Genomic DNA, 72,089 nt, shown 5'->3' with positions numbered 1-72,089 from the left:
TGGTTTTCTTGGATGCAATTATTAAGTTGCGGAATTTGAATTCAAATTTTGAATTTGAATTCAAATTCAGAATTTGAATTTGAATGTTTGCTGGTTGGCATATGAGTTGTTGCTTGTTGGCCGAGCTGAATGCAGCTTGATCCTTGGCGGCAGTTTTGTTGGCTGTAGTTATTAGGTTGCAAAATTTGAATTCAAATTTTAAATTTGAATTAATTTGAATTCAAATTCAAATAATTGCTGCTGGATTTGATACGCCACATTGATGTGGCATAATTCTCGGCTTTAATTGCTGCGGTGCTTGATAACCGCATAATTCGAATTCAAATTTGAATTTAGGCAGTTGTTAGGGGTTGACGGCATTGTGCTATCAGTCCAACGGAATGTGGACATGATTAGCACGCATATGGGAGCATGCGGATGATATGTGCGGCAGATGCGTGTGAGCGTGCGTGCGTACGGACTGGCCCGTTGGTGCGGGCGGGCGCATTGGGGCCGCGCTCGCCGGGGCTGCCCTTGGTTCGGCTGGGCTTGGACTAGCCTCTAAGGAACTTAACTATCCAAAATCAGTTCGTCCGCCGAAGATGTACTCATCAGAGCCTTTGTGCATGCAATGAATCTCGCTTGGCTTGGTGCCTTCATGGTGAAATTTGATGGGGTCCTCATTACTCCCCTTTCCTTGAAAAATATCCTTGTCCTCAAAGATATGGTTGAGGTACCGTTGGGCCACATCTTCATTATGGCTCTCTCTCATGGCTTCTGTCTTTAGCATGCTGCTCCAATAGATCAACCCTTGCCAAGTCTTCATCCTTTTCCAATAAAAAAGGTGCTTCACTTGGATGTAGAAGTGAAGTCTTCTTGGATATCCTCCTTCTTTGTGGTTCGAAAAGTGCCCAAATATGTCCCTGCTGAAGTTAGGAATAATAGCCATATGGACATACCGTATGTAGAAGATCAACCCTTCTTGTATTTTGAATGGTGCAACCCTATCAGCAGTTGCTTCAATTCTTTTGCGGATTTCTTGTGCCCGGACATCAAGGTTGATTGCCTCTTGGTCATGGTCACAAGCCTGCAAGTTGTTGTTGCTAATTGTTGCACCAACATGATCTTCCATCTACGTGGTGATCTCCTGTTTCAAGCCTCCTGCATCAGCCACCCCACATCGTTGGGCTTCTTCATGGCTTGTTGTTGCAGGTTCTGTTGTAGCATCCTCCTCTTTGTTGTAATTGTCCAGCATGTTTTCTTGGCCGGGGGCTTGATGCTCTTCCCGGAAGAGTTTCTCGACCTCCATTGGCTGCTGGTTGTGGATGTGTCCAACACTTCTATGCCACTCGATGTCGCCTGTGGTTGCAAGGATTTGGTGTTCTTGTTGCTGCAGCTTGGGAAGTCAAGTGTAGGTTTCCTTGGCCCCCTCTCCTGAAGCCGTGAACCCCTAAAATTACCCTCACCATCATTAGTCCTTCGACTTCTCCTCCACCTATCCATGTAGTCTCTTTGGCCATAAGGTCTTCGAGCATGGAGAGGCTCCTCCTCCGACTCGGTCTCCTCATCATAGTAAACTCTATCTCTCCTACTCCTATCCATGTGGGTTCTTCGGCCATAAGGCCTTCGAGCATGGAAAGGCTCCTCCTCAGACTCAGACTCCTCTATCCATTTTTCTAACACCACTCTTCTTCCTTCTATTCTTCCTCACCTCATGTTCTCCCTCATATTTTTCCTCATGTTTTGCCTAGGGCCATCATCATCATCACTCTCACATACCATATCTGGTCCTGCCGTGAGGCATGCAACCTAGGCACTTCTCCATGAGTCCTCCTACTCTCTCTCTCTCTCTCTCTCTCTCTCTCTCTCTCTCTCTCTCTCTCTTTTACTCCACCAACTCTCTATCTTCTCTTCTCTTTTCTTGCTCCCTTTTTCTTTCTTTCCTATCTCTCCTTATATCAGCCATGAGATTATTAAGGTTTAGCAATACCTTGTTTCGATGGGTTGAAGTCTCCTCCCAAGGTTCAGCCCGCTGGTGGTAAGAAGTTGGAATTGAACCTTTTATCTCCAACTTGGTTGTTGACTCTATCTAGGTTTGATGTGGACCGACCCAAATCAGATGGAGACTGGCTGGGATGCTTCAATCAACCTCGGCCCCAACCAGAATTCTTTCTGCTACTATAGATTTGGCCTTGCAATCAGCCACGGTCCACAACAAAATTTCTTCTTTTTTTTTTTCAAAATCCAACAGATTTTCAAATTTCAAAATTCAAATTGTCTTCAATTTGAGGGATTTCCAAATTTGGACCATCAAGTGCTGATTCGGCATAAATGCAGAATTTCAAACTTCCGCCAGATTTTAAATTTCAAATTTCAAACACCGATCGCTCAAATGGATTTTGAAAAAAACTTCCGACCTATAGTCGTCACCCAACGAATGAGTCGATCATGCCTTATGCTTCAACCCACAATTGGCCTCCAATCCCCCAAGGTATGGGGTTTACAAATCAGAAAAAAAAATTTACAACTTGCAAGTCACTCACCCCAAGGCCTTAGACACAACATTTGCTCTCTGAATCACTGTAGTTGAAAAATGGCATAAGGTACTACCAGTAGCCTTCCTTTATGTCGTCCCTAATTTATCCTACAGCAAAATAGTTGGGAAGGAGCACAAGGTACTATTAGTAGCCTCCCTTTGTGCTGTCCCTAACTGAACAAAACAAGGATTGAGGTCCCCTTTACAAGTTTCTCCCTTCTCACAATATAATATTCAGATCTCACAATCAACTCTAAATACTCAGCAACACATTCCCATGCAATCGATAATGATATTGAATTTTAAAGATAACCATTCTACACAAAAGATAAAACATGTACAGCTCTTTTGATAATGTAGATCTAGTAGTGTAGGTGCGGCGTTACCTTCAGAGATCCTCCTCTCAAGGCTCTCAATGAAGCACCAAATTGGTGGGGTGCGTCGGTCGGCCGCGCCCACACCACTAGAGTTTCTTTGCTCCTTGGCGTCCGCCCTTGGATTTGGTAGTGCCACCTCGACCGAGGGTAGGCAATGCCGAGTTGATTTGGATATTCGACACACTTAGACTCCTTTTGACACAAGCCCAAGATTACTAACTGTAGCTTATCTTGAAAATGGCACAAGAAGGAGGTTGGCTTCTTTCTTGGAATTCTTAAACAATCAAGGGGATTAACTGGCTGCAGCTTATCCCTTTGGTCGGCCAAGTTGAATCAACACTCACAATATGCGCATAGAGAAGAAAGCTTGCTGATTTGATTCCAAAAGAGAAATACAGAGATAATCTAAGGAGGGTTGATTTAACCAATCTTAGCCCAAGCCCAAAGGCCGAATACAAAAGGCACAATGCCTTTCCAAGCCTTTTGGCCGACTCACACTCTTGGTGGAAAAAATAATACTTCAAAGGGATGATAAACTCTTCCTAACCTAGGCCTTACATAGGCCTTTACAAGGACTTGAAATGCAAAGAAAAAGGGGAGGGCGACATGTGGCGTTCGTGGTTGCTTGGATGGAGTTGCCGAGGGCAATCCTTGGGCTTGATTGCTGCTGTTATTTAGTTCCAAAATTTTAAATTCAAATTAGAATTTGAATTCGAATGCTTGCTGGTTGGCGCATGAGCTGTTGCTTGTTGGCCGAGTTGAATGCAGCTTGATTCTTGGCTATGATTTTGTTGGCTGTAGTTATTAAGTTGCGGAATTTGAATTCAAATTCAGAATTTGAATGTTTGCTTGTTGGCCGACTTGAATGCAGCTTGATCCTTGGTGGCGGTTTTGTTGGCTGCAGTTATTAAGTTACAGAATTTGAATTCAAATTCTAAATTTGAATTAATTTGAATTCAAATTCAAACGATTGTTGATGGATTTGATCTGCCATGTTGGCGCGGCGTAAGCCTCGGCTTTAATTGCTACGGTGCTTGATGGCTGCAAAATTCAAATTTAAATTTCAATTTAAGTAGATGTTGGGGGCTGACTGTGTTGTGCTGGCGGTCCAATAGAATGATGGGCATCATTGGCGCGCGCGTGGGCGCACGCGGATGATATGAGCGGCAGATGCGTGCGTGTGCGCGTGTGTACAGACTGGCCTATCGGTGCAGGTGGGCGCGTTGGGATCGTGCTCGTCGAGGCTGTCCTCGGCTCGGCTAGGCTTGGGCTAGCCTCTAAGGAACTCAACTGCCCGAAATCAGTTCATCCGCCGAAGATGTACTTGTCCAAGCCTATGTGCAAGCAATGAATCTCGCTTGGCTTGGTGCTTTCATGGTGGAATTTGATGGGGTCTTCATCAGCGCGCTCTTGTCCGAGTGCGCAACCTATAAGTTTCTACGTGCCCACCCAGCCGCACGCGCTGGCCAAACAAGGCAACGGCCAAGCTCGCAACCCACAAGCTTCTATGCGCCCTTCCAGCCGTGTGCCCCTTTGCGCGCAATCTTGTCCAATCTGCGGGCCAGTTGCCAGTGCATCTACGCTTGCGGGCCTGGCATGTCTTGGTCAAGCATGGCAAGGATATCCGCGCGACAGCAGTGCACAGGCCATGACAACAGCCTTCCCAACTACCCCAATAGGGCATTCCTTCCCTACTACCCAAACGAGGCATCCAGCCAAAGATACCCCGAGGGTTCCAAAGTACTGAGGAGCATTGCAAACTGGACGACCCCAATAGGACATTCCTTCCCTGCTACCCCAGTGGGGCATTCGGCCAAAGCTCATCTCGAGGGTTCCAAAGTATCGAGGAGCATTGCAAACCGGCCGACAGCAGCTCACGGCAGCAACTTTCCCTACTACCCTAGCAGGGCATCCGACCAAAAGCCATGAGGATGATAGTGTTATTTCGATGATTAACACAACCATTGAGGAAATATCAAATTAATAATACAATTTAACGTGATACATCACTAATGAATACGACACCTTCGATACATTCATGATATATTAAGAGAATGAGATCAAGACGGATTAACAACGAGATAAAATTTGTAGTAGAAAAGGGATAGAGAACTCTTAATTCTAATTCAGCAAAGTTTCAAGTGAAATATACTCTTAAGGGCAAAACAGTGATTTTCATTGTTAAGAGTATGTAGCACTATCGTGGCATACACTCAAAATTGCTTGAAATATGTTTCATTGATTATATGAATTAGTCTAGCCTTAAGATGCAGGAAAGTGTGGATTGAGTCGACCCCAAGCTAAATGGAGTCGACCCTGGCACACCATGGAACCTCTGGCACACCCCTGCAAAAATGGTACAGATGAACAGTAAGTGGAGTCAACCCCATGTATTTTTGAGCCGACCCCAAGTGAGGAGCCGACCCCAAAGAACCTTGAGCCGACCCCAATTTGAAGCCTCAAGAAAACAACTCTCTGAAATTCACTGAGAGGGCTGACCCCAAGATTCCTTAAGCCGACCCTAGCTGGAGCCGACCCCAGGAACACTTGAGTCGACCCCAATGGAGCCGACCCCAACTGAACATGAGTCGACCCCAAGGTTATGTGTTCAAAATCATGTCTCTGGGTCGACCCCAATGAAACTTGAGTCGACCCCACTGTAGCATGGGTCGACCCCAAGAAAGCTTGAGTCGACCCCAGTGAAAACAGCCGAAAATATAAGGTTCTGTGATTCTTGAGAAGGTCGACCCCATTGTAGCAGGGGTCGACCCCAAAGAAAGTTGGGTCAATCCCAGAGGAAGTTGAGTCGACCCCAAGTCTGATGAACAGTAAGTTGAGTCGACCCCAGAAAAGTTTGGGTCGACCCCAGCACGGGTAAGGGCATAACGGCTAGTTCTGCAGAAGTGCTTTTTGACCTTCCAACGGCTAGTAATTGATAGTTTTTCAAATCTAACCAATGGGGAGTGACCAATAGAGGTGGGCAAGTATTTAAAGTGACACTATTCATCAGAGGAAGCATCTTTTGCCAAGAAATCAAAGTTCATTCAAGAAAAAGCAAGCCCTAGCATCCTTCATCAAGGTTCTCCATTTAAGTCTCAAAAAGGAGGTGGTTGAGCAATCTGAGTGTGCATTCAACAGCTCCACCAAACCATTGTGAAGTGAAGGGACCTTGGCAAAGAAGAGAAGAGCATCCTCAAAACGATAACTATTTTCTCATCTCTTCTATTAGTGTAAAATTGTTATATTTGCTCTTCTAAGAGTTTCAAACTCTTTCTTCTTTATTACTTTGTAAGGTTTGTTGGTGAGCCCGTAAAATCAATGGTGAAGGTTTGTTGGTGAGCCCACAAAACCAACATAGATTTTTGGTAATCCCGAAAAACTAAAGTGTAAAGATTTTTGGATTGTGAGCCCGAAAAATAATCCAACTATGATCCACGGGATTATAGTGAATTTCTAAGGGAACGCTTGGGAAGTGAACGTAGGTGCTTAGGAAAGCACCGAACCACTATACTTCTTGTGTGTTTGTATTGTGTATTATTCTAACTTCACTACATGCACTCAATTAATATTAACTAAACCACTCACTCATCAATTGATTTAATTAAAGGATTAAAAATTTAGAAAAACCAATTCACCCCCCTCTTGGCTTGTCACCTTGGGCAATAAGTGGTATCAAAGGCAGGTTCTTTCATAGTATTTATTGATCTCATGATCAAGAGTCAAAGATCATGACAACCTAAGTAAGATGTTCTATGAGCGAGGGGCAATCCACAAATAGACCTCCTCTGTTTAATGGCACTAATTACACATATTGGAAAGCTAGGATGAGGATATTCATTCAAGCTCTAGATTATGACTTATGGAATATCATAACTAGAGGACCACACACATCCACAATTAGTATAGAGGGCACAATCATTCCTAAACCAGAAATAGATTGGAATGAGAGTGATAGAAGAATGCTAAAGCAATGAATGTACTTTACTGCTCACTAATGTAAGTGAATTTATTAGAATATCTACATACATCTCCGTGAAAGAAATTTGGGATAAACTAGAGATTACACATGAAGGAACTAATCAGGTTAAAGAGTCAAAAATAAATATATTAGTACATAGGTATGAATTGTTTAAAATGGAATCCACAGAGTTCATAACTAAAATGTTCACTCGATTCATGGAAATCATAAATGAACTAAAGAGTTCATGAAAGTTTTATACTAACTCTGAACTAATGCAAAAAATTCTCAGGTCACTACCAAGAGTTTGGGAGGCCAAGATAACTGCAATTCAAGAAGCAAAGGACCTCAATACACTACAATTGGAAGAACTTCTAGGATCACTCATGACCCATAAGTTGACCATGAAGCAAAACTCAGAAGAGGAGGTCAAGAAAAAGAAGACCATTGCCTTAAAGTCTATGACTCTAAAACAGAAAATTGAATCAGAAGAGTGTGATGAGGAGGAGGAATATGATGAAGAAGGAATGGCTATGCTCGCAAGAAAATTAAAAAATTTATGAGAGGGAAGAAGAAATTTCATAAAAGAAAGCCCTTCCTCAAAGGTAGCCCGAGCAAGAAAAAGGGAAAGGACAAAGAAAAGGAAAGGAAATGCCAATTTGCTATGAGTGTAACATGCCCGGGCATTTCAAGATAGATTGCCCGGAATTGAAATGGATGGCAAGAAAGCTTAAAAAAAGGAACCTCATGGCTGAATGGATTGAAAGTGAGTAGTCAAGTTCGGAAGAGGAAGATCAACAAGAGACGGCCCAAATCTGCTACATGGCCAATAACGATAAGGTAGATTCTGAACTTAAATGTGATTTTACAGTAGAAGAGTTATATGATGCATTTTTAGAACTTATGAAAGAACACAAGAAGCTAATCAATAAAAATAAAGTTCTAAAAGATGAAAATCAATCTCTTATCAAAGAAAAGCTGAATCTATCTAATGACTATGAAACATTAAGTAGGAAGTTTACTAATGAAACCAAAAGTCTAATTGTTGAAAATTTCAAGCTAAAAAAAGATGCAGAAAAATACAAATCCTTAGTGGACAAGTTTACACTTAGCTCAACTAAATTAAATATAATTCTTGATAGTCAAAAAGCTGTATATGATAAAGCTGGGTTAGGATATAAAACAAATAGGAAGCAAAAATACTTAAAGAACATATTTGTGAAAGCCAAAAATGAAAATATAACTTGTCATTGCTGCAATAAAGTAGGACACAAAGCATATGAATGTAATTTTAGAAAGTCCAACTATAACAAATTGAGTGATAAGAGTAAGCTAAAATTCAAGAAAATTTGGATTCCTAAAGGAACATCAAGTACTAACCCTAAAGGACCCAAAATAGTTTGAGTACCTAAAGCACATTCTTGATTTTGATTGCAGGAGTGTCTTACAGTTAATAAGAGGGATAGACGATGGTATTTAGATAACGGCTGTTTAAGACACATGACAGGTGATATAGAACAATTTGTCACTTTGGAATCTAAGGAAGGTGGAGTGGTAACCTATGGAGACAATGGAAAAGGACTTATCATTGGAAAGGGTAAAATTTATATTACTCCATCCACTTTTATAGAAAATATTTTATTAGTTAATGGTCTAAAACATAACTTACTTAGCATAAGTCAATTTTGTGATAAAGATCTTAAAGTCACATTTGAAGCCTCAGTATGCATAATCACAAATCCTAAAGATAATAGCATTGTACTTATGGGACATAGGCATGGAAATATTTATATGGTAGATCTTCATGATTTAGGCAAGAAAAATGGATTATGCTTAATCACTAATGAAGAAAGAAAAAGTGAAACAAGTTGGCTTTGGCACCGTAGACTAGGACATGCTAGTATGGACTTAATATCAAAACTAGTCAAAAAGGATTTGATAAAAGATGTGCCAAAATTGATTTTTTGAAAAAGACAAAAACTGTGGACCATGCTCATTAGGAAAGAAAACAAAATCATCTTTCAAATCAAAGAATGTAGTATCAACCACTAGGCCTTTTGAACTCATACACATGGATCTATTTGGGCCTACTAGAACTGCAAGTCTAGGAGGAAAAAGGTATGGACTAGTTATAGTAGATGATTTCTCAAGATATACATGGATTTCATTTCTTGCATATAATAATGAAGCATTTTCAGCATTCTTGAAATATTATAAAAATATCATAACTGAAAAGAAGCTTACCTTAATTGCAATTCGAAGTGATCATGGAACTGAATTTGAAAATCAACACTTTGAAGAATTTTGTAATGAAAATGGTATTTTCCATCATTTTTCAGCACTTAGAATGCCTCAACAAAATGGAGTTGTTGAAAAAAAAATAGGACATTGGCAGAAATGGCACGCACGATGTTGTGTGAGTCAAATCTTCCAAAGTACTTTTGGACTGAAGCTCTAAATACTGCTTGCCATATTTTTAAATTGTGTTTTAATACGTCCTATAACAAAGAAAACTCCTTATGAATTTTGGAAGAATAAGAAACCAACTGCTAAATATTTAAGAGTATTTGGGTGTAGACGTTTTATTTTAAACAATGGCAAGGAGGATCTAAGTAAATTTGATGCCAAGTCAGATGAAGGTATTTTCTTAGGATACTCTACTTCTAGCAGGGCATACAGAGTATTCAACAAAAGAACTCTTGTAGTTGAAGAGTCAATTAATATTATTTTTGATGAGTCTGATAGTGAGTTGATGCAAAAATAAAATTGTTCTCCCAAGTGCAGGAGAATCGCACAAGTAGTAAAATCTCGGAAGTCCGAGGTCGAATCCTCAGGGAACGATCTATAGATTATTAGTGTAATTTTTAGATATAATTTTCAGTTGAATAAATATGTAGATTAAGATGATGTTTTGATTTTCAGAAATTAAAAACAGAGAATAATAGATCAATGAACAAGGTTCAATCAAATAGAAATGGTTAGGGATCCGGAATCCCCCTTGATAATATTGCATTCAAGAATAAATCCTGCGATTCTTGATTAAGGATGTAAGAGTACAATAGGTCAAAATATGAAATATATTTTATGGACATATGAACTCTATTTCTAAGCATTCATCGTGCCTATTACATCAACGACAAATCAAATACTAAACCAGTCCATGTACCAATAAACATAAACCATTAAAAATCTATCTACAAAATAGTTATGCAAGAACCCATAACACATCAAAAATATAAATCAATAAGAGCAAAGGTTCAGAATTTACTTCAAAGAAAGCAATACATCAAAGGTTCCTCCAGCACCCTTCACCTAAGGAATCAGCCACTCATTTTACAAATTAGTCCCCCTTCCATTTTTTTCTTTTCTTTGGCCCGAAACAGAGTATCTCTTCTTTATTTCTTTTTTTCTTTTCTAATGGCTCATCCTCTGTTTCTACCGAATGGGAGTGGCTCTGTTTTTTTTTTTCCTTTGAATCTCGCAGAGGGCCTCCTCCTCTCACCCAGTCGAGAGGTCTATTTCAAGCTGGGATCGATCCCCTTCTCACATGCGGTGGAGATGAGCTGACCCGATGGATCTGGGGCGTGGATCGCGGGATCATGGTTGCTAGGATTCGGATGCTGGCTGGCCGTGAACGTGGCATGCAGGGAAGCTTCACAGAAGCCGGGATCTTCGGTAAGGGAGGAAGGCTGATCGCAGGAGGCAGCTGAGATCCTCTATGAACGTGGAAGCTTGGGGCTTGAACACTTGGGATCGGTTGGAATGCGCGTGGACTCGGAAGCGAGCTGATATTCTGGAAGATTGCAATCGCCATGGGATGCGGAAATGCTGGATTCGGATGGAGGTTTGGAGCCGGGATCACGGACACCTGCGGGATCTGGGAAGGAATCGCGCGGATGAAGCGGACGGGATGGACGTTGGAAGGCTTCACGAACGGCTGGGAGCTGATCACACGCGGACGCTGACCGATGGTGTGAACTGCGAATGAGGCGAAATCTGGGAGAAGCTTTGCGGGAGGTTGCGGACGTTGGCTCACGGACGCGGAGAAGATCTGGGCGAGGCTGGATCGTGGTGGATTTTGCACTCGGACGGCCGGAAACTTAGCTGGGATGCAGGATCTGCGAGGAAGACGGAAGGCTGGGAGCTGGGACGCGCGGGAGGATGCTGTGGATCACTCACGGAAGAAGAGGATGAGCTGCACGTGGGCTCCATCGGGCTGAGATGCACGGGCTTCTAGAAATTGGTTGCAGTGAACTGGCTGGCTGAACTTAGGTTCCTTCTAATGTGCAACTAGGGTTGAACCATTTAGTTAACTGCATCTTTTTGGACCCAATGCATATTTTAGCTTTGATTTATGATCACCTGTATCCAACAAAAATAAAATATTAATGCAGCACTGTTATCATTATTTGTTAGCAATAATGCTAATTTAAGTAATGTGTAGATCGCACTTTTGTGCTCTCATCATGAGTCTCCTAGGAGAGAAAGTACTTTTGATGATGATACAGAAATTATTGAGTTTGAAAAATTGAATCTTAATGACGTGCCAAATCAAGAAAAGGAAGATGATCGTGTGCCACCACAATCTCAAGACTTGCCAAAGGAATGGAGGTACGCACATGGACACCCTAAAGACTTAATCATTGGTGATCCATCTCATGGGGTAAGAACTCAATCCTCTCTTAGAAATTTAAATAACTATCTTGCTTTTGTTTCACAAATAGAACCTAAGACTTCTGAAGAAGCTAAGAATGACATAAATTTGATTAATGCTATGCAAGAAGAATTAAATCAATTCAAAAGAAGCAATGTATGGACATTAACTAAGAGACCAAAGCATAATTCTGTAATTGGAATAAAATGGGTTTTTAGAAATAAATTAGATGAAAATGGGGTAGTTATAAGAAATAAAGCTAGACTTGTAGCTAAGGGATACAATCAAGAAAAAGGGATAGATTTTGACGAAACATTTGCTCTCGTGGCTAGATTAGAAGCTATTAGATTACTTCTAGCTTTTGCATGCTTCATGGATTTCAAATTATATCAAATGGATGTAAAAAGTGCCTTCTTAAATAGTTATATAGAAGAAGAAGTATATATAGAGCAACCCTCTCGTTTTGAGAATCATGAATTTTTTGATCATGTATTAGATTACATAAGGCACTATATGGATTGAAACAAGCACCTAGGGCATGGTATGATCGACTTAGCAAATTTTTGTTAATGATTTCAGTAGATAAAATGTAGATAAAACATTTTTTCTCAAGAGAAAAGATAAAAATTTGCTAGTAGTACAAATATATGTAGATGACATAATTTTCGATGCTACTAATGATAGTCTTTGCAAAGAATTTGCTGAATTAATGCAAGGAGAATTCGAGATGAGTATGATGAGAGAACTAAAATTCTTTCTCGAATTGCAAATCAAGCAAACTAAGGAAGGCATCTTTATTCATCAAACTAAGTATACAAAGAAAATATTAAAGAAGTTTGAAAATGAAAATCACTTGGGAATAGGCACCCCAATGAACCCCACTAGTAAACTAGACAAAGGTGAAAAAGGAAAAAGTGTAGATATGAAGCTCTATAGAAGCTTAATTGGATCTTTGCTTTACCTCACTGCTAGTAGGCCAGACATAGTATTTACTGAGGAAATATGTGCTAGATACCAATCAGATCCTAAGGAGTCATATCTAAATGCTGTCAAAAGAATTCTTAAATATTTGAGAGGAACCACAAACATAGGATTATGGTACTCTAGAGACTCTTGTCTAGACTTGCTTGCATATTCTGATGCAGATTTTGCTGGATGCAAAATTAGATAGGAAGAGCACTAGTGGAATATATCAATTCTTAGGAAATAACTTAGTATCATAATTTATCAAAAGCAGAATTCAGTAGCATTGTCAACGGCTGAGGCCGAATATATAGCTGCCAGGAGTTGTTGTGCTCAAGTACTATAGCTCAAACAACAACTAGAGGACTATGGAATCAAACTAGACAACATTCCTATAAAGTGTGATAACACTAGTGCCATTAACTTTACCAAAAATTCGGTTCAGCACTCTAAAGCCAAGCATATTGAAATAAAGTATCATTTAATTAGAGATCATGTGCAAAATAGGAATGTATGTATTGAGCATGTATGTACCGAGAAACAATTAGCTGACATATTCACAAAACCATTAAGTGAAGATGGATTCTGCATGCTTAGAAGGGAACTAGGCATATGTGATCCCTTTGATTAAACAAAAAAAAATGAAAGGAACATGTTGTCTCATGATACTCTCCTCCCATTTTGAAAATTTCATAAAACATTAGTAAAATCATTTATTTATGGATTTCTTACTCACATATCAATGTCCCATAAAGATTTGGTAAGGATCAGAAAGAAGGAGGAATTAATTAAAAAAAAAATTTGGCCTGAACTGGGGCCGACCGGAGCCAGAATGGGGTCGACCCCTCCTTGAGTCGACCTAAGAAAAATCTGGGGTCGACCCAACGGCGGGATCCCGTTTTTAAAAGGGGACCCGTGAGCCATTCTAGGGCATTCTTTTCCTTTGTCTTCTTCCTAAAACCCTATTTTCCACTTTCCAATTCCTTCCAATCATCTCCAAACAGTACTAGTTGCTTCCCTAAGCCGTTAGATCAAGACATAAGGAAGCACTTGGTGAAAATGGGATCCAAGCGAGCCGTTGCTAAGAGATCCGGGAGAGTCTCACGGCCAACCATTGTAGAAAGGCATGCTAGAGATTCTTCTACAGTGCCTCCACAAGGTGAGACACGTGTAGAGCCTCCTCCACCTCCTTCTTCTTCAGTTCAACTTGCTAAATATGCGGGGAGACCGGTAACCACGGGGAGAAGGATCCATTCTGAATTTTTGGATCAAGAAGGGTTCTGGTTGGATGATTAGATCCAAAGGCAAGGATGGGAGTATCTTTGCTCCCTAGATTTGGTGACCTATTCGGGCTTAGTTCGTGAGTTCTATGCCTTCCTAAAAGTTGGACCGGGAGGGCTTGTATCTGAGGTCCGAGGAGTACGGGTTCGTGTTTCAGAAGAAAGCCTAAGTGAGTTGCTTCATCTCCCCTGCGAAGGAGCCACACCAGAAAGACCAGAGAACAAGTTGAGGGCTCTACAGATAATTTTTAAGAGAGATGACTTTGACTATTCAGAAAACTTAGTAGCTAGCTCTCTATCAGCTGAGATGAGGTTATTGCATAACTTCATAGGTCGGATATTGTTTCCAAAGAGTGGAAGATTCGATCACATATCTGAGCGAGACATGGTCATTATGGAGCATGTCATTCAGGGCATTCCCTTGAATCTTCCAGCTATGATGATCAGGCAGATGCGAGAGGCCATATGCAAATCGAGAGTTTCTTTGCCCTACGACATAATACTCACCCCGATATTCAGGCATCATAACATATGTGTGGAGGAAGAGATATCCAGGCATCTGCTATTTACCGACACCTACACTGCACGGTCCTTAGTTCGCATGGGTTATGGGAAGGTGGACAGTCAGTGGGTGCGTGGAGGTGCAGGGATACATGCACTGGAGGGTGATGCACCAGAGATTGGAGACTCTATCCCTGAGCCTGAGATACCTGCGGATCATCCTACAGCACCTTCAGAGGCTGGACCTTCGTCATCCACACCTACGGGATGTACAGAGGAGTTTTGGAGTAGGATGACTGAGCTTGTGTCAGCTCAGGTGAGGACCCTCTCTGATGGCATGATGCGCAGGATGGACAATATGACTGCTGAGATTAGAGGCTTCAGAGACCAGGTGACAGCATTAGAAAGAGAGAGAGGCTCATGGTCCATCTGTGCCCCGAGTAGCTGAGTCAGAGATTTCGGCACAGAGTCACCCAGCTCACCGAGGTCCACGACAGACTCAGTCCCATCAGGCCAGACCTCCCCTCGCCACTTATGCTAGGAGGATGAGGACTATATCACAGCCTTTAGATTCCTCCTAGGCCCGATGATAGCACTACAGGAGTCCATCATGATTAGTGCCTAGGGATTTATCTAGTTCTCATATGCATTTTGTTTTGTTGATGTACTTTGCACCTTAATTGAAGAACATTATACTTTTGGCATTAGTGTACTACAATGTTTCATTTTGATCAATAAAATTTAGATTTTATCGTTTATTGTATCTACCTATCTATTACTATACATTCTTTTGATGATAACAAAAAGGGGGAGAAGTAAGCCAAGAAAGAAGCTGCAATATAGGGGGAGAAATAATTTTGCAAATTATAGAAAGAGATGATATTCACTTAAGGGGGGAGCAATATGTAACAATTAAAATTTTTAAAACAAGAAAGTCTGAATTTTCAATCAAAATTTTTGAATTTGGCACATACTTCTCATGCCTCGATACATAACCTAAAACTCTTGCTTAACCTCAAATTTTTGAAGTTTCATCTTTAATAAAATACAAAAGAAAGGGGGAGAAAATCAAAAGTTCAAATTGACAATATTTGGATGAAAGAGGGGGAGTCTTCACTTTCAAATTTGAAAAGCTGAAATTCAGCAACTTGAGCTCTTTCTAAAACAAAACTCTTAATTTTAATATAAGTGTCAATCTGCTCATGCTCAATGTTTTGTAATCATCAAAAAGAGGAAGATTGAGGATAATAGTGTTATTTCGATGATTAACACAACCATTGAAGGAATATGAAATTAATAATATAATTTAACGTGATACATCACTAATGAATACGACACCCTCGATACATTCATGATATATTAAGAGAATGAGATCAAGACGTCTTCCAATGATTAACAACGAGATAAAATTTATAGTAGAAAAGGGATAGAGAACTCTTAATTCTAATTCAGCAAAGTTTCAAGTGAAATATACTATTAAGGGCAAAATAGTGATTTTTATTGTTAAGAGTATGTAGCTCTATCGTGGCATACACTCAAAATTGCTTGAAATATGTTTCATTGATTATATGAATTAGTCTAACCTTAAGATGCTGGAAAGTGTTGATTGAGTTGACCCAAGCTAAGTGGAGTCGACCCTGGCAAATCATGGAACCATCTGGCACACCCCTGCAAAAATGGCACAGATGAACAGTAAGTGGAGTCGACCCCATGTATCTTTGAGCCGACCCCAGGTGAGGAGCCGACCCCAAAGAACCTTGAGCCGACCCCAGTTTGAAGCCTCAAGAAAATAACTCTCTGGAATTCACTGAGAGGGCCGACTTCAAGATTCCTTGAGCCGACCCCAGCTGGAGCCGACCCCAGGAACACTTGAGTCGACCCCAATGGAGCCGACCCCAACTGAACATGAGTCGACCCCAAAGTTATATGTTCAAAACCATGTCTCTGGAATCCCTGGAGGGTCGACCCTAATCGAACTTGAGTCGACCCCACTGTAGCATGGGTCGACTCCAAGAAAGTTTGAGTCGGCCCTAGTGAAAACAGCCAAAAATAAAGGTTTTGTGATTCCTGAGAAGGCCGACCCCACTGTAGCAAGGGTCGACCCCAGAGAAAGCTGGGTCGACCCCAGAGGAAGTTGAGTCGACCCCAAGTCTGATGAACAGTAAGTTGAGTCGACCCTAGGAAAGTTTGGGTCGACCCCAGCACGGGCAAGGGCATAACGGCTAGTTCTACAGAAGTATTTTTTGACCTTCCAACGGCTAGTAACGGATAGTTTTTCAAATCTAACCAATGGGGAGTGACCAATAGAGGTGAGCAAGTATTTAAAGTGACACTATTCATCAGAGGAAGCATCTTTTGCCAAGAAATCAAAGTTCATTCAAGAAAAAGCAAGCCCTAGCATCCTTCATCATGGTTCTCCATTTAAGTCTCAAAAAGAAGGTGGTTGAGCAATCTGAGTGTGCATTCAACAGCTCCACCAAACCATTGTGAAGTGAAGGAACCTTGGCAAAGAAGAGAAGAGCATCCTCAAAGCGATAACTATTTTCTCATCTCTTCTATTAGTGTAAAATTGTTATATTTGCTCTTTTAGGAGTTTCAAACTCTTTCTTCTTTATTACTTTGTAAGGTTTGTTGGTGAGCCCGTAAAACCAATGGTGAAGGTTTGTTGGTGAACCCGCAAAACCAACATAGGTTTTTGGTGATCCCGGAAAACCAAAGTGTAAAGATTTTTGAATTGTGAGCTCAGAAAACAATCCAACTGTAATCCGCGGGATTATAGTGAATTCGCAAGGGGACGCTTGGGGAGTGGACGTAGGTGCTTAGGAGAGCACCGAACCACTATACTTCTTGTGTGTTTGTATTGTGTATTGTTCTAACTTCACTACACGCACTCAATTAATATTAACTAAACCACTCACTCATCAATTGATTTAATTAAAGGATTAAAAATTTAGAAAAACCAATTCACCCCCCTCTTGGCTTGTCACCTTGGGCAACAAACCACCTCGAGGGTTCCAAAGTATCAAGGAGCATTGCAAATGGGGCTGGCCCGTACGCGCATCCCAGGCACATGGAAGGCGCATCTTGGCCGTCTGTGCGTGCGTTAGGCCGCGCGCGCTTGGCAATCTTGCTCGTACGCGCAGTTTTCCTACAAGCTGGAATGCGCCCGTGTGCCCAACCGCAGCCAATCACGGCCAAACCAATCTAACCACAGCCAACCGCAGCCATGGGTGCCCAGCAACTGCATCCAGCCTTACAGCCTATAAATAGCTTTGAGAGGCTATAGTACGGAGCATTCCGATGGGTCAAGTAATCTGTGTAAAATCTTCTTGTGAGGGTCGGCCTTAGGGCTTGGGCTAGGGAGAGCCACATCAAGTTCTCACTAGATTGGGCCAGCAGAGGATTTCCTCCTCTGCTAGATTACGCTATTAGGGGTCCCCTCTGAATGCTTAGTAGATTGGGCTAGTGCGGGTGCCTTGTTATACCCTACTAAATTTATTTGTGAGCATTTGTACTTTGTTCATTTGCATTCAAGTTAAATGAAAAACCCCTTTGCTTTCATTTTTCATCCGTCTGAGTGAATGATCCAACCAAACTGAGCGTAGGAATTTGACCCACCTGGTCAGAACTACCAGGCTTGTGCCCATCAACGGATTGCTTCTCAGAGTTTTTCCTGCATGATCTAACTAGCCTTCAGGGATTGGGCAGCCCATGGCCATATTTTTATGGACCTGGCTGATGTTAGAACTCAAACTTTTGGTCCAAGTTAAAATTGGTCCAGGCTTGGCCCAATAAGGTACGAGTCCAATAGTCTACTTCGGTCCAACCTGAAATTTACGTAGCGAATGTGTTTGGCATATATGCTGTGTTTTCTGAAAATATATGATTAAATCTTGCTTGCTACGTAAGTGACGGTTTTTACTTGTTTTAAATGTATTTACAAGTGAAACTTTTCACATAAGTTATCGATTCATATCTCAGAATATAAATGTATTGAAAAGATGATACGAGAGTGTTCTTTGCTTGGAATTTTATTATGTTACTAAAAGTAGAATCACAAGTTTCTTGTAATTCATTTTATAAATTTAAAAATTATCAAAAACATGGACATAAATTTAAGTTGGTTTGAAGGTAGTCCAAGAAGCCTAGCCCATTCAAGCTAACATGTAACATAGCCCGATTTCAGCTTGAATAACCTGGGTTAAGTATAGGTTGAGCTGAGTTTGAACCAGGTGTCTAATAACCTTGGTTGATCCTGAGACCACGCATCATCCAATGTGCATCCCTACTAACCGTTATCTAGCATTCTCTTGCCCTACTTTTCCCTAATCAACCCATTTTACTTCAACTTAGACTTAATACTAAAAGTTCCTTAAAATAGAAGTTAACCATGACTTGACCTATATAATTGCGATTAAAGATATCTTGTGTACTCTATTTCCATAACTGATAGTGCCCAAGCAAATGCAATAAAACTTAACCTGATTCTCCCCATAAAAAAGCTTTAACTATCTCAAAGTTCCGATCTGAATTCGATTTATTTTAAACATATCAGAAGGTTTAATAAAATCTGACTCAAACTTAATTCTTTTCTGCAAGAAAATGAAAAAAGAAAACAGAAAACCTTCACCCAGAAACAACTAATATACGGAACTCAATCTTATATTTTAGTAAGCTGAACCATCGATAACATTGAGATCTGCCTGCCTTGCATTATTTAATTATGGAAACTTAACATCTCTCAACGTCCTTCTATTCGGTCAATGTATGTCCAAGAAATAGACATCTCAAATTTGTTGTCAAGTGAAGGGTTTTCTGACTATCTTGCAATATAATCTTGGCTGATAGTTGAGGTTGTGGCTTTCCCAAGAAATTTCTTAGGGCCAGACCCCTATCGCCGCCGCCGCCGCCATTAACAAAACGTCTCGTGATTCTCTTGCAATATAATCTTGGCTGATAGTTGAGGCTGCGGCCTCCCTAAGAAAATTCTTAGGCCCTGGCCTTGCTATTGCTACCGCCACCACCATGATAATTCAAATAATAAGTTCATACCAAATCTACTATACTAAACCCGATCCTATACTGAACTGAGTCCGAGTCCGAATTCGAACAAATTAGCTAAACCCTGATATTAGCCAGATCATACCAAATTGAACCCATCCTATACGATCAAGTTCACATGCATGACTCAAAGCAGGTTTTTCAGCCATAAAGTCGTTCCGATGCAAAATTTAGACCTCCAGTTTACATTTGAGTTGAAGATGTGTTGATGTGGAAGGGCCGAACGAGTCCAATTTCTCAACCTAAACAGATCTTTGTAATCTGACTCAAATCCCATTGTTGGAAGCTCTTATCAAGGCTTGGGCCAGGCCTAGGCCTTGACAGCCTGCCGATATTTATCTTGACAAAATCCCATTGTAGAACGGGTCAACGTATACTAACCATTCTATTTATTCTTTCAAGTTTGTTGCGAATTGGTTTCATTATCTCTGGTTAAATTTAGCTTGTCCAAGTAACATCTGGTGTGTTTTTCTTTTTTTTGTCTAGACGAAGAAATGACCTGATCTACATGGCATTAGTCATTGTTTATGAATTCCTATATTTTGCACAAGTCTGTGTCCATGCACTACTTGGCCAACTCTTCCATGAAGAAAAAATTAAGAAAAATTAATACAGCCCATTTTAATCAAAACCTTTTAGCTTGTGAGGCAAAGAGTAAATCGATGCTAGCATCTTATCTTTTTATTTACTATTTATGATTATTATTATTGTTTTTTTGAGTTAGGGGGAGGGCAAACCACCTCATTTTATTTATTTATTTACTTATTTATTTATTTATTTTTGCTTAGACGGGCGTCTCATAGTACACGAGTACAGAGATATCTAATAAAATCAGAAAATAATATATCACGGAGTGCCGTGGGCAGCTTTTTTTCTGCGTCTACAAAATGCCTCCTGAGTGACTGGCCACAAAATGCCGGCATTCTTATCAAATGGAACAATAGCTTGATGACGTTGCTTTAGTATATACATGCAAAGAAGTTCCTACGAGCTAAAGGCCATCTATCCATTGTGTTGCTTTTCTTAAACCAAGTCATCAAGTCGCATGCATCAACTGCGTGGTCAAGAGTAACCAACGGCCATATATTTTCACATGAAAAGCAACATGAAACAGTGACAATTTGGATGCCCATAATAAATTCTTAAAGCACGTACAGAATTAGGAAGTCTATGGCCCCACTGTTCATGTACAACATGTAACACTGCCTAGCCTTAGAGAAACAGACCAGATGGTGGCCAAAGCCTAATGGTCACCAAAACCTTAACTTGCCTAAAATCACTTTATGAACCTTGTCCCTCCATTTATCTAAACCCCAGGCTCACTTTTTGTATTCAAATCCTTCTGTTCCACATTGGCTCAATATATTTTTGCCTTCACATCCTCACCAATAATTGGTGCCAATGCAGCGGCCATTAACCATCACCCTTTACAGCTCCAGAAAGTAAATTGGATGCGCTTCAACTGAATATAACTTATCAAAGAAAGAAGAATCCCTTTTTTAATAGAAAAAGGGGTGGTGTCACTTCTTGTTCCATTTTTTTTGTAATGCAGCAAATGGGTGGTGTCACTTCACCAAGCTTTATACTCTCCTCTTTAATTGAGCGAACCAGAGCGGTTTTTGGAAGTGGAGCAGGGAGCGCTCGCATGGCCTATCACACCCAAACGAGACAAACGACCATGGTTGAGTCGAGGCTTGTGAAATGTACCAGCCCACAGAATATATCCATCATGGCATCACAAAGTGGAACAAAGTAGGGAGACGAGAGGAGTCTATAGGTAGTGCAACATTCACCATATATTCCCTCCAAGGGATAGAACTGATCTCTTTCTCTCTTTTAGCTTTCTTGGATGCGTGCTTGGTTGTGGATGAAGTGGGATACATAATGTGGTAGGTTTTGATGTCTAGTGCATTGCACCTGGTAGAGAGGACACCTGCTTCAATTTTATTGGTTTTAGGTCGTTCTTTTGCTCGTCTTTTGAACATATTTGGGTTGGTTTTAGCTTTCTGGTTCGCTTCGAGGTGTGCAACGTTGGGCTGAGAATAGGATAGTTGATGAAGCTCTTACTCTTTCTTTTCATAGGTAGCTGAGTTCTTTTTGCCAGGCTTTTGGCATAAGTGTCTTCATTAGATATGGAAAGAAAATCTCTCACAGATCGCATATCTTGTATGTTGTAGGATCTATCTAGTTAAGGATAGAGCATTTCTTTCCCTTCTTTCCCCTTTTCTCTGTACATACATATAGAAAAAGTATATAAGAGTATTATGTCGGCTTTTTGACTATGTGACATATATACTAGAAAAATAAGCAAGTGCTTGGTCGAACTGGATCCATGATTTTTTTGGTTGGCTTCAATATCAACACAGCATGCTTGGTGGAGAGGTTATCCATTTCAACTTAATTAGCTTTCAAATCATCTTTCTTCTCCCTTTCAAACACAGGCTGGCTGGAATGAGCTTTATGATTTTTATAGAGTTCAGCAATATCAAGGCAAGCAATCGCCAGCTGATGGAGCTCTTGTTCCTGCTTTTTATTGGTATTTGGTTGCTTTCTACGTGGTTCATGGTACCAGTATCTTCCTTGGATATGGAAAAAAGTCTCTCTTGGATAGAACACACATAATTTGAGGTAGAATTTTTCTAATTAGGATTAAAAGCTATTTATTTCTTGTAGCATTCTTTAGTTTTTTATACGAACGGCCAGAAGACATAGAGGGCTGATTTTCAATGTGGCTAATCAAAATTTATATCTTAAAAATAGAGGCAGCTATTTTTATTAAAAAAAAAAAAACTAAGGTGGATGCTTGAGCAGAGTAGGATCCAATTCAACTCATTGATCTCTCATTTTTGTCCAGTTTACCTTGGAGATAAGATGATGATATCCAATTAGCTACTTTATCTATTTTTCTTCAAAGAAAAAGTTTGCTCTTTTTTACCCCAACAGAAGGAAGTTTGTTTATATTCTACGTGGCATGGTATGAATGTTTTAGTAAAGCTATGTACAGTTTTTTTTTTCCTTGCTAGAGAAGTTGTTTTGCAAAGGATAATTGCAATGTACGTATACAGGGCCATGTATGTCTGGGTAAACCGTATGTATATGGGGCCATGGATTAGATACCATATGTACATGGGTCTGGGTAAAGACATATGATTATCCATCATGCTGAAAGCATTGCTTAAGATCATATGATGATAATTGCAAAGTTGGTTTACCTCGACAAAACTGTAATGGCTGATTGAGGTGCAATGGAGGTTTCTTTACAGCTTAGCCAGTTGAACTAATGATGCTAGTACTTGACATGCTTTTATGCAGCCACCAATTATGAGATACGTACCGCAATGGCATTCGCCCACATTGGCCATGCTATTTGCATGATGTAGCAGCATCACACCATGGCCATGCTATTTGCATGATGGAAGACATGGCCATGGTGTGATGCTGCTACCCAGGTGCGTGCATTGATAGATTGTATCTAATATTGGCATGGCCATGGAAGACATGGTCTTGGTTTTAGGTTAATCGATGCATACCTCTAGTGATGTTACCCCAGCATGCTAGGACCTCATGGGTGATCTACAGGCTTTGAAAATCCATACATGCAATGCTGATTACTAATACACCGAGAGAGAGAGAGAGAGAGAGAGAGAGAGATTTAGACGAGCAAATCTTTGCTTTTACAAGTTGGGAATGTCCACTAATTTCTTCTGCTCCATGTCGTTTGTCTTGGTCGAAGAAAAGGACATTGGAGTTGGTTTCGATTGGTGTATAATGCGATGAAACCAACCAGACAAATATGAATGGATAAAGACAATATTAATGGCTTATTAATTTGGATGGTTGAACTGAAAATTCTATTGAATTTATAGATTGAGCCAGTATAATTAGCAAAATTATAGGATTGCAGACTGCGCTAGGCCTATATTCATAAATACTCGAGAATAGCTTCAGAAGCTGAGGTTCTTTTTTTTCTATAAGATTTGGGCTAGCACATTCCCAAGTTGTTTCCGATACTTATAAATATAGGTCTAGCCCAACTTATAATTCAATGATTTTGTTGGTTATACTGGTCCAATCAATGAATCTAATATGATTTTCGGTCTAATCATCCAAACAGACTTTTATAGTTCTAAATTTTATAGGCATCGTGCTAATTTATATGGTGGTGATTGGCCTACCACATGTGATTGCAAGCAAAAGTGAACCGGGCTCTATTTTGTCGGGGGTTGACTGGTCTACGCGTTCAAGTGGAGCTTCGGTTTTGATCTCCATAAACATGACCATCCATGTCTCAAGCTAAACCAAGCTTCTCCACGCTTTTACGGGCGCACTAACATCTAATTTGACACGTTAACATCATGCACCTCAAAATATTTTCTATCTTTATTGTTCTTCATCCGCACGTTAGAGTATATTTGATCCTTACTCCCTTGCGATTGGTTTGAGAATAAGAAAAAATGGAATGGGAATTGTTATTCCTACTAAAATAGTTATTTCAGTTCATATTTGGTTGGAATTCTTCATCTCTTGTAGCTGTAGCATTCTTGCCCATGTAACAAAGGGAGCAGGGATTGTCCTTTAAACAATAACAAGGTTTACTTGTAATAACTATTCTCCTCATATTTCTCCTTTGCTAACAATAATTCGTTTTGCAAGAATAACAGTTATTCCAACCTTTTACTTGAATTATCAAACACATCATTGCTAAAGAACCTGTTATCTTGAGCCTTTATCCAAACACCGAGACTTGCTGATCTATGCAATATTATGTGACATTTCTATTATTGGAAACTATCCAACTAGAACTAGGAGCCTATAAGCTTAAGCTTTTGAGACAAGTGGTGATTTTGACACATAAGAGTACCTGTCAAAGATTAGAAAGATATTAGTTGATGAGTAACAGTTAAGTTCAGCATCCATCATCTGTTTCGAAGTTAGTGCACACTTCTGCAATCAGCCATTGCAACAGCAAGTCTGCAGGGTGTTCATCAAAGCAATTAAAGTTAATTTCTCCTGTTAAAGCTAAATTTGCCAGAAGGTCAGAAGCTTGAGATACCATAAACCATTGCATGGTTGATTTCCGGTGCTGAATATCATTTAGTAGAGGAGATTAGTGACGCCTGCATGATGAAGGATTGGCTATCCAATTAATGATAGTTAGGGCATCTTCTTCCAACAAAAGGGATGCGCCTGCAATTCAACAACAGCAACGTAATAAAGAACCATCCAAGCATCTATAAGCTAGGTTGAGGAACTGAGGATAGAAGTAGTTGTCTACCTCCAGCTCCAATAACCCGACTTGTATATTCTCGAATTGCTACCAAGCTGCAGCATTGGTTTCTATTACAACAGCATCAAAATTGATTCTAAAAACTCCTAAAGGAGGGAGCAACTACGACACCTGGATAAATACTGAACACCACCCCAATACCTTATAAAGCAGGCCGCCTTTCTAACCAGTTGAGTGTGATAAGGAGTGGCTGCAGGAAGATTCTTTCATTACGGCCCACATAACACAAGCAAACAAAGCTCTCATTCATGCATCGACCTAAGCCATAAAGATTGAAGAAGAAAGCTATGTCTGCTACCTATGCGCTGCAGCTGACCCAAGAACTAGCTGCAAAAAACACTGGATACCTCTACTATATCACTGAATCACAACAAAGATATCCTTCATGACTGATACCTCTACCATGCAAAAGTTTTTTTTACAAGACAACCGACGCTATAACAATCTCCATCAGAAGATTTTCTCCCTCACTGGCATCTTTAATTTTCAAATTCATCTAAAATTATATGGAGTTTCAGCTGGTATATATAAGGTTTAATCAATCCATACATGCTTTTTTTTCTTTCGATAAGAACGGCATTCATATAGCTCTTATATGACTACAGTCTGCTAAGTCAAAAGCAATAAAATGATATAAGGAAGAAGAAATCTCAGTGGCACTAGTTCAAAAAATTTCTTCACAGTGCCGAGCCATGTAGAAGATGACCCGGTCTATAATTTTGTTCTCTTCTGATATATATGCTTTTAATCATGCATTGCAGCTATTATATCTTTTCTCATGCGAAGTGCATGTGCCAGCGGCGAGCACCTGTCATGGTTCATGCACGCGAGCTCCTGCACATAACTATTGCTGATCCCCGCCTTGTTGCAGAGTCACATGGCGGGTCCTGCGTTGGTTGTTAAAATTGGGCATTCCGGGCGTCGTCCTCTCTCTCTCTCTCTCTCTCTCTCTCTCTCTCTCTCTAGCTACGAGACAAGGAAGATTCGAGAAAGCACCAAGGTGGGGATATTAATAATTTATTAGTTTATGCTGAAATAACGGGGGGCAGTTGTTGTGGATAAGGAATTTTCTTCAGAGGCAGGGAAATAATTAACTCCACCACCTGGGTAACCGGGCGTCGGTTCCACAATCGAAACGTCGATTTGTAGCGGCCGTCGATCTAGAGGAATCGACGGTCTGGATGGCCTCTGCCGTGGAGGAAAGGCCGGTTGCAGCCGGAGAGAAAGCAGCACAAAAACAGAAGAGAAAGACAAGGGGGTGGACGGTGGAGGGAGAGAGAGAGAGAGGTGAGACCATTAATTGCACTCGCTCTCTTCACCTCTGGCCCATGCATTCATTGCAGCCGGTTGAGACAAATGGGTAGTCAAACAAAACTGATTGCTTTTACACTAGTGCCCTCCATTCTTTGCACAAAACTACAAAACTTCCTCTGTTTACATAAACACCTTTTGACTGTTGTTGGGGCAGTACTAATGATAAAATATTTGCTGAAGATATTCATCCTTAATTGTATTTCTTGATTAATGAATTACATGGTTCAAATCCATTTATATTTAGTCTTGGTTTAAAATTTAGTTTTAGAATAACATATTTCTAAATCAAGTCAAGTTGCATGGGCTGATGTAGATATAGAACCGAACTTCCAAAATTAGGTCAAGGTTAAAGTCAATCCTTGATAAACTTTTAAGTAAAAATCTTTCTAATATGAGCAATCAAGAAATGCATGGAATTAAGCTATTTTATGTATTTTATAAAAAAATATTTGCTATATCTTGATATCTCTTCATGAGAAAAAAAAAATAATTTATTGAAATACTTGAAGCATTATTATCAATCTAGCTTGAATATGCAAATTAATCTTCAAATAACAAGATTGAAGTAATATTCTACCAATCTTACAATGTAAGCAATATATTTATCTTATTCTAACATCTAAATATAGTAACTTTGGGTTGTTCCGCTCCAAAATTCTCATGTTTCCTTGAAGAGTTACCTAACCTACTTTTATATATTTTATTTTAGTCAAGTTATATCATATGAAAAGATATAAGCTTAAGCCTAAATAAAACCAAGGTGTATATGTAGACCACCAACTCTCATTTAGTCAAGGATCCATATTGTGGCCCTATGACAAGTAGTCCTAATTAAAATTACTGTCCGGTGACTTCAAAGACCTCTCATCTTTTATTAATCGATGACATAAATTAAATAATAATTATTATTCAACCATTGCTCTAATTATAGTGGCTGTCATAACACAAATAATTACTAGGGTAAAGCAAGCTACTTAAAACTTATCCTATTCGAATTTAAAAAAAAACTTTTTGAATACAAACATTATTTGTGCCAATAAAAAATATTTTTCACATGATAAATAGTTATGCCAACTAAAAGAAATTGCTCTTTCTTTCAAGCAAACAATTCCACTATTTTTGGGGAAAAAAAATGACTTCTGCCCTTTTGTTGTGATAACAAATGATAGTTGTGATTATTTTTAATCTCATCAGATACTTCCCCAATAACATTACAACCATGAAACTACCATGAAGGCAAGTGAGTGTAAAACTTTGATTGGGGGTAGTAGTGATGCTAAGAAGAAGCAGTGGCATTTTAGTAGATGCTTGGAGAGGCGAGGGCAGATGGTGAGGGAGTTGATTGTCCGGTGTGGGAGCGAGGACAACGTGGGCGCTGCCCCCTGCCCGGCTCCCGTCTTTATATCGCGTCCGAAGGCGATGTTCCACACACCAGAAGAGGGGTGGTCCGACGCGACCGCAGCGACCGTCCCTCGAGATTCCTCTCCACTACCGCTACTCTTATTGCTGCTGCCTGTCTGAATGAATCCATAGAGGACAAACAAACTAGAGAAGAGAGAAGAATTCCCGCAACGAAGAAGAGATAAGCTTGCTCCCTAGTGGCGACAAAGGGGGAGGGAGAGATCGGCTTTTCTTCTTCTTCTTCTTCTTCTTTTTCGATCAAGAGAGAGCGTAAAATGGTTGGGGAGAGAGGGAGGGGCGGAGATCTGGAGGTGGGGGCGGGCGGGTGGTGGTCCGACGAGGTGAGCGGCCACGGGTGTAGGCAGATGGAGGTGGAGCTCGTTCGGCGGCACCACCGTCATGAGCTAAGGGAGAACCAGTGCAGCTCCACTCTCGTCAAGCACATCAGGGCCCCCGTCCATCTCGTGAGATCTCTTTCCCCCTCCCTTTTTCCTCCTTATCTTTCTTATTGGGATTCTTGAGGAGCTTCTTGGATTGGATTCCGAGAAAGATGAGATCTTTCAAGGGTTTTCCACGGCTTCTTTTGTGAATTTTGGGAAAATTTGATCTCTTGTCGCAGTTTTCCGGGCCAAAGAAAGAAAAAAAAACAACCAGTAACTCTAGGTTCTCTGTTCTTTCCCAGTTATGAGATATAACTCAACAGATTGAATGAATCTGGTTATCTCTGTGCTCCCAAAAATCTTGATTTCATAAATTTGAAGGGGAAAAAAGAAGCATTTTTGTAAAAGAAAAGAGTCTCTCCGGCCGTAATATGATGGTTTCTTGCCCCAATTTATCTGAGATCTACCAGGAAAGCTTTGGCCTTGCTTTTCTTGTTGGCCGTGTTCTTGGTATGCTTTTAGAATTGGTGTTTCCTTCATTCTTTCCGTTGTCGTGAGCTTTAGTCATTTACGATTCTTTTTTTGGTAATAGGTGTGGTCACTCGTGAGGAGATTCGACCAGCCGCAAAAATACAAGCCCTTTGTGAGCAGATGCGTGGTGCAGGGCGATCTGGAGATTGGAAGTGTTCGAGAAGTGAATGTCAAGTCAGGGCTTCCGGCCACCACCAGCACAGAGCGTTTGGAACTCCTTGATGACGATGAGCACATCCTTAGCATCAAGATTGTTGGAGGAGATCACAGACTTAGGGTTTGATTCTCTTCCCAATTTCTTCTTCTCTTACATCGATCATGTTCATGTTTTCCGGCTATTGTTCTCCAGCTTAGCAGTAGATACTTTAGAGTGCTCTTCTTGGTGACCTCAAATCTATCGAGCAGAAGATAAAATGGATTAAACAGTAGGTATGACCCACCGAAGAAACATTATGGGATTTTTATATGGTTTTCACTTTCTGACTAGATTTGTTTGAGATTTCCCTTACATGTTTGAAATTAGTGTCATCTGCTGAAGCCAATTGTCTGCTCCATGCTCGGTGATTTATTCGTATGTGTAGAGTGTTATTCATTTGCTGTCTCACATGTTCCCTTAAGATTGTTGTAACATTGAAACTTCAGATTTGGAGAAAAGCTCTGGAAATGATTTTGTCCATGAAAGATCTGAAAGCAGCCTTTGTTTCTTGTACCTCAAATTTTATTCCAACTCTTGCTTAGATGCTTCCTTTCTTTTATTTCACTTGTAAAAGAGCATGTGGTCTCATAAATTCAGTTAATAACGCAATTGATTTTTTGCTGTACTTGCTTTTTCTGTATAACCTGGTGATCAAATTACTCATGCACTTATGGATTTTTTTTTTCTTTTTTTTTAGCTTCGGAGAATATCAGGGCTTGTTCATCATTGTTGTGGTATCTTTATGTAGCAGATGATGATGATTCATCCTCTTGGAGGATGGTATTACCAAAAAAAAATCCACAATTTTCTTTGTTCTTGTGGAGAGATTTAAATTATCATATTCAGACTATTTAATCCATCAAAACTTCTAAACAACGATTTCTCTTTGATTTTTCTAAAACTTCCTATGGTCGATTCAAAAGTGCTACTCCTTTGATCTTTCTTGCAGTCTTGTTTATCAAGCCATCTTTCGGTCAATATAATGTCTCGAGCACTTGTGGAAACGATGATAACTCCATATAATGACCAATAGCAATTATTTCCAAGTCTATTGCCAAAACATGGTAATTGTTCATGGGCTCGTGCAATGAGTTATGATGTATCTGTTGATTCCTCATTATCGGGTAACTAGCAACTAGGAACAAGTAACATAATGTGAAAATGATCCTGTTCCATTCCTCTATATCAGCAGTGCATTTGGATTTGCATGCTCTCTTTAGCAATTAACAGTGCTCATAGGAAGTGGAAAATTAGAGGAGGGTGAAAGCTCAATCATCAGGATTTGCTACTTAACAGCTATATATATTTGTTTAGTCTTGGTATGTTCAGTGATTATTCAATTCTCATATCGCTTTGCTTGGCAGAATTACTCTTCTGTTATAACTGTCCACCCTGAGATAATTGATGGGAGACCAGGGACCCTGGTGATCGAGTCGTTCGTGGTTGATGTGCCTGATGGAAACACCAAGGACGAGACATGCTACTTTGTGGAGGCCCTGATCAAGTGCAACCTCAAATCTTTGGCCAATGTGTCTGAGAGGTTGGCAGCGCAGGATGTCACACAAGCAATTGACTAATTCTGAGATGACGAGAGGTAGGTGGGAAACATGTAGATAGCTGCAGGCACCGATGTTTTGAGCTGATCCAATACTTTCTGAACTTTTTAAAATTGGACGGTGGTGGGATTTCGTAGTGCTTTACTGGCTGAAGTACCTTTTTTACTTTCTGGACCTCTTTATCTCCATTATCTGCCTTTATGGAAGGTTTGCAGTGGATGGCCTCCCTCTCTCTGGCTCTTCTGTATCAGGCTGTGGTGCTGCCTGTATATAATGTAGTTGAATTGGTCACTACGTAAATTTTGGTGAAGGCCGTCTATAGTATGACAAAGCAGCTTAACTATGTTTCAGGAAAAGGGGGAAGGGAGGACTTGTTTGTTAGGTGCTATGGCGCACAAGGGAGGCATGTAGATGCATGTACTAGACTATATTCTATTCTATTTTATAAATATAATAAAACTTCAGGACATGTTTTTGTGTATTTTTTATGTTAGATCTCTTTCTTTTCAGCAGCCATGCTTCTTTTTGTTTTACTTGCTGTTTGATTTGAATCACGGGTTTTTGGATGCTTTTTGTGATCTCGATGAGATTTGCAAGCTCCTGGCGTCTTTGGAACGTCTCATTCAGGTGTCAAATTTGTATATATTTTGTGAAAGTCCAGGAGAGTTGCAGAATAAGGTGGCCAACGGCCAAAAGTAAATACGCAGATGGGGCTTCATGTGGTTTGGAATAAAAAAAATCCTGATAGCTACTCAGGACCTCCTGCAAAAAAATTAGGTGGAATATTTTATTCAGGATCTTGGTCTTGTATATGTATCCCAAATTTATCAAGTGTATAAACGATGCAAGGATAAGTATATGCTTACAAGATTCTCACGCATTCTTCATTTAAGCTCTAGCATTTTTCCTAGGTTAAAAATTTAAATTCAATCAAATTTAATCATAAATATTAGAATTAGTCTATTGCTGATATTATTCAATTATGGTTAATCCTAAAAGAACTTATGCTGCACTATTTCTTAGTTACACACTTAAGCAGTGGATTTGTACAATAGTGTCACGAAGATCACATGTCGGATCATTTTTAGGTTTTCATCTAAAAATACTAGCTGCCTATTATTATTGATGTTTTTGGATCTTATACAAGTATCCAAATCTCTCTAGTGCATAACTGGTGTGGAATTAAATGAGTCCGATCCTCCCGTAAATGGCATGTTGGTGCTGAAGCCGGCAAATAGTGGCCTGAATGTGGTCTCAATGTTTGACGGATGAACGGATAAGGTTCAGATGATAAGGCGTGGTGGCACGGGGTTTTGGGGCGAAGAGAGAGCTGATGGTGATTTGTGGCGGTCGTGAGTCTCACGGGCACAAAGCTTCTCTCTCAGACACACAACATAAGCTAAGCGATGGATCTCTTGCATCTCCAGCTGCAAATAACTCTTACCCACTTGTGTGTAACTCAGCCTGCAGGACATTCTTGTAGTTCGAGTACGTGACTGGTTTTAATAGGCACGAATAGGCGGCCTAAGCGTAAAAATCACCCATTTTCCATGCGAATTTTCCTGACAGTTTAATGCAACATCTAAGAAGAGCTGGAGCTAATTACGGAAAGCATCCAATGCCTTGAAACTAGGAATTCTCTTACTCTTTGAAAGAAACGTCATTGGAGCCAATTTAATTTGCTCATGTGTGCTGTCCGAGGGTCCTGCTACAAACAGGAAGCAGGGGTATGATCAGTGGGCCACCAGAGATGACCATTTCCAATGTGAGATCGACCTGATCCTTATCTGAAGTTCTAGCTCTTGAGCTACGTATGGGTCTAAACTAGGACCCAATCAGGTGAACAAGTTCTGAGTACAGATCATAGACCCTAACCGAGTTCTTGTTAATCTGGTCTGAAATAGCACTCTTAACTCAAGGCTCCCACTGGAGTCTTAAGGAGGTGACAGTCCCTGGGACGTGGAACCGTGCACGGCGAATGAATGCTTGGGCTGTTGAGCATCGTACCCCACTTTGTATTCTTGCCCATGCCAACCTCTGGTCCTAGAACAAGGCACGCGTGCTCCACCAGTCCCATTCTCAGCCTCTTTTTCTAGAACAAGGTACGCGTGCTCCACCAGTCCTATTCTGGTATTCTTTTTAACTTTTGCCTCTTAACGAGGGTCACTGGGGGTATGCTTTTAGCTCCACATTAGTTATGTACTGGATAGATATCCGATATTTATGTAAGACTAAAAAATTCAAATAATATTTTACAGCTAGTTTTTTTTTATTGAGTTTCGAAATTGTCACAATTCTCCCTTATTCAAAACTGCCTAGATGCAAGTAATGTCTTGCTAGTGCCAGGAGCACAGTCAAATTTGGCTTTTTGCTTGGTCCTACGAAATGTGGTTGCAAATGCATTGATAGCCATCACTTGTGACCTGCCAACCTTGGAAAAAATATGCTACATTCTATATTTGGGTAGACTGCAGCATCATTTAAGTGATGTCATATAGAGAGTTTTGTGAATTTCTGGCACATGCTATTATGGTTTAGAGTATTGCTTCATGACCTACCTTGTCTTGATTAGGTTTGGTTTGTTGATAATGTTGTTTTGATTTATACATCACTCTTACCATCGTATCTCATTTTTTTGATTTCAGTCATTTTTGTGAGGTTTAGCTGAATTACACTGAGTTAGGGCATGAGTTTAAATGTAACGTGTACCCATTTTAGGGTTAGTTAACCTTCTCTTGAAAGGTGGAATATCTGTCTCTCACAAAAACTTGCGACTCACATATTTCTATCCTTTAAGACAAGATTTTTTTTTATTATTATTTTACTTCTTTTATAGCATGACTTTTTTCCCTTATAGTTCTCATCAACTGAACTCCCTGTAGTCCCCTACATATATATCAAAATTGGAGTCCGAAGAATGCCCAGCAAGCCAGTGTTGTTGCCTGATTGGCCTTACGGTAGACATGGGTTGAATTGAATGCAAATCATATCTGCCTCCATTGTAAGATGTCCTTCGGAAGCAAATAACCTGCAGAGTTTGGAGAAGACAATTGTTTTTGAATACCCTTCGATCCAAACCTAGTGGCCATCGAGATGAATGACTGCCACACCCATGCTCCTAACAACTCCGCCATCGACACTGAACAATTATTAAGCTGAAGAGCCACAGCTTGCTGCAAAACACTCCGTGCATTTCTAAAGATAAAAGCAGTAGCTGATTGAGAATTAGAGAGGAACCATCAAAATTGTAGTATGCCGTACCAGCTCGAACCGAATAGTACCGTGCATCCCGTACCATACCGATCCGATACTAATATTCGGTATGGATGGCATACTAATACTCGGTACGCAAAAAAACTCTATACTGTAGCGACACTGTGCTAGTGTGGCATCGGTGTGGATCCAATACCGAGACGGCGAACCTTGATCAAAATTATTAACCTTTACAACACTAGGAGAAGGGGTGACCAGCAAACAATGATAGTAGATAAAGGTAATGGGGGCGGAAGGGGATAGGCATACCCCAGTTCTCTGACCATGTCATCAGGCCCATTTGATTTAACATTGAAGAGAGATCTCAAGCGAGATTATTAGAGAAACATAATACCATCCTTACCAGCTAACCGCACGTTGAAAAGGCTAGCGTTGGACATTCCGAACCTCAGTCCCGAGAATGTGGTCATCAAAGGCTTCAATCCATTTTGGAATAAACCCAAAACTTCTTTTTTTATTTATCGTCACTTTGGTCACTCGATTCAGCACCAGTTCCGTATCACTACAGACTATAGACTAACTCAAACTATATGAAAATTCAAAGTCATAGACAGTTGCTTCCTGCTTCAAACCGCCCTGAATAATCAAAAAGCTGCATGAGAAGATTCATCCCATTTTAGCGAGAGGGAGGCAGTGAATCACCTAGGCTACGGATTTTTCGGTTTCTTGATTCTAAAAAAAAAACTTCGCTGGCGAATATTGACTCTTTCATGTTTCATTCATTGGGTCAATTCATGACCTCTCAGAAGAAAGAAATTTTTTCTTTCATTTGGTTTCCCACAAACGTAATTCCTTCCTTATCTGAAGAATGACGTATGATAAACATTGCTTCTTGCTTTGTTATGAGAGTGAAAGCTGCTCAGAAAGGTCTGTTTAGTGAGTGGCTATGCCTGTGAGGTTCCTCATTGGCCTTGGTGCAGGTGACCTCCTTCTAAGGAATATCCGGATGGAACTTCGACAGCAGCTAGGTCTAGAGGGAAGTTGTGAGCATTATGTTCATGCATTACTTCCATACCAAGGTCAGCACGATTGATGATATCAGCCCAAGTGTTGATAACACGACCCTGACTGTCAACTACAGATTGGTTGAACCAATTTGCCCAACTACAAATAGCAGGCCGAAGCAAACTCATATTCCAAATTTTTCTGATTATTAGTACATACATCACAATGAATATAGTTTGGGCCTATAATTCTGCGAGCGACAAGAAGTTGTTTGCATGGTAGCTTCAGCCGAAGCCACTTCCACCCAAACAATTTAACTTGCATAGGCACATCAAGTTTCCACGGCCACTTAAAAGATTGAGAGGTACGTACCTATATGTAAAGGCTGAAATCAAGGTTAGCCGAATTAGTACTAGGACTCGTGCCGGCTGGCTATAAGTTCGGCATGGTACCGGTTTGGTATGGGGTGAACCGGATGGTTTACCCCAGTTCAACAGATCATTTTCAAGTGTTATAAGATATTGAAGAGGGGGTTCAAACTTGGTGTGCGGTCAGAGCTATTCAAGCTATTTTCTAAAAACAAACATCGAATTGTACCGATTCCGTATCGGTTCGGTTCGGTATGGGGTGAAGCAAGCGGTTCAGCCCGATTTGGTAGACTATAGCCAAAATAAAACATAATGCATATCCTGAATCAAGACCTGAACAGACCTAGCGGTGTACCAGCAGAGGTGATCAGCCTAAGCTCCATGCGAAATGGGGATATTTGAGATGAGGGTCATCATTTCAAGTGGAAACAAATTTGCCAAAGCTTGCAAATTCCATGTCCGGTCCTGCTGAATGTATGCTGCCACCTTCACATCAGTTAGATCAAGGTCAATGTTAAAAAAATGTAGGCCAAGCATCCAGTGGAACGGGAGACAGCCATGGGTCATGCATGATTTGCACCCGAGACCCATCTGCCAGGGCCTAAAGAAATTGATGTTGGATCATCAGAGCCAGATTGCATATCCTACACCATACCACTGAACTTACACTTTGATCTCACTACTTTAGCCCATAAAGAATGAGGCTGTAGCACCACATAGGCTGCCATCCATCAAAGGTTTTAGACCCAATCCCCCCTGATTTTTTGGAGTGCACACAGTTGCTAAGAAATCAGATGCGGCCTTTTCTGACCTTAGAATGGCCCCACAGCAAAGCCTGCAAGTCCTCTGGTTTGCGTTGATTGGACCTCCTCCTTAACGATGGTAGATCTATGAAAGAACTTCATATTGGCATGGCCTTACTTGATCCAAATGATCCTGGAATTTTGCCACCAGAAAATTTCCTGCATCATCAAATTGAAATTAATTATAGGCCCAAAGAGTGAGCGAAAGATCTCTATGTTCATTTTCTGATAGACCACCATCCTCAGCTTCCTTAAATTGCTATTGTAATAGTTTCAAATTTGGTGCCTCTTCGAAAAATGTCACCCACATGAGTGTGGTTCCATCTTCCAAGGGCCATCTTTGCATTGTGAAGTAAGAGAGAGAGTTGAACCCTTGGGGAATGGTTGCCTTCGCAGTGCCAAGCCCGTCTTTCTATAGCATAAGCACGGTTGTCTAAGATCCAAAACTTCTAAAAACGAAGAGGGTTTAGGCCCTGCTCATAATGAGTTGACACAACAAGCAGCAGAGGGCAATGGTGAGATGCAAAACGGGCTAAATGACGGACTTTAGAATCAGGAAACAGGTCTATCCATTGTCTATTTGTAAACGCCCGATCAATTTCCTCCCAAACCTGTCCTAACTCCTAACTGATTGTAACACAAGTATATGATGGGCCTTGAAACTCAGGTCAAGTCACTGTGTTCGAAGCATGTACCAAAACTCACACATATCCTGATCCAACTGGAAAGGGCATGCAACCCTCTCTTTTGTCCTCAGCATGAAGTATACAATTGAAGTCTCCCACTAATACTATAGGTAGACCGTAGACCCAAGGTCTGGACCGCTGCCATTGAGTCCCATAGACCTCATTACCCTACTGGTGCTCGCATACACAACCCCTAACACCCATGTTGGGCTTGAGGCTGGAGAGACTTATGGTATCGTATCATATTTTTTACATAATTTATTTCCATGAGAGGAGTTTCATGACTAAGTGGAGGCCTGAGGCACCCCCATGGTTGCCTCCTTGTTAAGGTCGTGCACATTAAGAAACTCCCATCCCCCTCCCGAGGCCACGTCTCCCTCAAAGCTAGTAACAGCGGACCCTCCCATAGAACCCGCCCCCAAAACCATTTGCAACTACCCGAAACCTGATTGAGTCCAATTCATTAAGCAAATCGTTTAGACCTATCCTACCCGAAACCATCGTACCCCTGGTCAAGTCTTCTCATATTATTTTATTAAAGTTATCAATTAGAAATTAATTTCGTTGTTAATATTTTAAATAGGTCTGCGGAGTCGCCTAGCGAAGTTTGACAGTCTAAGATAAAAGAGGTAGGTGGATCTTATATTTCTTATTATTTTTTAAATGATCATATTTTTTGTACATAAAATTTGTTTGTGAAAATATTATATTTTTCTTAAAATTATGGATCAACAGATGTGCTATAAAAATTATGCTTTATTACGAAAAATAGTTTTATGAATGTTTTGATGAAAAGAGCTTTGATATGAAATATGAATTTGATCATGCCATTTAGTATGTTTCATCTATATATGTGTATGTTTTAAGAAAAATAGATAAGTTTTCTAAATACTCTAACATAGCTATATATAATCTCTAGAATTGAAAAAATTAACACCCAGAATTAGCATCTATACGAACACAGGCTCTGCCAGCGGATATAAAGTTGGGATATGAAACAAGAATCTTTATCAATTACAAACACGAGCCCTGTCACGGGTATAAAGTAACCGTAGCACAAATATCTGTGAGCAATGTTTTAAACTATGATATGACTAAATGGCAGAAGGATTATTTATGTATTTATTTGTAAAATAATCTTGGAAATATGTTTATGAATTATGGTTGATTCATGTATGCATGATTTGCTTTATGATTTGTTTTAATATATTGTACTATAAAATTCTTTATTTTGTAATATCTATTATTTTTTTTGAATAATGCATTGTCATGAAAAAACTTATGTAGAATTGAAATTGCCGAAACCCCATGCCAACATTTCATTCAATGTTTGGCCGTCCAGCGAATGCTCGTTCCTCGTGGATATGGAAATCACACGTGTGTTAACCTCCTTATGTTCAAGAGAGGTCCCTTTTCTACCCGACGGGTGGTAAACATGGGGGGGTCTTCCTATCATCGTTATCGCAACGTGCAATGATGATTCCGATGAACAGGATCTGCATAAAAAATGGAGTAATCCGATAAGATAATGTAAGATTTATATCTCCATATTTATTTTTCTTTCTCTAGATGAATAGGGCCAATAGAAATGAAGGTTGGTCCAGGCTTGAAGTTCATATAGATTGCCAACCTTGCTAACATGAACTTCAAGGAGATATAAAACGCATGTCGCCAGAGATGGGGACTTGTCCCCTTTGCCACTCTAGGCTAGAGATGGGAACCTAGTCGTGGCCCTTTTCTTCTTCTCTTTCTTCTTCTTTTCTTCTTTCTTTCTTCTTTTTTGTTCCTCTATATTATTTCTCTCTCTTCTCCCTCTTTCTCTCTCTAAGCATGCTCAGGGATCTTGGTTTAAAATTCTATTTTTTTTTTTGCTCTAATCCAAGTTGACCCCTGGGTGGAGGCTCTAAATTGCTCTAGTACCCGAGCGGTTCGTCAGCTCATTACCTCGATCCTTGGCAGGTCTCTTCAGAATTTAGTCATCATTGACCTTCATTGAGTTACTTAAATCATGTCTAATCTTGATCAATTCAGTTTATCTTATTCAGACCGACCCATGCAGTCAAGTATCGCCGCTTGACCGGCCTTGCATTTTCTTCATCCTGACATGAGGTCATATCTCCAATAATATCTTAATTTTAACGTTTGCGGGGCTTCTAAGATAATGATAAAATTAATTATATTTTAATGATATTAAAGCAGGCGAATCTGACTTGTCTAACTGAAATCGAATTTTGAAACAAAAAGAGATAGTAACCTAATGCTTCAATGTGTATTTTTGACTTTTGGTAAAATTATAATTAGTTTATTAAATTTGATTGTGATCTTTGTTTTATATTTGATTAAATACGTCAAGCATGTTGCTAATATGGTAACAATTGTTTTAGAATATGTTGTATATTATGATATTCTTACAAGATGAGATTCAAAAAATATGTCTGGGTAAGTTGTGAAATTTATATATATATATATATATATATATATATATATATATATATATATATATATATATATATATATATATATTCAGCATATCCATGATCTGACTCATTAATGAAAATTATTCATTAGCCCTATCTACTTATAATCTGAGAAACTGGTTTCGACAATGAGCCACCGGCGATTAGAATAGTAGTATATGTTATCTGGCACTTGGTGCATCTTATATCTACTATCTGACCTATGCCACTAGGTTACGTGGCCATAGCCTGATGTTGGGTCTCTCTCTCTATATATATATATGTGTGTGTGTGTGTGTGTGTGTGTGTGTGTGTTTTACGAAAATTTGATTTATTTTTGCTATTATCTATTTATTTGGCATGCTTAGACCCCACTTTATTGTGTTGTATTACTTATTGGGTTAGTGTAGCTCATTACTCTATCTTTTTCTATTCAGATCCTGACCAATGAGTACTCGAGAGTGCGCTAAGAAGATATTCGCAATTGCTGGACTTCTGGTTTAGTCTAGTTAGACTAGTTTAGTTTGAACATTTTATTTGAATTAAATCAAATAATTAGTTGGCATATTTTGACTTATGTCATGTTGGAACAATTGATTATGAGAATTATATGGTTAAGATCTTGATTTAAATTATATATATATATGATCAATAGCCTTGCATGCTTGTATGGTCTACCATGCAAGTATGCGGCGTCTGTTGCGCTTCAGATTCAGAGTGTGATATGGAGGCATCTATTTCTGCCGTCATGGCCTCAAGCATCTTTGAATGAAAGTAGTAAGCACCTTGAATAACTTGCAACCAAAAACAGTTATGCTCAACAGATGAGGCGTTGGGTCGGTCGTCCACTTGTCTAGAAGGCAAGGCCGAAGTCTCTAGCACTAGCAAATCCAAGTTGCTACTCATGTCCCTCTGATTCAATCCCATCTATACGCTAGTGGAAACGAGGTCCGTAGAGGTCCTTAAGCCCTCTCCATGGCCCTCCAAGGAGGGCAATGAAACCCTAGTTGTTTTCCCTTTTCGGACATCGCTTTCTCTTTGCAGACCGCCCCCCCCCCCCCCCCCCCCCCCCCCCCCCCCCCCGGCACTAGAGCTGGGTTTGGCTGAAAGGGTCCGACAAAAGTGGCTTCTTTGTCATACAGGTGATGTCATAGAAAGGTACTTGCGCAATTTTTTTCACGTGTTACTATTCCCTTGCCGGAGTTGTGCTCCATAAGTTGATACTGAGCTTATCTTATTGAGGATTTAATTGTTGTTGCTGATGTCTTTGTATGTATTACTATTACCTTCGTTTCCTATTGCTGGCATGCATGCATGCTTCCACGGTTCAAAGAACCGATGCAGATTCGCAATCAAGTCATTTGGAGGCTTACTACTATATCATTACATAGAATAATTTAAAAACATCGAGTCAACTACAAGCTCGGCTAAGTCAACTTGACTCAACAAGTTTTCCAACCGACTCAATAAAACTTAGTGGCTCATCGAAGTCACTTGGCTGAATCAGGCCTTGAAAACTAACTATAGTCTATTTCAATACTACTTTTCTAAAGTTTTTTTTTGCCAAAAAAAATATTTTTTAAAAAAAAAATTAAGTATGATTTATGTGAAAATATAACAACACAAATTGAGATGCGAAAGATTGGAACTTTTATTCATCACATAACCCAAAACCCCATCAGTCCTAATTCCCATGGTGCATTGAGAGAAATCTCCTAGCTGCCCTATCTCACTTGATGCCATCAATCAAATAGTAATTGATAGCACGTCATATAGTTATTAGTGTCTTTTGAATTTTCTTATTTTAATTATTTGATTAACATATTAGTTGTATGCCAACAATAAATTGTAGATTTAGAGCTCTACCTATCCATGTATATAAATATCTCAATTTATATCCATAAAAATTAATATTTAATAATAAACATATTTAATAATCAGAGAGAGAGAGAGAGAGGTTGGAATGCTTCTAGGAATATTTCTCTCCAAGTATTTCCTAGTTAAAAACAATGAAGAACATCTCAAACAAACATCAACATTGTCGATCATGATTTAAGATATATGAAATATGTGGAAACTAATTTTTTTAAAAAAAATTGAGGTCTCCTGCATATACATCAAACTGGAAAAAATGAATTGTAAAAATATAGCTAGCAATGAAAAATATGGTATAAGATATATATTTTCCCATTCTAAATTATTGATCTTGATTTACATATTTTACAATATATAAATTAAATTTTAACTAATATGGATGATTTTAAAATAGAGATCAAACTAAAATATGATATCATATCCCTGAAATGATTAAAAAGATCTCAAAAATGCACAATGGTTAGTTTTTAATCAATTTACACATTGTATATTATGTTCGGCAGTGTTGATTTTCATTTTGAGGGATCTTTCAGTGCTTCTCACTAAGATACATTGCTCTTCTGAATTAGCGCAAATAAACTTGTTCAGTGACAACCAAATTAAATGTCACTAGATCATGTTGCCTTCAACCACACGATGTTCATGCTCAACTTATGTTCGAGGAGCCCAAGTGGATCTCCATTCCAACTACTGTATGCAACAGCAGTAACATTCACTTACACAGATTTTACTAGAACAAATTGTTTGGAATAATAACATTTCTATTGCTGGAATCTCCAAGTCCAAATATAAGTTTTTTTACAATGTAGCTTTGATTTAAAATACCTAAAATGTTTGGTGGTTGAACCCAGCTTTTCTCCAAAAGTTGCTGTTTTCCATATTTAATTGGGTCTGCTCTGATCAACAGAATTGAGATAAATTACAGCCTTCTGTGAGAATTGAATTTCCCTCTGCTCCTTCCCAATGGAAGCTAGTTGGAAAAAAAAAAAAGTACACCTCATGCCTTTTAGCCAGCTCCATTTTTTCCCACAAAAGATGACATAAGAGAACTTCTAATAGTTTACCTGTGATTGCATTGCTGTACACTGCTTTACAGTTAGGAAAAACTACATCCATAAATGATAACTAGCCTAAGTCAATGCAAGCTCCTCTTGTTGCTCCAAAAGTTGATCTTCTTGATATGGATTGAGGATTTGCTTGATTTCATCTGCAGTGAGTGTTTCATACTCAAGAAGTGCATTTGCTAGCGCATGCAATGCCTTTTCATGCTGAAAAGAATAATAAAAACCATGAGAGAGAGAGAGAGAGACTAATGCAGCTACAAGACAAGACAGGAAAAGTCTAGAACTACTCGGCAGGTACTTGAGCACAGAGGGAGTTTCAGATCTAGGGTGATGCTAAACGTCAACTACAAATAGCTTCTATATCACACATCAGACTACCTTAATACAATACAAAAGACCTAGTATTTAGACATAATTACCTCAATCATGAATAAAATAATGACCAACAAGACAAACATAGTATGATAAACCGCTATGTACTGTGTAATTTGCATATCATACTGTTATAAAGCAAAATTAATGCCTTACCAATTTGAGAATTTTTTCTTCTGATTATGGTGGAAAACAAGTTCAACATACAAAGCCATTTTTGCTGATTGCATCATCAAAAGCAACAGCAAATATAAATTCCACATGTTGATTCTTAGTTAATACTACTTATATTTAACTAGCTAAAATCTTCATCTATACAGATGTAAACAGGTTATCTAGAAATCCGTAAGATCGGCACCACAACTAACAGCTATTTATGTTAAATGATGATGCTTGTACAACTCAATTTGCAAGTGAATCAAGATGTTGCATAATGGAGTGAAACTGGCTGCTTGTCATCCTGAACTACCTCGCAGCTTCGAGAGGATGGGCATGCAGAAACTAATATCAAACTCATGTTTTCCTAACGAGTTCAGAGATAGAATCACAGTAAGATTCCATTATAGAAAACATTCTGATCATTAGTTAACTGAAATTTTATGCACTAGGTTCTCATTATATGTTGTGTACTGCCCAAATATTGTCTTCCAATTGCAGCTAAGCCTCACATGCATTGAGTGCATACCGGTGGTGCATCCCAGCATATGCATTCAAATTTATTGGAGATGTCTGGCCCATGTCACTTCATCCTTGTTATCACATAAAAAGGAAGCAAAAGATAATCACTTTTTTGATGTAACAAATTATTAAAATCTAAAGCTAAAATAGTCTGCACCTATGAAACTAGTTACGCAAGCATGTTAATCTTGTATTGCAAACTAATATATACAATGAAGAATAATGAACACCTAACACTATGACAACCCCCTTTGTAAGTGGCATATTCATGTAAAACTCTCCTTCCCAAAGAAACATGTAAAATTCTCAGGGTCTTCATTCCTCACAGATGCCTGTTATGACTGCCTTTTCGAACCTTGATACAACCAATACCAGCATGTGCTCTCTCAAATAATGGAAACTTTGCTACCTCTAACTTAATGTTTTTTGGAGTTGAAGTTACCTCTAACTCACTGCTGGCTTGTCATCCTTGAAACTTCACACAGTCATCTCTTGTACAATGCAGAAAAAAGGATCCAAAGAAGTAATATGTAATCTCAGAGCATAACCTAACTCTCCCTGAAATACTGTGGAGCCAACTATTTCATGCTATATATTAAATGTAATATATAGCATAAACCAAAAGACATTAACACAATGATGAGATCCACACCTCTGGTCACACAGCATCATAATGGTGAATAGCCTCGCTATCAAACTAAAATCATTGTTGGTCAGAAGCAAATGCATTATTTTCTGGATATGCAAAAGTCATCCTGTTGGAATCATGCAATAACTAAATGCATCTCGTTATAAAAGTTTAGGATTTGCATAAAAAGTTATAAAATTTTAGGATTTTCATAACAAGCAATAGATCTTGAGAAACAAACCTTCTTTAATAACTGTTTAACTCGGTCATAAGCTTCTCTTAGGAGTTTGACAACCTGTATATGTATATAAAAAGAGGTTCTTACAAAAGTTCGATAGCTAGACTTAGAAAATGACGAAGTTTCATAGCACATACTTCTGCATCAATTCGTGATTGCATCTCTGAACCTGATCGCTCTTTGACATACACAGGGCCAATTGCATTACTCATCCCACAAGTTGACACCTGACAAAGAACAATCAGTTAAGAAACTGATAATTGATAAAAGCAATATCAATACTGCTAGAGTTTGCAAAATATACCATGTACTGTGCAAGCTCAGTGGCGGTCTGGAGGTCATTGCTTGCACCAGTTGTGATACATTCTTCACCAAAGATAAGCTCTTCAGCAACCCTCCCTCCCATACATACATCAAGGCGTGCTAGTAACTGTTTCTTGCTGATGGATGTCTCATCTTGAGAAGGAAGCTGGGTCACCATCCCCAAGGCAGATCCTCGTGGCATCATGGTCGCCTTATGAATAGGATGAGAACCATCGGTATTGAGTGCAACAATGGCATGACCACTCTCATGGTAAGCAGTGAGCTAACAAAGATAATTATGTTGATGTTAGTTTTAATAAATACTCTAATGGATCTGCTAAGTTTACAGAAGGCATAGAAAGATTATATCTGCAATTCCAAGAAAGGACTGGCACTGCCATCATTAAAGATAGAAGAAGATAGCATGCATACCTTTTTTGATTCTTCTGTTATGAACATAGTCTTCCGCTCTGTACCCATAATTATCCTGTCCTTCGCAAACTCCAACTGTGCCGCAGTTAACTTCTCAGCACCTTCTACCGCAGCCTTAATGGCCGCAATATTTACCAAGTTTGCAAGATCTAACAAATAAGACAAAAAAATTCAAAACTTAGTCTAATTGTCTCTTTTTTTTCTATAACAAATCCCTAACATGAGTTAAACAAATGCAAAGTGACATGCTGTTGAAGGGTAAAAGAGCCGATCAAGAACAAGGCATTAATAGGAAATAAGCTACTTTTTAATTTAATATTTGGTGATTACTTGTTACTAGAGTTAAAAAAGGAGGGTAAACTTTTTGGGGTTAAAATAAACTAAGAAAACAAACCTGCCCCATTGAAGCCTGGAGTACCGCGAGCAATTGCATTAATATCTACATCATCAGCCAGTGGCTTGTCCTCTAAATAAAGCTCCAGAATTTCTTGCCGGCCACGCACATCAGGATTTGGAACAACAATCTAGAAGCAGATCTTATTAGAATCTGTTGTGCTTCAGAGTTCAGACAGAAGCCTAGGAGCAAGAACATCTTAACCAAAAGCATGAAAGAACAATAATGTTTCATGCGTGTGCATTCTACTGCTTCTTTCAACCTGTAAAATTAATGCATATATACTTGTCCACAGGTGTGCTTATTCAAAGATACTCGTTCAAGCAGTTGCAACATCAGCAAAGGGACAAAAGGGGCATATGCATTGCCCATGAGTTTAGCAAGTGATTGTTTTAGACAGATAAAATAATAAGTCCATAGTCCACAGAGACATATATTATGACTTAGCATCTTATGATATACTCGGAAAAGTTCCTCTTATATACATGGTAAATTCAATTACTAGCTACAACAGAGATAGTCTATTGACCAAACTAGTTAAAGAACCCCTCTCGACCTGAATGAATAACTCAACAAATTTTTACCACATAATCCACCAAACTGAAATGTTAATAAGATTTCTAATATCCATGTCATAAACAACTGGAGCGTCTCTCAAAGTAAACAAAAATACCCACCAGCAAAGCATGAAAGCCCCCTCATGCAATTCTACCATCGGAATGCTTGATTCTCACTTCAATATTTCCTCTTCAGTTCAAGGTTGTTACTCATTAAACACACTTTCTTATTTCAAACATCTTTGAAATAATGATTGGCTTATTACGTATAGCCTTTTCTGCTAATCCAAATAAATAATGCTTAACTATTAGGCATGAAAATAGAGTTCACACAGAACAGACATGCAAAATCCACATTCATATTGGCATTATAGAGCCATATGCAAACACAGGATCATTCAAATCTTTCAAAAACATATGTACTTGGTAAAGGCAAATGCAGATAGAAATTGGATGTGAGAGATAACAGTATTTATTGTAAACACCACCAAATATGATCAGATTTGACTAACGACGCATCCAATGACAGCAAATACTGATTGCCGAGGTATCTAATACACAGGTTACCAATGTGCGGGGACTGCCTTTTTTTGTAGGCCTATGCTTATAAAATGTTGGCAGAAAGGGTAGGTTGATTTTAAAAGGAAGCATATAAGCATATTTGTATCCATATAAGTATATACGGTTATCCATATTCAAATATTAAAACTATAAGTCCATATTAAAATTTAGCTGAACTCCAAACCACGCACCCGTCTATACCTGAAATTATAACAAACAGTTAGCTACATTTGCCCTTGGTTCCAGATCAGACAGTAATACCAAATTGAATCAGATTGTCTAGATCCATTTACATCCCCATTCACCATCTCTCATGGGATACATTTTCCTTTTAACTAATTGCCAGCTAATCATTCATATGCCGGTTCCAATATGTTCCGTTATCTTCATTTTGAAAACCTCCCTCTTTTTCCCGACACACAGGATCCATGATTCCTCCAGCTATTTCCATTCTCACACCTTACTGAAAATGTACAATCCACAAAATCTTGAGAGCATGTCGCAAGAAGCCTTTAATGTATTAGAGAACTGCACTCCGCTTTGAGGCACAAGACTGAAAGCCAAATATCCAATCATAACATTAATCCTATGTTGTCAGGCTTGTATAAAGGAGCGAACTTTTCTGCAATGAAAAGCATTTCTCCCAGTTGCTTACAACAATTTTAAGTTTTTATGGAGCTGAAGCAACCAAAACTTGCATCTTATACTTTGAAATTTGAAAGTTAGCCATCCTTATTTACCAACTCAGCAACAATTGTCAAGTCATGTTTTTTCCATTCATATAATAAAGATCTCCATGTCAGTCACCATAACTGCAAATCCAAATGCTGCCTAGTTTATCGCTCAAGGTAGGAATATTTCTTCCTTAAGGCCAGTCGAACCAATCTAAACCAACCAACAATACCAACTTGAGACATGAGAACATGGACCAGATTTGGACCTGAATTCTGAAGATCACTGTTAACATAAAATCTTAATTGTAAACCTAGATCAATGCAGCTCTACCATTAATTGCCATGAAAAAGCATAAGTTTGATCAGAGACTGATAATAAATATTTGCAATGAACCAATGAGTTAATAATTATCCTTCAGAAAACATTATTTCTTCTAAAGATATATGATCATACTTCCATAATTTTCTTCCGTAGTTATGATCTAACTTACAGTTTGCAGAAGAGTAAGAAAACATGCATTTGTATTGCCACTAACTGTATGTGGAAGCAGAAATTTGAATCTTTCTATTGATTTTTGCCGGTTCAAAGACAAGAGGCAGGATAACTTCCAGAATAAGCTTTGCCGGTCATTGATGAGATTAAGTTTTCAACTTGGTGAGTAACCGATAAACTGGAGCAATCTCCTCATGGGTACACTTTATATGACAAAGTTAAAACTATATCACAGCAGAGAGATAACAAGTGCTTGACTAATTAATATCTTTAGCAAGTTCCTGAATTGAATAGCTCAGACAAGGGACTTATTCTTTTGGCAGAAGAGTCCTTGTTTTTCAAGTATTATATATCCAAATTGTTTGCTGCAGAAACCAATGAAGTTTCAATTTTGAATTTAAAGAAACCAACATATAAGAAAAGAACTTACATGCCTGTCAAATCTACCAGGTCTTGTCAATGCTGGATCTAGAATATCAGGCAAATTTGTTGCAGCCATCAAAATAATACCCTGTATACAATTATTAGAGCTGTTGGCACAGATGACATGTTACTTCAGAGAGTAGCACAGGCATAAGGTATAACATACCTCATTCTGCTCAAAGCCATCCATTTCAACAAGTAGCTGATGCAAAGTTTTCTTAGTATGCCCTTCCCATTGCTTTCTAGTGGATCCCACAGCATCTATTTCGTCAATGAAAATGATACAAGGTGCCTATATTAACAAAAGCAGATGCAGCATATAATTAATAAAAAAATTGTTGGGATTAACCAATCACTTAAACCTAATGACACAAATTGAAAGGAAAGAACTATGCACTCAAAGCGATATTAATCTAAAAGGCATAGAGATTGTACGGAAGGATGGCCTTTATCAAATGATAAAAAGAACTGGTGGTTTCATTGTCATTCATTGTCATGTAATAGAAGTAGTCTGGTTAGTCATCTATTCTTCATTACAGTGAAGATATTCAGATCTGGTGTATAATTCATTTACACCATAATTTGGGCTCCATAATCAATTTGGGCTCCATGAAAAATTACAACTTAAGATTTCTAAAATTGATATTGGTGATTTCATTTACAGTAATCTCTTCAATCAACTTTTTCCTCTTTTTTCTTGTTGAAAGGAAAAGAAAAAGAAAATATTACAACACATTATTTCTAATATAATTCTTTATACCAAACACTCCATATGCTACCTAAAATATAACATCACATGATTTCTAATACAATTCTTTACACTGAATACTATATACAAAGATTCACAATCTCAAAACTATACCCATACCGGAATTATGTTGGTATAGTGAGGGTACACACCCAATATGGGGTCAGTTTAGCGTACTAAAACTTGGCAACCCTCTCCCCAATATTGAGTTTGGTTTGATTTGGTACGCTTGGTACAAGACAGTAAGCATTAATATAGCAAACCTTACTTTATACCATAGTTTTTCGAACTATGTTGAACGGACCGGACCGGACCGGGACGTACCGGACCGGTTCACTACCGGCATGATTCATTACCTCAGTTCAAAGTGGAGAAGGAGAGAGAAGGAGAGAGAAAGAAAAAGAGAGGGAAGGGGAGGCCGAAAGAGAGACCGATAAGGGCTCCCCTATTTCGAAACTGACAAACGAAAGAAGGGAGCCCTCATCGGCCTCTCTCTCTCTTCTAGCCTCCCACCCTCTCTCTCGGCCTCTCCCCCCCCCCTCCCTCCCTCTCTTTTCCTCTCTCCTCCCTCTCCCCCTCCCTCTTTGGCTCATCCTTTGTTAGTACAACCAGGAACAACATGGTACGGAACCCATATCGTACCGTGCTAATTACCGACTGATACAGATCCCAGTACTGGCTCAACGAACCTTACTCTATAGTCTATACTACCTTCCAATAACCACATAAAAACAACCATAGCTTGCAGACTGAAATAGATCAAGCAAACAAGAAATACAGCCACCAAGAAGGCCTAATCAAATTCCATAACAAACGTTGAGCAGTCAAATTAAAACAACCATATAGAAACTACAGATGAATCAAATTCATTTAGGAATGCATAAAGCTAAGGAAACTTGATTCACATAGATAGAACTATCGAGAGAAAATCAAGTTCCACAATCTTTTGGGTAAAGATCATCTGTGGAAGCCGAACAGTCTTTCGGGAGAGGGCTTAATAATTTGGTTATATGACCTCAAAGTTGAAAAATCATAAACTAACTGATTTATGGGTAGAATTTTAACATGTAGAAATTTTTAATACATCAGCTCCGCATTGAGATTACTTGAGAAAAAACATGTTGGGCAAAGTGGGGAAAGCCATACTAAAACCTGCATATTAGACAGAACGAGAGAGAACAGGGTGGGGTGGACATGATGAAGACATTGCACCACTATGCTACAAGTAGTACATGATTATATTTGCTGGAAGTCTATAGTTACTGAGAACTGGGCCATAGCCCTGTGGTTGCCTTCCTCCCATTTGAGGGTGGGTCATCCAAGCCTTGGGAAGTGTTTACCAAGTGTTTGATACATGAATCTAATTTGTGGCGTTCCCACCATTATTCTCCAATCTCCACTGGAAAGAAGGAAGGCATAGAGACAATAAAAGTTGTTTTTATGTGACAACCAGGGTCCACCCATCATGAAGTTTAAAAGCAGGATATTAATCACAGCATCAAAGTTGAGCAATGCAAATTGTTACAACTGACTTGACATGCTAATAATATGTAACAGATTACAATACCAAACTTTATAAACAAATAAACCAATTCATAGGTGCTAAAGAGAAATTTACCTTTTTCTTAGCAGCTTGAAATAAGGACCTTACTCGCCGAGCACCAACACCAACAAACCTAACATAAGGGACAAACAGTAACAAGATTATATGAATACAAATTATTAAAAATTCAATTTTATGATCTCTTCAAAATTAAAATTATTTCCAAATATTTATAGCAGTAGCATAAAGCTATCTTACAAAAGCAAATCATGAAAGGCAATCCAATTGCAAATTCCTCCACATATCGAAAAGCCTCAAATTGAAGAGGCTATAATTTCGAGAACCAAATGATGTCATATACTTTTTTGAAGTTGCAATGGAAGCAATACAGAACTGATTCATATGATCTATCCGTGACAGACAATCCAGAAATATAATTTTAAGGAGGGTCTGTTAATGAGACAACAAATGATGAAAAGATGCAATAATGCATGTCATGCACTTATGAGGAAATAGACCAATACATTATTTAGGTAGGATACAATTATGTTATACTCTTAAGAAACCCCCTCCCCACCACCAAAAGCACAGGCACACAATGTAGAGGAAAAAAATTATCCACTACCCATGTTCAAATTGAAGTTTCATCTTACAAAGTAATGTGTAAAGAGCATTGCTTGATATTAGAATTCATGAACAAGATGGAAAATGAAGTAGTTGAAGCCGGAAGAGAGCACTTTGGAAAGGAAGTGATGACACACACACACACACAAATAAAAAAATAAATAAATAACACATCAATCTCGATAAGCCTAGTTTGCTCATGAAACTTGGGACAGTAGTGCTTTTGAGAGAAATCCAAATAGGCACACGGTAGTTTAGAGTAGAAGGAGCTCGAAGTTGGAATTCAATAGTCTACAAGCCCGCTCCAGAGAGCGGAGATGGAAGAATCTCTGTTGCCGTATCCGATGATGCTAGCGCAGTCAGAAGAATGGGTCAAGTGGGAATTGATTCGTTTAAGTTTCCGAAGTCAGTTTGCCTAGTTTTAGGTTTTAGCACCTTCGCTGTAGAAGCACCTCTTTCCGACGCTAAGTGCAAAAGGCACTCGAAGGAGTAGCTGAGAGTAATATTTTAGTCAAAACTGTCATGTACAGGTTTAGGAAAGGTCACATTTAGAAACCAATAGTTCTTTTTAAGGTTTTTGAATAAAAATAATTCCTGCCAGCAATAGAATCCCTATAGCAAAGTGCATTAAAAACCTATGAATCTACTCTACCAGACAGTCTTGTAACCAACACATTTTTAAGCTGCAACAAAATTCTTGGAGTTATCCTCTTTAATTTAAAGGCAATAGCAGCTTTCTTCCTTTCTTGATAATGATTTCTTGGGCAACTCTGGAGGTTTGTGGTCATAAAGACTCCATGTTAACCTATTTGTTTTTACTTTGCTTCACACAAATATTTTAAACCCATCAAGACCCTGATCTAACTCATCACTTAACAAAGTTTCTCATTGTTGACCACCCTTATGGTCCAAACTTTAACTATATTTTAGAGTACAATAAATACAAGTAGCACTAAAATTAAGTTTTTAGTTTTAGCATCCATGCCTCTAAACATTTTGGCCACATCTACATCTAAACTTCAGGTCTTAAAAATTAATAATTCAAATCTTCTCCTCCATCAGTATTCTTCACAGACAGCATACACCTTAAACTTCATATAATACAAATCAACAAGCTTCCATAGCAGAGATCACAGGAAACCCACAACTTAAGGCCAGTTATCAAGCAAAAAAAAAAGGAATGACTAAGCAAAATCCTGTGAAAATACAGTAAATTGCAGAGACTACATTCTACAAGATATTAAGCACCAGATAGTGATAAATAAACTCAACAAATGCATGATGAGTTGTTTACAATTAGCGAACATGACAGAGTTTCTACAAACTGTCCTTTCATGTCATTTTGTAACTTAAATGTTAATTATTAGCAAAGCAAAAAAGAAAGTAAAATGGTTGCAAAAGTAGTTGGCTTACATTTCCTCGAATTCAGAACCTGCGCGATAGAAAAAAGGCACACCAGCTTCTCCAGCAATAGCCTAAAGCAAATTAGCTCTAGTCAATAAACAGAACAACATGCTGCTAGAAATGAAAAAGGGAACCAACAGAAGCTAGTATTAGAACAAGCTTCTCCAGCAATAGCCTAAAGCAGATTAGCTCTGGTTAATAAACAGAAGAACATACTGCTAAAAGGAAAAAGGGAACCAACAAAAACTAGTACTAGAACACAATCATGTGAGGAACAAATGAATCTTTCATCTCTAAGGATTCCTTTTCTTTCTTTTTTTTCCATTTTTCTTTGTTCATAGATTAGCCTTGAGGCTACCCATATGTTATAAGGCCTAATACAGTCACCACCTAAGACAGTAGAGGCATTTGCTTGAGGTGTTAAGTTGATGGAGCAACATCAGGTTTCTGCAATAAAAACCATACCAAAACATGAAAAATGGCAAGTAGGATTCATTATATTAGTCTATGAGCATTGGTGCATGCCACCTGCATTCAAAAGTACAACTATCATATGCCAAAACAAATGCAAACAAGTTTGTGAACATCTCTTTTCGGCATAAATCAAAACAGTATAAAATTTTAGCCTCCATGTTCCTATATCTTCACGCCAAAACCTAATCAACAAGATTTATTTCATTTCTATGGCTTTATTATAAGAAAAGGATATTATGTCCATGCAATAATCGGTTCTCAAAATCAAGTGCTGCTAAACATATTTATAGCTGAAACACCTGCAACAATTTCCAAGTGTTCTAGAATCCCATCATGAAGGAAATCTTATTAGCAAAGAAGAGATAGCCCCCGGAAGGACAAAAAAATACAAGCTACTTGTCTTTGCTGAATTATATTGATAACTAGCAAACTGGGAAATACGGAGGCTCTTGGTCATTCTTTAAATATGGCATCTGATAATCAACCTACATGGCTAGACACCTCTCTACTGCAAGAAACCTGTCCTAACCCCATCGGCAACCATTGTTTTATATCCTCTATCCAGGATATATAAAGGTGAACACATCATATCTTGGAAAACTAGGTATAATGCTTGAATTAGATTTACTTGAATGGGCAATGCAAGTAAGAACAAAGATTACACAAGGAATTATTCTATTTATCATAAAAACACCTAAGTTGTAATGAATATAAATATTCTAAAATGCCAAATAAGTTTTGAGAAGTTGCACCTTGATAATAATGTAACTACGTGTATGTGTGTGTCTCTATGTCTGTGCTTGTGTACTTTTACATGCATAACCTCACCTTAGCAAGCAAAGTCTTTCCCGTTCCAGGTGCACCAGTCAAAAGAATTCCCTACAAAACAGCATTTATTAGGCAATTTAGGCTCATATAAAGTGAAAAGAGAATAAAACAGACAGCATTTATATCTTTCAGAATTGAATGCTCATGCATAACATGCCAATAATCTAAATGATATCATTGACAGATAGAGCACCTTACTATATATAAGAAAATGCATTATCAAATAATACGAGTTTTGCTAACAAGACACCAAAAGGATCACATATTACAAAACATGTTTTAGCATGACTGCACAGACTTGAAGCATACAACTTCATTCCATACGAAAAAAATCATTGTTGATTTTTGATGAATTATGTTTTTAGTTTTTACATTTTTTTAACTTTTAGATCATTAAATTTGTGAGCAACCATGAAATGACCAGTGATTTCAAGACATAAGACAGAGGTTTAGCGCCATATCATGTACGCTAGATATATGTCTAATGAGTTCAAAGTCCTTCATGTCCTTAATTCTCTTCCAGAGTAGCTGACACTGAAAGTGATTCATCTTTACAAAGTTATTAGCTGAATTTAAGTCAAATAATCAATGACAAGGTGATGCCTCCCATAGTCACATACAAAGCATAGAAATCTCGAAGACAACCATTATGATGTTAGAATCAAAAGAATAAGTCTTTAATGATGATTATTTTAAGCATTTTATTCTAAAAAATATATAGATATGCATGATGCAGAAAGAAATAGAGCAATGGTGAAAGGATTAAAGCTGACAAACCTTTGGTAATTTTCCCCCAAGGCGAGTGAACTTTGTTGGGTTTTTGAGATACTCAACCACTTCTTCAAGCTCTTGCTTTGCATCATCACACCCTTTAACATCTTTAAAGGTTTTCACATTCTGCGCATGAAGTTACACAAGATGTAGAACATTTCATAAATAAAACTCTAACAAAACATGAGATCATGGTCCACAGTACCAGAACCGGCAGTTATGCTAGTAGGCCAGTGGTATAGTACAATACGGTACCATGTCGTGCCATTCCGGCATGTACCAATAAAGGGAAACTGGCAAGGGAGAGGAAAAGGGAGAGAGCGGGGCAGGGCGGCAGAGAGAGAGAGGTGGAGGGAGGGGGAGAGAGGAGAGAGAGAAAAAGAGAGAGGGAGGAAGGGAGGGAGAGGGCAGCGAAAAGAGAGATGTGGAGGGAGGGAAAAAAGAGGGCTTCAAAAGCCCTCTCTTTTCCGCGGCATCGGAAAGGGAGCAGAGTCCCTGTTTCGAAACAAAGCAAGGGCTTCTCCTCTTTTCGCCAACTTCACTTTAAAAAAAAATCAAAAAGGGGGCTTTTTGAAATTTTTTAAGTCAAGTCGGCAGTCTTTACCAACTTCACTTTAAAAAAAAATCAAGAAAAAAAGGGCTAAAGCTCCTGTTCCGACGCCGTGAAGGAGAGAGGGCTTCAATGTCGTGAAAGCCCTCTCTTCCCCCTCCCTCGGCCTCTCTCTATGCCGCCCCCTCCCTGTCTCTCCCTCCCTTTCTCTCCTCCCTCCCTCTCTCTTTTTCTTTCTTTCCTTCTCCCCCTCACCCTCCCTTGCCAATTTCTAGAACCAAGGGGCGGATCCTTCTGATCCACCCCCAATCTGCCCCGAATCGGGTGGTTCAACACCGTACAACCTTCCTTGCATGAGATGCTTTCTGACAATATAATGCATAACAATCACTGACAACATATGACGTAATTTATAAAGATTAGTTCGTAAAAATTTCTCCCATCATATGTAACAATGTTGCCAACTTCTTCCACCATTAGATATAAATATGTTACCAAATTATACCCAAATCTTACCAAAATGCCAGCATGAAAAGCATAATACAATGCTCCCAAATTGCTGGAAGCACAAGATATTTCTCCTTTTTCACTTATTTAGATGGACGGCATGGAGACTAAAGAATATTCTGAGTTTTTTTTTTTTTTTTTTTTTGGGGGGGGGGGGGGGGAATCGAAATCTTGGAGCAAAATTTTTTTCTCTAAGATTAATAGGTTTGCAAAACAAGATTCAAGATGATATGAACTCAGACCTAGAACATAGTAATAATTTACAAGGGATGGTATGGTAATAATAAAGGTGGTTTACTTTTGTCCATCAGTTCTCAATACTAAAAGGGCCGGTTGTCGCATTATTATTAGTTGGTAGTCAAATTTCTTCATCCACTCATTTGTTTGTACTCAAAAGTTTCAACAATGTGTAATAATAGGATCAATTAACAATCATTTCCAATAAAATAGAGAACTCACTACGATTTTCCAAGAAGTTCGTTATAGTATTTTTGGATCCATGTGCTTTTCTCAATAATTCCTACTCCATAAGAAGAAAAATGTGTACTGATCCAACACAAAAGGAGCTTCTAGACCAGCACCATTAATTGTTTTTGCATGACAGAACTTTATATCTTGTGAATTTTATGGTTTTCAAATTTTTGTTACAAAGACTAAACTAGAATGCACCATAAGGTTCCCTAAAACTAAATATATAATATTTTAACTATAAATAGAGTAATGCCTATGTCTCTTCTAGGAGTGGGCTGATGGCAACTCATACGAGCGATTAGGAATGGAAGGTGTGTGGCACAAGGACCTAGCCAATCGCCAGGCATCCTCTACCCAACTAGGTAAACAGGTGCATGAGGATTCATCACCTCAACTAGGATTCGAGAAATAGGTGACGGGGAATGGCGCCTCATAGAAGTCATGGGCTAGCATGGCTAGGGGTGGTCCAAAAAGATGGCAAGAGATGATGACTCTGATACCATGACTCTGATACCAACCAACATTAAGCATCTACAGGCGAAGTTCAACAAGGCAACCACCTTCAATGACAATGATCATCGTTTGTGAACTGATTGCAACGTGGAACCTCGACAACGGTTTTCAACTGCTATTGGCACTGGGAGCAATCCTTACCTTCTAGTTTGTGTTGAAGCAAGATAGGTTCCTTGTTCGGGCAGCAAGACCTTGGCTAGTTGCCAGCCACATGCTTGCACTAGAGACTTGGCAACCTAACTTCATTCCAACCCTAGACACTATGAAGATGGGTGTCATTTGGACGTGTTTTCCAGCCTTCCCCTGAGAATACTTGGACAAGACCACCACCATGAACATTGCCTCGACTATTGGCGCCCCTTGTGCATGGACCCATGCACTCAAAGCTATGTTAATGGAGCCAATTACTCTGATTAACTCACACAATTCACTGTTCATCTTGATCTATCCGTCTCATCGTGCTCGGCATCCAAATGGGCATGTTGATGACTGGTGCATGGCAACAACTCATTTATGAGAATGTCGATGTAATTGGCTTGGTTGTGGCTGTCTTAGTCACGATCATGGCAACCACCCCACCTAGAAGGCCAAGCCAGCAAGGTGGTTATGGCTGAGAATACACTCCACTTCAACAAAGCAGTAAGCCTCGTCTTCTTCAGCGGGAACTCAGCCTACGACCGCTAGTCCTCCCTAGCGCTTGTTTGGGTTGTGGTTGGTCATGAGGCAAGTTCTTGATCGAAGGGAGAAAGTGGTGACACAGCCATGATCTTCCAAGTCACAACCCGAGTTGCCTCGAGCATCACTTAGGTCGCATGGCCCAGTGACTTGCACAGTGCACTCAGTAGAGCAAGGTGATGCATCCTCCTCTCTAGGTGATGTGTGGCATAGCATGGCATGCCTCCTTGACAACCACAGTTGGCCAAATGGTAGTATAAACGACGACTTCATCGGGCTCATACTTCCTATGGACTTGGTCCCACCTAGGCTCAAGTCATGGACATGGGTCCGTTTGTCCAAGATTCAATTGGGAAGTCAATAATGAAGCAAAAATCAAAGGTGTGCCGGTTCGATTATGCTCGATCGACCGACTAATGAAGCTAATAAGAGCCATAGATCCACCATGATTTCTCAATCAGTTGTACAGGATAAAGGCAAAACTATTAGCCATGCCTTGACCAAGTCTTACACTCAAGGTTTTCTGCTTCGGTTCCGGCCACTAGGATGGATCGTAAGCCCCCATTGTTTCTAACCCACATGGCTGGGAGGCTAGGGCCATGGTCTCAAATCTCAAATTCCGATGGGATGTCCTATAAGATACCGACACAAGGTACTGTCCCAAGTGTCATAACAGGACTATCCTGCCATTGTCCCAGCATCCCGATCTACATAGTCTTTGGACATACCCTGTCCCAAGTGTTAGAATGCCGCGGGACGACGATGCACCCCATTCCATAGGCAAATTATGATAGCGTCGTCTCATGGGATTTAAAATCTTGGCTAGGGTTGATCAAGGGCCACGAGGTCGACCACTAGACTCGATGATCTAAACTCCAGCACCTTCATAGACTAAAGGCCATACACCCTGATGACCGAGGAATGACCAACTCAAAATGCAACAGTGGATAAGGTGAGGGCTGCCCTCATGCGTTACTAGCCCATGGCTTCCCCTTCACCCTCCTTCAATGTTGCTACTGGACTGCTGAGTTCACTGCCGGCAACTTCTGGCTAAGGGCTTGCTTTCGATGGGGGGAAGACATGTTGAAGCTTAAAGTGCCCTAGGGTGGTCCTAACCTTCAGGCTCAGGGCCTTTTTTTTAAAACCCTGCTCACTGCCCACCCCAACTCATCAGAGCCTCAACGATGTTGCCACCCTCTGTTGCAACAGTCCTTTGGTCTCCATTATCTCCAAGCGAACTATGGCATGGCTTCGTCATGCATGGCATGGGCTGACTCCTCATGCATTTGTATGGTCCATGAATATTTGTTGTCCTGTTTTTGCATTTGTGCCATTTTATTTTATGGCATCTATGGTCCTTGTTGTATTACAGTGTCATTTTGTTTGTATGTGTGTCCTTCTGCCACTTTAAGTATTATATGTAGCTTCCCAATGGTCCTTGCACACATGAGCTTACAGAAATAAAGCCACCTTCTCCATTAAAAAAAAAAAAAATGCTTATCTAGTCTTCTGCTGAATATGAACCAATCAAGTAACAAGAAATGTTGAAAAAATCAGTTGATTACTTAGAACTAAAGGTAAAATTTAATGAGAAGACTAGGGCACTCTTATATCAGAACTTAGAAAAACTAGTAAAACTTATGAAATAAAAACAAATATGGGCACAAAAGAGCCACGATACCTTCTCTGGCATGATTTCTTTGTTTAACTCTTTTGGGGCATATGTAGCACTTGAACCAACACCAGATGTACCTATACCACCTAAGCTGCCAACATATTTTTGAAGTGCAGCTGCACCCATTACCCTAACAAAAAAAAATCATAAAAATTAAGAGATCCTTACAAACAAAGAATTCAAGGCAAGAAAGCTTGCCTTAATAAGAGATCATATTCAAGTAAATATTCCCATAAAAATATGTAAGCAGCTTTAACAATCTGATTTTAAAAAATGACACTAAGAGATTGAATGACATAAACATGCCCAAGTACTCTCATATAACTGCAATAATCCTGTGCTCATTGAAAGCAAAAAGTTTAACCATAGTACATCAAAGAGCAGACACAATGCAATGCCTACATTTTTCTATAAAAGCAGAATTGAGTGGGAACTCATTTAATATAAATTGGCTGCTATGTGCCTTAACGGTCAGCAAGGATTTGGGTTGCTTTTTTTTCCTCATCGTGTTTTACTCTTTTGCATGTTTTCTTTTGCTCCTTTTTGCAAGTCTCTCCTCTTGTCTCGATTAAATATCAAGAGAAGAAAAGTATTCTTCCACAATAACAACAGAACAAACTGAACCACTAAACCAGAAGAACAGTGGGACATGTTGCAATTGTGACAGTGGAAAAAATAAGAATTACTTTGCATAGGCACACCAAGACAACCTTGAATCTCCAGGGATTCCAAGCCCAAACCACATCAGGCAGACAGTTGGCATACACATTCAACACTCAACAGTGATTTTGGTAACATAGAAAATGACATCATATGCATGAAGAATCAACTTTTTTCAACAGGACTAGAGGCAAATAAAGATCAATTAGTTGTAAAGTGACTTCATGTAAAGTACATTTAAATGACATAAGTTGGTTGACACATGAATGCATCATCTTGTTTTTATTGAGTTTCTCAGACTAGTCTAATGATTGAAGTCATATCCTTATCCTGATTAACTGAACTGCTTCTAATTTCCCTCTTTTGCAAGCTCTATAGTCTATTCAAAGAGCAAAGTACGATAACAGAAGGCAATGAGCTTATATCCATTTGTTTTAACCTCAAGCTTTTACCTTTCTTGTGGTATTCTTTCACATTATCCTACCATCCTTGTGGTTAAGGAATCTCATGACATCTATTTCCTTAATTTCTTTGCATTCTTAGCTCTGCAGTTACTATTTTCATTGTCTACATCTAGAGATCTGTTTTGCATCAGTTTGCATGCTTTTTTGTGGTAGCCTTCCAAATCTCATCCTCCCATCTTCATTCACAAGTACAGGATTTCAAAAAAAACAATTATAAAATATATTTACTGATGTTCTAAAATGTCAGGTGATCAATGAAGAGCATGGGCCGAAGATGACAATGGCAAAAAATGGGGTTGTTGAGGCAAATTGTGCTAAAGTGTAACAAGTAGATATATAACTCAGTTTATTTAAGGAAGATTAGGAATTGCAAATAACAAAAAATAAAGCAGGGGGCAACATTTAAGATGGTTTCATAAGCTCGTTGGATGCAGAATGGAGATGGGAAAGTAAAGGGCAGAGATGACTTAAATGGATGTAGTGATAAATCTAATGGAGACAATTTCAATTATATAGAACATAGCCTTGGGTATAAACTAATTTGGATTTAGAATAACAAAGTTAAGTTGACAGAATAAGACTTGCTTTACATTTATTTTTATGTAAAGTTCACACTCTACGTCTAGATGTATCAACATAAGATCCAACGCATAGATGTTGTGGCAAGAAAGGATTCAAAAAAGTTACTCAATCAGGACAAGGACATGCTACTCTATTATTAAAATACACTAGAAACACATGATATGGTTTGGTAATATGAATAGAACATACCACATCAGTCCAACAACAACAGTAAACAAGATGGTTGACAGAAGTTCTTGAGCAAACCGTGTTGATTTGCTTGATGCTTTCGGGTCAACCTGATGAGTAAAATATAGGACCGAAAGTTAACAGCAGAGTTGCAGAAAAGTAGTACAATACAGCAGGAGAGGGAAGAAAGTATGGTAACATTTTCATATTTCTTTTCTATATCCAGGTAGCATTAAGCATATAATCCAAAACCAAAAGTTATTAACATGTACTTACCATAACCACATGCAATGGATGTTTCTCCGATATTCCAGGGTTCAAAAATGGCTCATCCTGATTTCCAGATGCGCGTTGCTTCAACTCTTGCAGCTACTGACATGAATACATTTTTATTAAAAGTCAAAAGTTGGCAGCAGCAATCCCCACATGTAGCCAACTCTCATGTTCACTGATTGAAGCAAACTTATAATGACTTCAGAATCAAGTCAATTGAAATTCTAGAAATAATGAAGAATTTCTGGAAGATTGTTGGAGTTATCAATGTTCCTTCTTGTGTTTTCCCTCTCTATATTCTTGAGTTGAAGAAACATAATTCAGTGTCATTATATTATATGTTTTTAAGAAGCGTCCTGACAATATAGCAAGATTACAAGATTATAACTAGTAGAAATTTGGAGGATACCAGGAATGGAATGCTAACAATCCAAAGAACATGAATGATGTAAGATGATACAATAAAGAGATGCTCAACAAAGTGAACATATACATGAGACAACAAAATAATAACACAAAGAGGAGCTTAACACTACCAGTGTTGGGAGACTGGAAGGCTTTCCAGATTGCTCATCTGGAAGATATTCTGCGAGAGCATTGGTGACAACAAGAGCTCGAAGATATTCTGCAACTCCTTTACTATCTACTGCATGATTCCTTTGCTCAAAACGTCTGATGACTGATTCAGGACTGCAAAAAATCCAAACAAATGAGATAAATCCATGATAACATCCAAAGTTTTGATTGCTTGCTAAGAAAAAGACAGAAGAGCTATCTAGAGGCACAAGCGTTTAGCATTGTAGAACAAGTGCAAAAATCTTCTAGAGGAAAAAAAATCCAATTTGTGACATCCTACAAACTGAGCATTTCTGATGGGAGAGAAAATGGATCGTCCTGCTCCAACATAGAACCACCCCATTCCAGCCAAGTAGACCTCAACACCAGCCAGGCCAAACCTCGGTCCCGCTAAGAGCTAGTCCGATCTCGGACTCTGCCAAAGGCTAAGCCGACCTCGGCCAGATCTCTCCGCTACCGTGATCCGCAGCAACCTCCTTCGGTGCTTATAATGACGTCCCGGCCCGAGCTCGGGGCGCCAAGTATCCTCGACGACGCGCCCCGACCCAAGCTCGGGGCGCCAAGTATCCTCGACGACGCGCCCCGACCCGAGCTCGGGGCACCAGGTATCTACGACAATACCATCGACGGCAAGCAATGGTGCCCCGATCTGAGTGGGAGCGCCCTGCGGAGTCAATTAAGAGCCGAAGAGGCCCTATCAACCGCAGGCAATGGCGCTCCGATCTGAGTGGGGGCACCCTGCAGAGTCAACTAAGAGCCGAGGAGGCTGGGCCAACCTCAAAGTTCGCCGAGCCAACCTCACAAAACATATGTCACGGCCCCCAAGTCGGCCCGAACCCAGTACTCGTCGAGCAGACTTTGCCAAGTATATGTTGCGGCCTCCAAGCGAGCCCGGCCTTGCCCATGGTCGCATCCACGTGCACACCCACGCGCGCTTCTATGCCCGCATACGTGGCCATGCATTACAACCTCACCGCGTCATGCTTTGCTTGCTAGCCACTCCTCAACATGTCGATCAGGAGCCATGCCTTACTGTCAAGGGCCATACCCTGCCACCTCCGTCAACGCCATGCCGTTCACAAGAATGGCCTACACCGTGTGCCTCAAGCAAGCCCTAACTTCATGCCACCTGGCCAATTACCATCTCCTCTCATGATAAGGATAGGCCATACCTCCGCCACCTGAGTACCTCTACAGGAACTATAAATAGCCCTCATCAGGTAACGTCCAGAAACTTTTTGGCCAACAAAAACTCCACGCTAACCTAAGCATTGGAGGGCCCTCACCGAAATCCACCGGTGAGGCTTTGTGCAGGTACGCCAGCGCACAGAAGGCGGCGTCCTTTCTCCGGCCTAATCGGCGGCTCCTCCAACTCCCCCGGCGTGATCACCCTCAGGCCAGATTTTAACCACAACATATGGCGCCAGAGGAAGAGTCTGAGTCGTGATCATGAGGCAAGGAGTCACGGAGCTCCAAATGCATCGAGGCGCTAGGTACCAACTTCCGCCAACTCGCTTCAAAGTCCACCCACTGCGGCACCTGCACCAGCGGACCAAACTCCTCAAGTCCAGCCAGAGTAGCTTAAGCTGCTCGTTCAACAAATTCAGATACTCACTGCGGCCATTCAAGGCCTCCAGCAGGCAGTAGCCTGGCCCGCACACCCTCCTCACGGGCGCGAGTCCTCAGGACGGTGCTCGCGATGTCATTCCCCTCCCACGTGACGCACGATGGCCAACGAAAGGGAGTGCGACCAACCAAGGAGTAGATCCCTCCGGCACAAGAGAGATCCTCCTCGGCCCAAGAGCCCGGCTCGCCCGAGGTCTCCCCTCCAAAAGCCTGAGAAGTACGCTCCCCTTCAGAAGTTTGGGAAGTACATGCCCCTCACATCCACCCGGACAGAGATCCTCATGGAGATCGAGGATCACGGCTACCTCCAACCCCCATCGAAGATGCGACCATCGAAGTCGCGAAAGCGCTCGAACAAATACTACCACTTCCATAGAGAGCACATCCATGATATGGAGGACTGCTAGCAGCTTCGTGATGAGATCAGGGCGCCAGGCATCTATGATGACGCGCCCCGGCCCAAGCTTGGGGCGCCTTGCGTTGTATCGATCGCGAGCCAAAGAGCTCCCGCGACCACGGGAGCATACGACGATGCGCTTCGATCCGAGCTTGGGGCGCCAGGTATTTATCTACGACGACGTACCCCGACCCGAGCTCGGGGCGCCAAGTATCTACGACGACGCGCCCCGCCCCGAGCTCGAGGCTCCCTGCGTTGTATCGATCGCAAGCCAAAGAGCTCCCACGATCGCAGGAGTATTCGACGACATTCGACGACACTCGACGACATACGACGACCCCATCAACCGCAGGCGCCCCGATTTGAGTGGGGTGTCCTGCAGAGTCAACTAAGAGCCGAAGAGGCCCATCGACCGCAAGCGCTCTGATCTAAGTGGGGGTGCCCTGTAAAGTCAATTAAGAGCCGAAGAAGCCCATCGACCGCAGGCGTCCTGATCTAAGTGGGGGCGCCCTACAGAGTCAATTAAGAGCCGAGACCGCAGACGCCCTGAGCGTCGACCAAGAGCCGAAGAGGCCCCGTCGACTGCCCGTGTTTATAATGACGCCCCGATCTGAGTGGGGGCGCCCTGCAACATCTACCAAGAGTTGAAAAGGCTCCCTCAACCTCGGCCTCAAAAAAAAAATCTGAGGGCGACCGAGCTTAAATCAAGCGCTCCAGTTAAAGTCTACAGAGATCTACAAGGCAAGAAGGCGCCAAAGCACATGACGACCTTCTACCTAAAAGGCCCCCCAGCACACTACAGTGTGGAAGGGGACCCCAAGCTCAGTTCTCGCAAAAGGGTTCGAAGCAGACCTGATGCTCGACCTGGGCGCCTGAAGTGCCCCAGCGGACGAGCTTAGGAGCAGTGAGCTCTGCACCAACTTTGCAACCTCCTTCGGTGCTTATAATGACGTCCCGGCCCAAGCTCGGGGCGCCAAATATCCTCGACGATACGGCCCGGCCCAAGCTCGGGGCGCCAAGTATCCTCGACGATGCGCCCCAACCCGAGCTCGGGGCGCCAAGTATCCTCGACGATGCGCCCCAACCCGAGCTTAAGGCGCCAAGTATCCTCAACAACGTACCCCAACCCGAGCTCGGGACGCCAAGTATCCTCAACGACGCGCTCTGACCCGAGCTCAGGGCACCAGGTATCTACGACGACACCTTCGACCGTAGGCAATGGCGCCACGATCTGAGTGAGGACGCCCTGCAGAGTCAATTAAGAGCCGGAGAGGCCCCATCAATGGCATCCCGATTTGAGTGGGGGCGCCTTGCAGAGTCAGCTAAGAGCCGAGGAGGTTGGGCCGACCTCAAAGTCCGCCGAGCCGACCTCACCAAACATATGTCGCGACCCCCAAGTCGGCCCGACCTCAGTACTAGTCGAGCTGACTTCGCTAAGTATATACTGCGGCCCCCAAGCGAGTTCGGCCTCGCCCACAGTCGCATTCACGTGCACACCCACACGCGCTTTTACGCCCGCACACATGGTCGTGCATTACAACCTCACCGCGTCATGCTTTGCTTGCTGGCCACTCCACGACATGTCAACCAACGGCCATGCCTTATTGTCAAGGATCATACCCTGCCACCTCTGTCAACGTCATACCGTTCAAAAAAATGGCCTACACCGTGTGCCTCAAGCAAGCCCTGACTACATGCCATCTGGCTAAACGCCATCTCCTCTCACGATGAGGACATGCCATACCTCCGCCACCTGGGCACCTCTACAGGGATTATAAGTAGTCGTCATCAGGTAATGCCTGGAGACCTTTTGGCCATCAAAAACTCCACGCTAACTTAAGCATCGGAGGGCCCTCACCGAAATCCACCGGTGACGCTTTGTGCAGGTACGCCGACGCACGGGAGGTGGCACCCTTTCTCCGACCCGACCGGCGGCTCCTCCGACTCCCCCGGCATGGTCACCCTCAGGCCAGATTTCAACCACAACAATTTATTTTACAACAATGATATCAAAGTAGATACTAGGGTAGGATTAACTATTCTTAGGGTAGGATTAACAAAAAAATGAAAAGACTTGTGTTGTTAGGATTAACTATTCTTCAAGATGTTAGTGAAGTTTGCATAATGGGAGGTACACCATACCAGCCCAAACCGGACGGTATGGGGCATACCGTACCGTACCAGTTCGGTACCGGTACCTGGGTGATGTAGCAAAAAAAATTTCCTATATCGTACTACGCCGATAATAGGCTAGTGTGGCACCGATACGGGATCCAGTACCGAGACGGCGAATCTTGGATAATACAGTTCATAAAATCATAGTACACGTATGCATATACCTCGGAAAACTACCCTAACCTTAAACCATCTATGATGGGCCAGCTCCAGAGACTAAGATATAATCCATGGAGGTCTGACAATGTTCTATAACCTACCATCAACCAATTTTCAATTGGTGAAATCCAAAAGGCAACTTTCAGCAAGAAAGGGTCAACGATGACACCTAAATAAATGACATATCCAGCAAAACAGCACATAGTAAAACGATTCAATTTTTATGTAGGGATATTGCCGAATAAAGATGCTTTCTTTTGCATGCAAAGAACTGAGAAACAGGTAGAAAGATTCCATCAGCAGTGGAAGTAGATAGGTGGGAGAGATGCGGAAAAAAAAGGGGGGGATTTGGAAGGACCGAACCTGTGCCTATTGAGTTCGGCAAGGAGAGCGTTCTGCTTCGCGGCATCTCTAGGGTTTGCATCAGCTTCCGCAATGAGGCGTTCCAACCTCTTCTCCTGCTGCCCGAACGGCCACCAGCTCAGCCACTCCGACATCATCACAGCATCGAAAACCCTCCTCAACGAAGCCATCACCCCAAGCAAGAACGCCACCAGCGGTAATCTATTCCTCGTCTCCTTCTTCTCCACCACCTGACGACCAAATTCCAGTTCTTGCCTATCTCCGACCGCCCCAACCTCCAAGACAGCCTCGGGCTCCCCTCTCGACGCCTCCTCGCCGGTTTCTTGCAAAAGGTCGGAGCCTTGGGGGTAATCTGAGTCCAAGATCGATTCTTGGCCAGACAAAAAGGGTTCCCGCGCCGAATCCGTGTTCTCCTGCGGCAATGCGCGGGGAACGGGGGCGAGGCGGCGGTGGGAGAGGGATTTGGGGAGGGGAGAGAAGAAGAGACCGCCGGAGACGTCGGGGCGGCGGATGGCGCCAGAAAGAAGAATGGAGGAGCGTTTAGGAGGCCGGAATATGGGTGGCAACAGCGAGGGCCGGAGGAAGAGGGAGGCCTGCAGGGCGGACATGGCGATGACGCCGGCGGAGGCGGCGGAGGCAGCGGAGGAAAATATCGAAGGGATATGGGGCGGACGAGAACGGGTTCTCGAGCTCTCCGCCTCGTGACCTCAAGAAGATGGTCGGGGGGAGGGGGGTGGAGGGAGAGGGAAGGAGGGTTCGAGGATTTTTAGCCACAGGATCGAGTGAGGGAGGAGATATAGAGAGAGGGGGGGACTTGGGGGAGGGACCTTATCTCGAGCGGCGTGGTTCCCCTTCCCTCTACCTTCTTCTTAGTTGACTCCTTGATCAGGTACAAGAGGCGAGTAAAGTGGGATACTTTTATTGGTGTGGCTGAAATCGGAGCCGGTTTTCTTATGATCCGGGTTAGACCCGTTGAGAGAAATATCAGTCGTTAGCAAGCAGCGGCAACCGAACCGGGATCGAATATTTCAAAATTTTAGAAACGAATCAAGATACTTCCATCTTCCAGTTGAAGCGTACGAAATAAGATGCAGAAATATCAGCTGATGTAGTGAAGCGAGATTAACTACATTAAAAAGTTGAGTCGCAACATAAATTTTCGAAGGTCGTAACTTGGTCATATAATATCCGATTAAAATGATATTTTTTAATAAAAAATAGATAGTTTTTCAAGATATGTGGTGTAATGCTATACTCTTTAGAAGAACGCGCTCCTAGCAATCAAGCTTAAATTTTATTATTTGATATCCGAAATGGATCAATCAAATCAAAAGTTTTCCCTCTTGATAAGATTTTGATCAGGGGTAGCTCTTTATTTAAGAAGAATCAGGCGGAGCAGCAGAAAACAAAGTGACAAAAGATAAAGTTGACGTAAAAGTCAAGATTTATCTCTTCAAGAATTTTAGCTTTTTTTAGAAGATTTCTACCAGTGTTGTTTATTTTAGAAAAGAGATTCCTATTAGATTTAAGAAGAAGAATCCGACCTAAATTGTCAAAGTATAGAATTTATTATTGTAAATAGAGGCTATGTACCTGAGTTTTTTAATTATCAATAGAAAAAAAAGAGACTTAAGTCTTACTTTCGCAATTCTTTCATCTTCTTTTAGTTTTTGTTTGAGAGATTTAAATTAAACGGGTTGAGAAAAATCTTCCTTTTGTCTGATCAAATCAGTAGTTCAAATATTAATTTGAGTAATACTAGGAAAAGCCAGTTTTTACACATGAAATATTTATTCTACCATATGACACAAGGAAGTTGGTATTACTGGGTCCGGCAAGATTTGGTGCAGTATAGAGAAGTTGGCATTACTAGGTCTTGAGTGAGATCAAAAAAATGAGTTAATTTTTTGTATTTTTACTAATGATTCGAGGCTAAATTGTGAGTCACTCAACCTTCTATCTTCCAACTGGTGATTCTAACTAGTGATTAATTATAAGGACTTTCATGAAAATATTTTGGGAGGGAAATATATAGCATCCTAGCTTCTTTATCAAATAGTTGCAATGAAATATTGATTAATCTTGCAATGCTATATGCTTGTTTCCCCTTATTTATTAGAGTTCACCACCATTCAAGCACTGTCATCATGCAATTGATCATTTGAAAAATTATGCTTCGTAGTTAAATTATTAATCCCTCAACAGAGATGTTGTTGCTTGTGCTACTCGATGAGGAAAAGGGGCAAAAGAGAGGAAGGGAGAGAGATGGTTATTGTTTACAAATTAAACAATATCTTAAAAAAGATTAAATATTGTTTAATCACCGCTTAACCTTTTTGCTAAATCTACACAAAATATGGCAAAAAAAATCTCGAATGAACTCTTTAAATCAACTATTTGAGAATCCGCCTATTATGGAACGTAAGCCGCGTTGTAGGTTGGGTGGAAAATATTGTGGCTCAAGTTTCTGTTCGGTATCTTGGAAGAATGAGGTTCAATACATATTTTTTGATTAAAAGGTTCGATACACTTGGACCTGGTAGCAGTTGATGATCAAGGATAGCCTTAGTGTTAGAATTTTAGCCCTTGTATCTACCGAAACAAAATCTTGAACAAAATATTGAAGCCTATAATCAATTAAAATGTCTTAAAATCCTATAAAAGATTCATAAAAATTGTTTCATTGAAAGTCTAGAAACTAATAATTAATCAAAGATTCACTTAAGGACCCACAACTAATATTTGCATAACTATATCCCATATAGAAACTGCAACTTGTAAAATAGGGCACTAGACTTTGGCTGCTTGAAGCCTCCTCACATCTCTAATTATGCAAGTTGATTAGGGTTTCATACGTGATGGGCTAGCTTAGAGTCGGAGGCTGCTAATCCCTCGACCAAGAATTCCTCCAAACCAAGTTACCAGATCTCCTATTACTCCATCCACCTTTATTCTTAATATTTCAATAATTTTGTTGGTTCTTTTTGACAGTTTTGTGAAGCTAATAGGGATGGCAGGAAGTACCCAGCATGGTTTTGTAACGCTGGCTTGATTAATTGTGTTGGTTGGTTATGGCAGTACATGGTTGATGTTTGGACTATCTTGTATCAATTTACTTCGAGGTGCAAAGTCTACGAGTTTGAAAATATGTCTTTAAAGTTCGAAATAAGGATCGCAAAGGATCAATATTTTGACTCATTAAATAACATTGCATGTTTACTTGTAATCAACTATCTGAAAAATGTTCTAGACTCTAGAGAATATAATTGCTACAATAGATTGTGATTCATCCATCTCTTAAAATATAATAGTCTTAAATTACTAAACTGGCTTTTTGAGTTTGTGTATCTGCCCTTCAGCTCAGTCTTAAGGATTTGAGATCGGAGAACTTTTAGTTATCATAAGTCCATCTTTAGATTGGGATTAAACAAACTATATGATATGGATGGATGCTTATTGATTGGAACCCTTTGGGTGCCAATGGTCTCGGCTGGTCCTAGGTAACCTGGATCTAGCTTAAACATATCGAGGTAGAGCTTGGTTTGAGCTGAGCTGAGAACCAGGCCTAGTTAAAGGTTCATAAGACTCCGAGCTTGAGTCTAGCCAGAAGCCTATAACTCTTCTGCATTTGAGCTTCCTCTGCCCAAACCTGATCAATGGGGCTAATTTATGAGATTCTTTGATTTCCTATTGCAAGGGAAATCTGTTATTCTTTGATTTTAAAACATGATAGCATTTTCTTGTCAAACATCTTTGTATTTTAGCATAACCCTAATGTGATGTCCTACTTGCCTAGGTCAAGTAAGCCACAGAACTACTGTGGTTGCTCCAACTTTTAAAAAAGAATTACACTATCAGCACAAGACTGAGGTTCACCCATCCAGCATGATGGTTAGGACTAGATGAGCTCTTTCCCCTGAGGTGGATTGCATAATTTACAACTCAGACATATATATGGCAAGAATGATGATGGTGACCGTCTTGGATATGATACAAGAAAGATAATATCGATCTTCCAAATTCATGTCACGTTAAACATTATAAATTTCATTCATTATCTATCTTGAAATTAATAAATATGAATGGAACTGGCACAATTTTGATGTGACTATGATTCTGATTTATATAATATTAAGAGCTTGATAACAATATATAGCAACCAAAATTTATACACAGCGAGCTGTCCAATTGACACCAATTGCTTTCTACTCGGTGGTTGAGCTTTCTACGTTGGATGAATATGCTCCTACCATCCAAGCTTTTGTTGATCCCAGAGATTAAGGTGGATGGGTACCGAAGCCAAAATAAACTGACAAACTTGAAGCCACTGCTATCAAAAATTGAAAAAGTGGTAGCTAGCCAAGGGCCTTAATTTTTGGCATCGGAATTCTTTTTTTTTTTTTTTGTATTTTCAGTTCTCTACATGGTAAAATACCACATGGAGATCGATGCCGAGTATTAGCTGTATCAATTCAAAATTCAAATTCAAAATCAATTCAAAATTCAAATCATCTGGGGCCATTTTCAAAATTCAAATTATCTAAATCCGAGTCTTTATTTGTTGCCTTGTAAAACAAAGCTGATTGTTCTCCTAACTTTTTGCTATCCATTTTATTTGTTGCCTTGTAAAACAATGCTAATTGTTCTCCTAATTTTTTGTAATCTACTTTATTTATTACCTTGTAAAACTCTTCCTTGTATTATCTCAATGATTATAAATATAATCTTGCACCCACGATTACATGTGTGGTGAGATTTCAATATCCTTCGAACTCTCTTTTTTCTGCTTGGTATCATAGCGCTCAAATTGTGAGGAGTGCCCTTCTTTCTTTCAAAAAGAAAACATGTCTTCCACATCTCTTAATATTGGTAATTTTGTCACACTTAGATTGAAACAAGAAAACTATCCTCTTGGGCATGAGCAGGTTTTTGCTCTTACAGAAAGCCAAGAGTTGGTAGGCTATCTCACTGGCGACATGTCATCTCCGACTGTTGTACTTCGAATAGTAGATGGATCGAATGTTGCCCCTGCTCCAAACCCAGAGTACCACAAATAGAAAACTGCCGATCATCTTCTTAGAGCGTGGATCTTTGGAACTCTATCCGAGGAAGCCCTTGATATTGTTATTAGCCTTGATACCTCTGCACAAGTCTGGTCTGCTCTTAAAGAAGCCTATGTTCAAGCCTCTCAAGAGCGCCAGTTTCAACTCACTCAACCACTTACCTACATGAAGAAAGATCCAGAAATGTCTCTCAACGACTATCTTCACAAGTTTAAAGGTATTTGTGATAGCCTAGCTGCTATTGGACATCTAGTAAGTGACAAAACGGTCTTTTTCTTGCTTAGCGGTCTTGGTGCTCGCTATGAACCATTTACTACTTCAATGCTCAAACCTCTTATGCCCTCTTATGGTGAAGTGGTTCCTTTGCTGCAGAGTTATGAAACACATGTGAGCCTTCATTCTCCAGACCAAGCTGCCTACACTACCTTCTTTGGGCATAAAAACAACTCCAAGTCATACAACAAAGGGCCAAGAAACTCAGATAATTTCTCCTCTAAGGGTAAGAGGTTTGGTCCTACTAGCCAATCTTCGGCCAAACCAAATATTCAAAGCTCTGTCCCTGTTGCACCTAACAATTCTCGATAGAACAATCTTGATCTTGTTTGTCAAATCAATGACAAACGAGGTCACAATGCCCTCCGTTGCTGGCATAGGTTTAACCATGCCATTCAACCTGACAATTTACCAAAGGCATTTGCAGCTCTTCATTTTGATTTAGATGCCAATGATGAAGAATGGATGTCGGACATAGGGGCTTCAGCTCATATGACTTCTCAAGAAGGTATTTTGCATAACCTTCATCCCTACAATGGTACTGATCATGTTCTTATTGGGAATGGGGATTTCTTATATATAACTCATATTGATGATGCTACTCTTGGTTCTGGTTCTTCTCAAATTACCTTAATTGATGTTCTTTTGGTTCTGAATTTAGATAAGAATTTGTTATCTATTGGCCAACTTACTTCTGATTATCCAGTTAACTGTGAGTTCTCTAATCAAGATTTTATCATAAAGAATCGAGTCACCCAAAAGGTGCTGATGAGAGAAATAAAATAGAGTAACTTGTACTCCATTTGTGCTTCGCTGACTGCCTTCTTCTCAACCACATTTCAAGCCGTCACTGAAGAATTATGGCATTAGCGGCTCAGCCATCCTCAAGCAGCTGTCGTAGCACATCTTCGCAGTTTTGGTTTAATAAAGGTTGTGTGAGAGCTATCAATTAGTAAAGATGACTAAACTTTCCTTTTCATTATCTTTTTTCAAAAGTACTGTTGTCTTTGATCAGCTATATATTGATTTATGGGGGCCTGCTCCAGCTACTTCTATTAACCATTTTTGATATTATGTTGCAATTGTGGATGATTTTACAAAGTTTATATGGTTAATTCTTCTACGATAGAAGTCATATTTTTTGCTCAGTACTTGTTGTTTGGAAAGTATGTTACTCGCCAATATGAAAAATCTGTTAAAATAATACAAACTGATGGTGGTGGAGAATTTGTTAATCAGCAATTTTTAAACCATATGCAACAATCAAGTATCATTCATCAGATTTTTTGTCCCTACACACCTGAACAAAATGGGGTTGTAGAGCGACGAT

The 72,089-nt window shown here is 40.1% G+C and overlaps 2 protein-coding genes and 1 long non-coding RNA gene across 7 annotated transcripts; 2 read left to right on the top strand and 1 right to left on the bottom strand.

The window, feature by feature from the left end:
• Positions 1-26,538: 26,538 nt before the first annotated feature.
• On the top strand, positions 26,539-34,332 carry LOC120105226. Its single transcript, XR_005507611.1, has 3 exons — positions 26,539-26,551; positions 27,152-27,154; positions 34,209-34,332. It is a non-coding gene; the product is annotated as an uncharacterized LOC120105226 (long non-coding RNA).
• On the top strand, positions 27,333-30,455 carry LOC103698527 (abscisic acid receptor PYL8-like). Its single transcript, XM_008780557.4, has 3 exons — positions 27,333-27,775; positions 28,284-28,499; positions 29,783-30,455. Exons 1-3 carry the CDS (start codon positions 27,587-27,589, stop codon positions 29,993-29,995), a joined length of 618 nt encoding a protein of 205 aa, XP_008778779.1. The 5' UTR covers positions 27,333-27,586; the 3' UTR covers positions 29,996-30,455.
• Positions 34,333-41,105: 6,773 nt separating the features above from the next.
• On the bottom strand, positions 41,106-66,291 carry LOC103722160 (ATP-dependent zinc metalloprotease FTSH 9, chloroplastic/mitochondrial). 5 transcript variants are annotated; one of them, XR_005507610.1, is made up of 19 exons: positions 65,424-66,289; positions 60,664-60,817; positions 60,131-60,223; positions 59,876-59,964; positions 57,987-58,110; positions 53,596-53,715; positions 52,819-52,869; positions 51,678-51,691; positions 51,526-51,573; positions 49,564-49,621; positions 47,364-47,489; positions 47,205-47,285; positions 44,490-44,619; positions 44,096-44,244; positions 43,665-43,946; positions 43,498-43,587; positions 43,364-43,417; positions 41,445-41,648; positions 41,106-41,350 (listed from the first exon to the last, which is right to left on the bottom strand). XR_005507610.1 is itself a non-coding variant. In XM_017846430.3 (18 exons), the coding sequence occupies exons 1-18, from the start codon at positions 66,029-66,031 to the stop codon at positions 41,511-41,513; spliced, it is 2,409 nt and encodes an 802-aa protein (XP_017701919.2). In that variant the 5' UTR covers positions 66,032-66,290; the 3' UTR covers positions 41,106-41,510. The 5 variants fall into 5 exon arrangements, 4 of the variants coding, with proteins under 4 accessions (XP_017701919.2, XP_038973430.1, XP_008810833.2 ...); XM_017846430.3 differs by having other exon boundaries at positions 41,106-41,648; positions 65,424-66,290; XM_039117503.1 differs by lacking the exons at positions 41,106-41,350; positions 41,445-41,648 and adding an exon at positions 42,041-42,565 and having other exon boundaries at positions 65,424-66,291.
• Positions 66,292-72,089: the final 5,798 nt, after the last annotated feature.

The sequence above is a fragment of the Phoenix dactylifera genome, unplaced genomic scaffold (genome assembly GCF_009389715.1).
Source record: "Phoenix dactylifera cultivar Barhee BC4 unplaced genomic scaffold, palm_55x_up_171113_PBpolish2nd_filt_p 000237F, whole genome shotgun sequence".
In the NCBI taxonomy this organism is placed as follows: Eukaryota; Viridiplantae; Streptophyta; class Magnoliopsida; order Arecales; family Arecaceae; genus Phoenix; species Phoenix dactylifera.
This window is presented reverse-complemented; position numbering and strand designations above follow the sequence as displayed.

What these genes read in the sequence shown, in the direction of transcription:
- LOC103698527 (XM_008780557.4), top strand. Translation starts at nt 27,587, where the DNA reads ATGGTTGGGGAGAGAGGGAGGGGCGGAGATCTGGAGGTGGGGGCGGGC. An exon ending in TCAGGGCCCCCGTCCATCTC is followed by an intron (nt 27,776 to 28,283) that starts GTGAGATCTCTT and finishes TTTTGGTAATAG; the next exon opens with GTGTGGTCACTCGTGAGGAG. An exon ending in GAGGAGATCACAGACTTAGG is followed by an intron (nt 28,500 to 29,782) that starts GTTTGATTCTCT and finishes TTTGCTTGGCAG; the next exon opens with AATTACTCTTCTGTTATAAC.
- LOC103722160 (XM_017846430.3), bottom strand. Translation starts at nt 66,031, where the DNA reads ATGTCCGCCCTGCAGGCCTCCCTCTTCCTCCGGCCCTCGCTGTTGCCA. An exon ending in GCCGAACTCAATAGGCACAG is followed by an intron (nt 60,818 to 65,423) that starts GTTCGGTCCTTC and finishes GATTTTTTGCAG; the next exon opens with TCCTGAATCAGTCATCAGAC. An exon ending in TTCAAGCTGCTAAGAAAAAG is followed by an intron (nt 47,490 to 49,563) that starts GTAAATTTCTCT and finishes TTGTTAATATAG; the next exon opens with GCACCTTGTATCATTTTCAT.